The 57,500-nt window shown below is 37.3% G+C and overlaps 1 protein-coding gene and 1 long non-coding RNA gene across 2 annotated transcripts in view; both read right to left on the reverse strand.

Moving 5' to 3' along the window:
* The window catches only part of LOC126983132 (uncharacterized), a 15,248-nt gene extending 9,316 nt beyond the window's left edge, over nucleotides 1-5,932 (reverse strand). Inside the window, exon 1 of the long non-coding RNA XR_007735513.1 lies at nucleotides 5,840-5,932. This is a non-coding gene — a long non-coding RNA (uncharacterized LOC126983132). The remainder of the gene's footprint in view (nucleotides 1-5,839) is intronic.
* Nucleotides 5,933-18,173: 12,241 nt separating this feature from the next.
* Nucleotides 18,174-51,825, reverse strand: LOC126983117 (uncharacterized protein DDB_G0285917-like). Its single transcript, XM_050835614.1, is given in 3 exon segments — nucleotides 18,174-18,590; nucleotides 27,009-27,191; nucleotides 51,661-51,825. Coding segments are annotated over 3 exon segments (504 nt in total). The 3' UTR covers nucleotides 18,174-18,434.
* Nucleotides 51,826-57,500: the final 5,675 nt, after the last annotated feature.

The raw sequence follows: 57,500 nt of genomic DNA on the forward strand, positions 1-57,500 counted from the left end.
ATTTCTCTAGCGCTTCAATATTTTTCTTAGCAACTGATTAACTATATACAACCTCCTTTTATTTATTATACTATCTAAAACGCTATTCTCTTCTTTCAACCTTCCTTTATTCATTAGGCTTCTTCCGTAAATTTCTCTACCGCTGAAATATTTTTCTTAGCAACTGATAAACTATCTAAACGCCCTCCTCTTCCTTCAACCTCCTTTTATTTATTTGGCTTCCTCTGTAAATATCTCTACCTCACAAATATTTTTCTTAGCCACTGGACCAATTATATATATATATATATATATATATATATATATATATATATATATATATATATATATATATATATATATATATATATATATATATATATATAGAAAAACTAAATAAAAGGTTGTATATAGTTGATCCAGTTGCTGAAAAAATATTTAAGGTGAGAAATTTACAGAAGAACCCTAATAAATAATGAGAGGTATACTATTCCTGTATTTTTTCTTTTCTTTCCTTTGTGTTTGACTCGTTTTTTTCTCTTAAAAGACAGTTAAGAAAAAACATATCGGACGGTTTTGGTGTTGTGGACGTTAATAATTCTTGGCCGGACTAAAGAAAAAAACAAAAATAAATCTTCGTTGTACTGGATTACATTTCATACGTATATATATAATATATATATATATATATATATATATATATATATATATATATATATATATATATATATATATATATATATATATACACGCTATCCTCTTCCTTCAACCTCATTTTATTTATTAGGCTTTTTCTTCTGTAAAATTCTCTAGCGCTGCAATATTTTTCTTAGCAACTGATTAACTATATATAACCTCCTTTTATTTATTATACTATCTAAAACGCTATTCTCTTCTTACAACGTCCCTTTATTCATTAGGCTTCTTCCGTAAAGTTCTCTACCGCTGAAATATTTTTTTTAGCAACTGGATAAACTATACTCTTCCTTCAACCTCATTTTATTTATTACGCTTTTTCTTCTGTAAATTTCTCTAGCGCTTCAATATTTTTCTTAGCAACTGATTAACTATATACAACCTCCTTTTATTTATTATATTATCTAAAACGCTATTCTCTTCTTTCAACCTTCCTTTATTAATTAGGCTTCTTCCGTAAATTTCTCTACCGCTGAAATATTTTTTTTAGCAACTGGATAAACTATATACAACCTACTTTTATTGATACGGCTTTTTTCTTCTTCAAATTTATCTAACGCTGTAATATTTTTCTTAGCAACTGATAAACTATCTATACGCCCTCCTTTTCCTTCAACCTCCTTTTATTTATTTGGCTTCCTCTGTAAATATCTCTACCTCACAAATATTTTTCTTAGCCACTGGACCAATTATATATATATATATATATATATATATATATATATATATATATATATATATATATATATATATATATATATATATATATATATATATATATATATTTTTATATATATACAAATATTTAGAAAATTTACAGAAAAAATGATAAAAAAAATGGAGATATATATAGTTTGATCAGTTGCAGAAAAAATATTTCAGTGGTGAGAAATTTACAGAAGAACCTAATAAATAATGAGAGGTACATACTATTCCTGTATTTTTTTTCTTTCCTTTGTTTTTACTCGTTTTTTCTTAAAGACAGTTAAGAAAAAACATATCGGACGGTGTTGGTGTTGTGGACGTTAATAATTCTTGGCCGGACTAAAGAAAAACACAAAACTAAATTTCAGTTGTACTGATTACATTTCCTATATATATATAGATATATATATAGATATATATATATATAGAGATAGATATATATATATAGATATATATATATATATATATATATATATATATATATATATATATATATTACGCTGTCCTCTTCCTTCAACTTAATTTTATTTATTAGGCTTTTTCTTCTTTAAATTCTCTAGCGCTGCAATATTTTTCTTAGCAACTAATTAACTATATATAACCTCCTTTTATTTATTATACGATCTAAAACGCTATTCTCTTCTTACAACGTCCCTTTATTCATTAGGCTTCTTCCGTAAAGTGTTCTACCGCGGAAATATTTTTTTTAGCAACTGGATAAATTATACTCTTCCTTCAACCTCATTTTATTTATTACGCTTTTTCTTCTGTAAATTTTTCTAGCGCTTCAATATTTTTCTTAGCAACTGATTAACTATATACAACCTCCTTTTATTTATTATACTATCTAAAACGCTATTCTCTTCTTTCAACCTTCCTTTATTCATTAGGCTTCTTCCGTAAATTTCTCTACCGCTGAAATATTTTTTTTAGCAACTGGATAAACTGTATACAACCTACTTTTATTGATACGGCTTTTTTCTTCTTCAAATTTCTCTAACGCTGTAATATTTTTCTTAGCAACTGATAAACTATCTAAACGCCCTCCTCTTCCTTCAACCTCCTTTTATTTATTTGGCTTCCTCTGTAAATATCTCTATATATATATATATATATATATATATATATATATATATATATATATATATATATATATATATATATATATATATATATATATATTATATATATATATAAATATATATATATATATATATATATATATATATATATATATATATATATATATATATATATATATATATATATATATATATATATATATATATATATATATATATATATATATATATATATATATATATATATATATATATATATATATATATATATATATATATATATATATATATATATATATATATATATATATATATATATATATATATATATATATATATATATATATACACGCTATCCTCTTCCTTCAACCTACTTTTATTTATTATGCATTTTCCTTCTGTAAATTTCTCTAACGCGGCAATATTTTTAGCAACTCATCAACTGTTTCTTTTATTTATTTATTAGGCTTTGTAAATTTCTACTGCTGAAATAATTTTATATATATATATATATATATATATATATATATATATATATATATATATATATATATATATATATATATATATATATATCTCTTCCTTCAATCTCCTTTTATACATTAGGCTATTTCTTCTTTAAATTTCTCTGTGTAGTATTTTCCTTACCAACTGGATCAACTATATATATATATATATATATATATATATATATATATATATATATATATATATATATATATATATATATATATATATATATATATATATATATATATAAAAAATATATATATCCTCTTCCTTCAACCTCATTTTATTTATTAGGCTTTTTCTTCTGTAAAATTCTCTAGCGCTGCAATATTTTTCTTAGCAACTGATTAACTATATACAACCTCCTTTTATTTATTATACTATCTAAAACGCTATTCTCTTCTTTCAACCTCCCTTTATTCATTAGTTTTTTCCGTAAATTTCTACCGCTGAATTTTTTTTTTTAGCAACTGGATAAACTATATAGAACCTACTTTTATTGATACGGCTTTTTTCTTCTGAAAATGTCTCTAACGGTGTAATATTTTTCTTAGCAACTGATAAACTATCTAAACGCCCTCCTCTTCCTTCAACCTCCTTTTATTTATTTGGCTTCCTCTGTAAATATCTCTACCTCACAAATATTTTTCTTACACCCATGACAAATTATATATATATATATATATATATATATATATATATATATATATATATATATATATATATATATATATATATATATATATAGTTGATCCAGTTGCTGAAAAAAATATTTAAGCGGGTGAGAAATTTACAGAAGAACCCTAATAAATAATGAGAGGTACATACTATTCCTGTATTTTTTCTTTTCTTTCCTTTTTGTTTTACTTGTGTTTTTCTCTTAAAAGACAGTTAAGAAAAAACATATCGGACGGTTTTGGTGTTGTGGACGTTAATAATTCTTGGCCGGACTAAAGAAAAAAACAAAAATAAATTTCCGTTGTACTGGATTACATTTCCTACGGTGAATTAAATTTATATATATATATATTACGCTGTCCTCTTCCTTCAACCTCATTTTATTTATTAGGCTTTTTCTTCTTTAAATTCTCTAGCGCTGCAATATTTTTCTTAGCAACTGATTAACTATATATAACCTCCTTTTATTTATTATACGATCTAAAACGCTATTCTCTTCTTACAACGTCCATTTATTCATTAGGCTTCTTCCGTAAAGTGTTCTACCGCTGAAATATTTTTTTTAGCAACTGGATAAACTATACTCTTCCTTCAACCTCATTTTATTTATTACGCTTTTTCTTCTGTAAATTTCTCTAGCGCTTCAATATTTTTCTTAGCAACTGATTAACTATATATAACCTCCTTTTATTTATTATACGATCTAAAACGCTATTCTCTTCTTACAACATCCCTTTATTCATTAGGCTTCATCCGTAAAGTGTTCTACCGCTGAAATATTTTTTTTAGCAACTGGATAAACTATACTCTTCCTTCAACCTCATTTTATTTATTACGCTTTTTCTTCTGTAAATTTCTCTAGCGCTTCAATATTTTTCTTAGCAACTGATTAACTATATACAACCTCCTTTTATTTATTATACTATCTAAAACGCTATTCTCTTCTTTCAACCTTCCTTTATTCATTAGGCTTCTTCCGTAAATTTCTCTACCGCTGAAATATTTTTCTTAGCAACTGATAAACTATCTAAACGCCCTCCTCTTCCTTCAACCTCCTTTTATTTATTTGGCTTCCTCTGTAAATATCTCTACCTCACAAATATTTTTCTTAGCCACTGGATTTATATATATATATATATATATATATATATATATATATATATATATATATATATATATATATATATATATATATATATATATATATAGAAAATTTACAGAAAAAAAGCCTAATAAATAAAAGGAGGTTGTATATAGTTGATCCAGTTGCTGAAAAAAATATTTAAGCGGGTGAGAAATTTACAGAAGAACCCTAATAAATAATGAGAGGTACATACTATTCCTGTATTTTTTCTTTTCTTTCCTTTTTGTTTTACTCGTTTTTTTCTCTTAAAAGACAGTTAAGAAAAAACATATCGGACGGTTTTGGTGTTGTGGACGTTAATAATTCTTGGCCGGACTAAAGAAAAAAACAAAAATAAATCTTCGTTGTACTGGATTACATTTCGTACGGTGAATTAAAGTGATATATATATATATATATATATATATATATATATATATATATATATATATATATATATATATATATATATATATATATATATATATATATATATATATATACGCTATCCTCCTCCTTCAACCTCATTTTATTTATTAGGCTTTTTCTTCTGTAAAATTCTCTAGCGCTGCAATATTTTTCTTAGCAACTGATTAAATATATATAACCTCCTTTTATTTATTATACTATATAAAACGCTATTCTCTTCTTACAACGTCCCTTTATTTATTAGGATTCTTCCGTAAAGTTCTCTACCGCTGAAATATTTTTTTTAGCAACTGGATAAACTATACTCTTCCTTCAACCTCATTTTATTTATTACGCTTTTTCTTCTGTAAATTTCTCTAGCGCTTCAATATTTTTCTTAGCAACTGATTAACTATATACAACCTCCTTTTATTTATTATATTATCTAAAACGCTATTCTCTTCTTTCAACCTTCCTTTATTAATTAGGCTTCTTCCGTAAATTTCTCTACCGCTGAAATATTTTTTTTAGCAACTGGATAAACTATATACAACCTACTTTTATTGATACGGCTTTTTTCTTCTTCAAATTTATCTAACGCTGTAATATTTTTCTTAGCAACTGATAAACTATCTATACGCCCTCCTTTTCCTTCAACCTCCTTTTATTTATTTGGCTTCCTCTGTAAATATCTCTACCTCACAAATATTTTTCTTAGCCACTGGACCAATTATTTATATATATATATATATATATATATATATATATATATATATATATATATATATATATATTATATATATATATATATATATATATATATAATAAATAAAATAAGGTTGTATATAGTTGATCCAGTTGCTGAAAAAAATATTTAAGCGGGTGAGAAATTTACAGAAGAACCCTAATGAATAATGAGAGGTACATTCTATTCCTGTATTTTTTCTTTTCTTTCCTTTTTGTTTTACTCGTGTTTTTCTCTTAAAAGACAGCTAAGAAAAAACATATCGGACGGTTTTGGTGTTGTGGACGTTAATAATTCTTGGCTAGACTAAAGAAAAAAACAAAAATAAATGTTCGTTGTACTGGATTACATTTCCTACGGTGAATTAAAGTGATATATATATATATATATATATATATATATATATATATATATATATATATATATATATATATATATATATATATATATATATATATATATATATATATATATTACGCTATCGTCTTCCTTCAACCTCATTTTATTTATTAGGCTATTTCTTCTTTAAATTCTCTAGCGCTGCAATTTTTTTTCTTAGCAACTGATAAACTATATACAACCTCCTATTATTTATTATATTATCTAAAACGCTATTCTCTTCTTTCAACCTTCCTTTATTAATTAGGCTTCTCCCGTAAATTTCTCCACCGCTGAAATATTTTTTTTAGCAACTGGATAAACTATATACAACCTACTTTTATTGATACGGCTTTTTTCTTCTTCAAATTTCTCTAACGCTGTAATATTTTTCTTCGCAACCGATAAACTATCTAAACGCCCTCCTTTTCCTTCAACCTCCTTTTATTTATTTGGCTTCCTCTGTAAATATCTCAACCTGACAAATATTTTTCTTAGCCACTGGACCAAATATATATGTATATATATATATATATATATATATATATATATATATATATATATATATATATATATATATATATATATATATATATATATATTTACAGATAAAAGTAATAAATAAAAGGAGGTTGTAGTTGATCCAGTTGCTGAAAAAAATATTTCAGCGGGTGAGAAATTTACAGAAGAACCCTAATAAATAATGAGAGGTACATACTATTCCTGTATTTTTTCTTTTCTTTCCTTTTTGTTTTACTCGTGTTTTTCTTAAAAGACAGTTAAGAAAAAACATATCGGACGGTTTTGGTGTTGTGGACGTTAATAATTCTTGGCCGGACTTAAGAAAAAAACAAATATAAATCTTCGTTGTACTGGATTACATTTCGTACGGTGAATTAAATATATATATATATATATATATATATATATATATATATATATATATATATATATATAGATATATATATATATATATATATATATATATATATACACATATATACACTATCTTCTTCCTTCAACCTCATTTTATTTATTAGGCTTTTTCTTCTGTAAAATTCTCTTGCGCTGCAATATTTATATTAGCAACTGATTAACTATATAACCTCCTTTTACTTATTATACTATCTAAAACGCTATTCTCTTCTTACAACGTCCCTTTATTCATTAGGCTTCTTCCGTAAAGTTCTCTACCGCTGAAATATTTTTTTTAGCAACTGGATAAACTATAGTCTTCTTTCAACCTCATTTTATTTATTACGCTTTTTCTTCTGTAAATTTCTCTAGCGCTTCAATATTTTTCTTAGCAACTGATTAACTATTTACAACCTCCTTTTATTTATTATATTATCTAAAACGCAATTCTCTTCTTTCAACCTTCCTTTATTAATTAGGCTTCTTCCGTAAATTTCTCTACCGCTGAAATATTTTTTTTAGCAACTGGATAAACTATATACAACCTACTTTTATTGATACGGCTTTTTTCTTCTTCAAATTTCTCTAACGCTGTAATATTTTTCTTAGCAACTGATAAACTATCTAAACGCCCTCCTCTTCCTTCAACCTCCTTTTATTTATTTATTTCTCTGTAAATATCTCTACCTCACAAATATTTTCTTAGCCACTGGACCATATATATATATATATATATATATATATATATATATATATATATATATATATATATATATATATAGATATATATATATATATATATATATATATATATATATATATATATATATATATATATATATATATATATATATATATATATATAGTTGATCCAGTTTCTAAGACAAATATTTCAGCGGTAGAAAATTTCGAGAAAAAAAAGCCTAATAGATTAATGGAGGTTTTATATTGTTGATCCAGTTGCTAAGAAAAATATTTCAGCGGGTGAGAAATTTAAAGAAGAACCTTAATAAATAATGGGAGGTACATACTATTCCTGTATTTTTTCTTTTCTTTCCTTTTCATCTTTGTTTTACTCGTGTTTTTCTCTTAAAAGACAGTTAAGAAAAAACATATCGGACGGTTTTGGTGTTGTGGACGTTAATAATTCTTGGCCGGACTAAAGAAAAAAACAAAAATAAATCTTCGTTACACTGGATTACATATATATATATATATATATATATATATATATATATATATATATATATATATATATATATATATATATATATATATATATATATATATATATATATATATATATATATATATATATATATATATATATATATATATATATATATATATATATATATATATATATATATATATATATATATATATATATATATATATATATATATATATATATATATATATATATATATAATTTTAATTATTAATTTCTGCTTGTAATGATTTCCAATGCTCAAAAATATGTTACCTTTCTCTTTTTGTCCTTTTTTAAGGTCTGAAACTGAGTACGTTACTTAAAAACCGGTTTTCATATAATTTTAACAATCATATGTCATTTTCCTCTCTAATTTCTGCTTTTAATAAATTTTAATGCTCAAAAATATATTATTATTACTTTTTCGTCCTTTTTTTAAGCTCTGAAGCAGAGTGCGCACCGTAAATATTGGATTTCATGTTATAATTTCTAACTTTATATGCCATTTTACTTATTAATATCTGCTTGCAATAATTTCCACCGCTCTATAATATATTATCATTAGTTTTTAGTCCTTTTTAAGCTCTGAAACTGAGTGCGCTACATACAAGCGGATTTTATATAACAATTGTAACCTTCATTTGCCATTTTCCTCATTAATCTCTTCTCAGATTTCTCACTGCTCAAAAATATATTATCATTAATTTTTCGTCCTTTTTTAACCCTAGAACTGTAACGCTGGCTCCGGTCTTACCCACACTGTCTTTACTTTTTTTTATATTCGAAATAAATAAATAAATATATATATATATATATATATATATATATATATATATATATATATATATCTAAATATATATATATATATATATATATACACGTGTAAATATATATATATATATATATATATATATATATATATATATATATATATATATATATATATATATATATATATATATATATATATATATATATATATATATATATATATATATATATATATATATATATATATATATATATATATATATATATATATATATATATATATATATATATATATAGGTGGTTGTATATAGTTGATCCAGTTGCTCAGAAAATATATATATATATATATATATATATATTTATATATATATATATATATATATATATATATATATATATATATATATATGTGTGTGTGTGTGTGTGTGTGTGTGTGTGTGTGTGTGTGTTTACAACATAATATAGTAATTGTGTTTCCACCTTTTCGGATTATCTAAACTCTGATAATATTATCGTGTTCAGGAGAATTTTATGTCAGCTGTTATTTTTTCTTCTTCAACGCCAGTGTAATTCTGTAAAAATAATCCAAATGAAGTAAAGCTTAGTAAACATTCATAACAACCGCTTTGACCTATTTTTATACTCGCCTTATGTTATTTATATTTGTTAATTTCAAATTTATTCATTTCAGTTCCAATGCACTACCATTCTAAGTTTATTGATGAAAGAAAGAAGTAACTATTACGCGAAATAGTGAACCACAGATAAAACTGAAAACTTGAAGTGCGGAAAGTCCAGCGGATTGAAGGCGAGAAGGGACGCACTGAAGTTATCCTTCCACCTCGTAGTAGATTGCAAACGTACGTGTTGCATTACATAAGAGATGAAATTGCCGTGTCAGAGCTTATTCTGTCAAAAATTTATTGGTACACAGCACAACAAACACATCGACCCCAGAAAAGTTGGAGCTATTTCATGAAACATTTCATTGGGATATGTTATGCAACTTCCTCACTAAATAGCTACTAACTTTTCTGGGGTCGATGTGTTTGTTGTGTATATGTAGCATCAAATGTTTGACAGAATAAGCTCTGACACTGCAATTTCATCTCTTCTGTACGACAACACGTTTGCAATCTATTTCGAGTTGAAGGAATAACTTACAGTGCGGCCCTTCTCGCCTTCCCTCCGCGAGGCGTCTCGGGAGAAGTTTCAGCTGCGTACGAATATATATATATATATATATATATATATATATATATATATATATATATATATATATATATATATATATATATATATATATATATAAATTATGCTGCCTAGTTTATTGTAATTGTTGTAGAATGATAAAATGTGTTTGTTTATAAGATCATCAGACTAAAGGACAAAGTACATTCCTACTGGAGAGGTAATTCAAAATAATATAATATCCAATAGCCTAATCTCGCTCGTGCCGACATCATCAAAAGTAGCTTTATGCATAGTTCATTCTTTTACAGACTATCCATTACTAACAAGCATATAAGGTTTCGAATGATGAAGTTTAATTATTGAGGATGTTTACCTATAAAAAAATATACCGTAATAATTATTATAAACGTACAGTGATGGAACAAAATAAAGGGTGTGTGAAAAGCCGCCCGGGTGGCTCATGGCAGTCCTCTAGCCAAGCCACCCGGGCGGCTCCGGCACTGTAAGGGTTAAGTCATCATCATTCTCTACATTGCCAGAATCACCAGCCTTTAGTATTGTTCACGGCAGCACTAAAGTCATCCACTGCGTCCTCCACCTCTCTATCTCTCTCTCTCTCTCTCTCTCTCTGATATTAATACGCTTCATCCTTCTGCAAAAATTCTAATTCCCTCCCTTTATCTGGTTCTTTGTTACTTGGGTTTAGCTTTCTCAATCTTTCTCTGTTCGATATTGGTGCACTTCGTCCTTCTCTGACTAACATTCAAATTCGATCTCACTACCTGTTTTTTTCTCATATTCTGGTTTTTCTTTCTTTCACTCTGGTATTAGTGCACTCCATCCTTCTGCAAACAATCTAATTCCCCATATCTTTACCTTCTTCTCTTTTGATATTGCTACGTACGTTATTTTTATCAGTTCTATGCAAGATATGACATTTTCAATCTCCTTGCTTACTCGTTATCTGCATTAGAACATCTTATCCCCTTGACTGCGGATTTCCTACAAGAAGACATCACCAAGCTACAGAAATGGAACAAAAAGTGGCTGCTACAATTCAGTGAAGACAAATGTAAAGCCATGCATCTTGAGAGGGGAAATCCAGCGTACCAATACCACATGGGAAACACTCCACTATCCACCACAGAGGCAGAGAAAGACCTGGGAGTATATGTTACCAGGCTACCAGTGAAAGTCAAATCCATGACAATCGCAGCGAACGGGTTAACATCTGCTGTGTGTCTTTACCCCTTGACTGTGGATTTCCTACCAGAAGACATCACCAAGCTACAGAAATGGAACAAATAACATCTGCTGTGTGTCTTTACCCCGTGACTGCGGATTTCCTACAAGAAGACATCACCAAGCTACAGAAATGGATCAAAAAGTGGCTGCCACAATTCAGTGAAGAAAAATGTAAAGCCATGCATCTTGAGAGCGGAAATCCAGCGTACCAATACCACATGGGAAACACTCCACTGTCCACCACAGAGGCAGAGAAAGACCTGGGAGTGTATGTTACCAGGCTACCAGTGAAGGGATATCCAGCACACCAATACCACATGAGAAACACTCCACTCTCCACCACAGAGGCAGAGAAGGACCTGGGAGTGTATGTTACCAGGCTACCAGTGAAAGCCAAATCCGTGACAATCGCAGCGGACGGGTTAACCTCTGCTGTGTGTTGTGTACCCCATGATATTCACTTCCCTATATATTCGTAATCAATTCGGGAGTAGCCGTAAAGGTGTGGTGACCAGGTAACCGCGGATTAATTAGCGAACCTTACGTGTGGCCACAAAGAACCTCGTGCCCCGTGCAACCATACGACTCTGTTTGGTTATTATTGCGCGGGGCTGCCGGACATGTTTTTTTTTCTTTCCGCTAATCAGTTTCCGTAATTAATATTGGAAGCAAGCGCCGTCATCATTCCTCTGTGCAGCCATATGAGGAAATTACTGACCATTATCGTGCGAATTTGACCTTTTTTTTTATCTCTTCCCCTAATCAGTTAAATTTGTTAATATAGAAACCCAATCTCATCATTCCTCTGTGCAGCCATATGACGAAATTACTGACAATTATCGTGCGAATTTGACCTTTTTTTTATCTCTTCCCCTAATTAGTGAAAGTGGTTAATATAGAATCAAAATCTCATTATTCTTCTGTGCAGCTGTACAAGGAAATTACTGACGATTATTGAACGAATTAGACCTTTTTTATCTTTTTCCATCTTGCTTTCTCTTTCTTTTTTCCAATTCTTCACTTTTTTCTGTTTTCCTTCTTTTCCTCAATTAGTGTTTCCTATTTCTCTACTTTCTTTCTTTCCAATTCTTCACTTTTTTCTGTTTTCCTTCTTTTCCTCAATTAGTGTTGCCTATTTCTCTACTTTCTTTCTTTCCAATTCTTCACTTTTTCTGTTTTCTTCTTCTTCTATTCCTCTCCCCTTTCGTCACCAACTCCTTTTTTACCCTCCTATCCTCCAATCTATCTTCCTCCCATTCCTTCTCTTTTCCTTATTCTTCCCACCTTCTATTACTTTTCCTCTTGTTATCTATTTACAATTTACTAACTCATGCATCATACAACTTCGTGCAGCCGACATCCACCTGAATCACGTAACATTACTCTCGATTATGGTGCGAGATTGACTTATTTTATTCTCTTAATCTTAATCAGTTTCAAGTATTAATGGTAAAAACCGAACGTGCATCAGCTGTATTGTCCTCAAACTCATTCAAACTCATTCACCTAAACTACTTAATATTACTGTCGGTCATCATGCGAGATTGACTTTTTATTTCTCTCCCTCGTAATCAGGTCAGGTATTAATGGTAAGAACCGATCGTGCATCAGCTGTGTAGTCCTCAAAGTCACTCAAACTCATTCACCTAAAGTACTTAATATTACTGTCGGTCATCATGCGAGACTGACTTTTTATTTCTCTCCCTCGTAATCAGGTCAGGTATTAATGGTAAGTACCGGACGTGCCTGAGCTGTGAAGTCCTCAAACTCATTCACCTAAACTACTTAATATTACTGTCGATTATTGTGTGTGATTGACTTATTTATTTCTCTTCCTCTCAATCAGTTTAAGTATTAATTGTAAGAACCGACCGTGCCTGAGCTGTGAAGTCCTCAAACTCATTCAAACTCATTCACCTAAACTACTTAATCTTACTGTCGGTCATCATGCGAGACTGACTATTTATTTCTCTCCGTCGTAATCAGTTCAGGTATTAATTGTAAGGACCGAACATGCCTCAGCTGCCTAGTATTCCACCTCATTATACAACCACATTATGCATCATTCAACCTAAATTACTCACCGGTATTAAGTGAGATTGACGGGCGTTTTATGTTCCGCTTATCAGTTTAATTACTTGATGTTAGGAAGCGAACCTGCCTCAACATTACATTCTAACTTAATATACTTTATCGTAATGTCTCTTTGCAGCTGTTCAGTTTAATATAGTTCCTCACCAAGTCTCCCTGAACCCATATGTATAAATTACTGACTTGCTGTATGAGATTCACTGATTTTTCTTCTTTTGTTTTCGCTATTCCGAGTATTAAATGATATGAATTACTGACTTACTGACTGATCTTTAACTGATACTTTATTTGTTTACTCAGTTAAAGTATTGTATATAAAGCATTTCTGACTTACTGCACGAAACTAACGATATGATTTTCGGTTCTCAGTAAAAGGGTATTAAATGTTAATTATCAAAGCTAGATCATTACCGTGTAGCAGCGACGGGCCAAATTTGTGGCTTTACCATGTAGCAGCGACGGGCCAAATTTGTGCCATGATTTAAACCCTCAAAAATAGATGTTACATAATCTGATCACAAATGCTTTGATATATATATATGATGAAATGGTTTGTGTGAGGGGTGATTTTTTCTCATTTTTCTCGCTTGGGGACCATTAAGAAACATGTTCCCCGCTGCTACCGGGTTAAGTATTCTGGTTCATTGCACTCCGCCTTCATGCCTCTCTGTAGCCAAGCAACGAAATGAGTGATATAATACACATGAGATTGACTTGTTTTTTCGCCAATCAACTAAAGTATCAAGTCTTAAGAATCATACCTACCTCATTATGTATTCTGGCTTTATATATTTTTTTCTTCTTATTTGTCTTTCGTTCTTTTTTTTTTTAGTACCTTTTTTTTTTTACACCTCCTTAAGTCTTCTTTATAGATAACTCTCAGTACTGGAATTTAATGTTTTCACTTCACTTTCATGTTTCTGTACAGCCAAACAACTAGATAACTGACTTACCGTACGTTTGAGACTGACTGATCTATATTTTTCGCCTATCAACTCAGAAGTGTTTGGAATCATAGCTACCTCATTATGTATTCTGGCTTTCTTACACTTTATTTTCATGTTTCTGTACAGCCAAACAACTAGATGACTGCCTTACCGTACGTTTGAGACTGACTGATCCATTTTTTGTTGAAGAATTAAACGTTAGTAATAATAAAAAATACGTCATCAGATATTGTGGCTCATTGTTGTTGTTGTTGTTGTTGTTGTTGTTGTTGTTTAAATTTTACAGCAAAGGAAACAGCTCAAGGGCAAAAAAAAGAAACAATAATGAAAAAAAAAAAAAACGCTACTCCTCCCATAAAAAAAATTAAAAAATGTTCAGAGGAGTGCCCAAAAGAGAGGTCAACTTCGGGAGGAGAGGTGTCTTGATACTATTGATAATACTGTACTCTACATTCACGGCTCAATGCACGCAAAGAACTAAATTACCACCTGTGTTTGTATGGGGTCACCTGATTGTTCCCGGTAATGAGTTTATGACGTCATCAACCAAACCTGACTCAACTAGTACCTATTTTTCCTTCACATACTTGCCCTTCCCCCTTCGTGCACCCATAAGCCAAATTAATTTTTATTGTGGGGCGAAATTGGCTCTTGATTTTTCCCCCTCTAGATCAGTGTAATTAGTGTAAGAACTTAAGCCACGGTAATTAGGATTTGACGGAGGATGGAGAGAGAAGGCGAGGCGGTGGGGGAAAGTCGTAGAAGGTTGGGGAAAGAAGAATTATTAAACGATCTCTCACAGCCATATTAATCGCTTCTGTATTTTCATTTTTTACTGATATTTTAGTCATTTTTTAGAGGTTATTTAAGTGAGACATTTTTTTCACAGTTACAAAGACCGACACTTTATTAACAAATGTAGGTACTCAAAAAAGAAGACAAACGAAGGCACAAAAAAAGGAGACAAAAAAGGAACTAGAATGAAGACAAAAAACGAAAAAAATAAAAACGAACGAAGTTACTCAAAAAAGACTAAACGTACTCAGAAAAAGAGGACAAAAGAAAAAAGAAAAAACAAAAGAAAAGAAAGAACAGAGTGAAATGGAAAAGAAAAAAATCAACAAGAACAAAAGAAAAGAAAAAAGAACAAAAAAGAAAAAAATGAAAAAGAAAAAGAACTAAAAGAAACGACAAAACACAAAAGGCAAAAGAAGGTATTGAAAAAAAAAAGTATAATATAATTTACCTCCAGTGCTGTTCAATGTCTCCCTCGTGAACTGCGGTAAATTCAGCATCAACAAGGAACTCCCATTGTGTGTGTGTGTGTGTGTGTGTGTGTGGTTGTGTGTGTGTGTGTGTGTGTGTGTGTGTGTGTGTGTGTGTGTGTGTGTGTGTGTGTTTTCCATTATCTGTTCTCCGTTCCAATTAAAACCGACAGACTGACCCAACCCCTTTTTATCCCATTAGTAAACAAGGGAAATGAGACCACAGGGAAGCGAAGAGGAGAAAAAAAGCAGACGAAAAGAAAAGGAACGAAAAAAAGGCAATGAGCAAAAAAAAAAAAAGGAGAATTAGAAGTATAGGGACAGACATAGGAGAAAAATGAAGGGAAGGAGGAGGAGGAGAAGGAGATAATTAACAAAAAAAAAAGAAATTAGAAGTATATGGACTGACATAGGGCAAAAAGGACAAGGAGGAGGAGGAGGAGAAAGAGATAATTAACAAAAAAAAAAAGAAATTAAAAGTATAGGGACAGACATAGGGCAAAAAGGAGAAGGAGGAGGAGGAGGAAGATGAGATAATTAACCAAAAAAAAAGGAAAAAAAAACAAAGAAAGAAAAAGTATTGAGGAAAAGAGGAATTACGTAATGAGGAAAAAAAAGGGAAGGAAAATGATGCACATGAAAAGAAAGACTAAAGGAAAAAAAACGAGAAAGACAATAGATAGACAACGAATAAACAGGTAAATAAATAAGCAAATAATAGATGGAGACAAGAAAAAAAGGAAAAGGATACACATGAAAAGAGAAGAAGTCAGGAAAAAACGAGAAAATCAATAAAAAAAAAGCCCAAAAAAGTAATACAAATAAAAATAAGACAAGTAAATCAGTAAAAAAAAGAAAAAAATGAGTAAAAATAAAGAATAAAATCAGTAAATTAGTAAAAATAAAATCAGCTGTTCGACGCTCACCCATTATCATCATCATCATCATCATCATCAGAGGGTGTCAGGGAGGGAGGGAAAGAGAGAGAGAGAGAGAGAGAGAGAGAGAGAGAGAGAGAGAGAGAGAGACAGAGTTACTTCCGGGTTTTTTTTTTATAACCTTTAATTTTTTACTTTCCACTAGCTTCTTTTCACACATTATTCATTATTGTTTTACACTATTCATTCGATACCAGTACTTAGTGTTCATGAGCGTTATCGTTGTTCAGATAAATGAGTACGATGCTAAGTGTTAAAGGCGCGAAAATTTGAAAACGTTGGAGCTTATAGGGTTAAGCGGCCGCTGATAAAGAGATAAATAATGAATGGCGGCCGGGTCTCTAGGCGCCAAAATTAACGAGGAGAATTATCGGGCTATGGAAAACAGACCCAAATCGTTCTCAGCACCACGTAATATGATCGCTCCTCCTCTTCCTCCTCCTCCTCCTCCTCTTCCTTCTCCTCCTCCTTCAGAATCTGGCGAAGCGCAAACACTCGACTTCTTGTTCGTGAAGATAAGGTTTAGCATGCCCCCCTGTGTGTGTGTGTGTGTGTGTGTGTGTGTGTGTGTGTGTGTGTGTGTGTTTGAGTGAGTGTTTGAGAGTGTTTGAAAGATACTGAGTGATAAAAAGACAGAAGGAAGGAAAGAAGGAAAGAAGGGAAGAAAGAAAGAAGGAAGAAAGAAAGAAAGAAGGAAGGAAAGGAAGGATGGAAGAAAAAAAGAAAGGAAGAATGAAGGAAGGAAAGAAAAAGAGAGAGAAAGAAAGAGACTCCTAGGCCGTTCTCACATCACTCCAACAAAAGGTAAAAACGAAGAGACACACAGACAGACACAGACAAGTACGCGGAGGGATTAAACAAGAAAACAAATGGAAAATAAAACTCAAATAAAAAACAAAGGCACTTGAAACACTTTGATGCAGAGAACAACAACGAGCGTCAATCCCTCCCAGAATCCAACACCCGAGGAGCGTGACACGTAAAGGGGGAAAATAAAATAAAGAAAGGAAAAAAAAGTGATAAGAGAGAAAGATAAAAGAGATTCAAGTGAAGAGGAAAAGCTTGCTAGAAATAATAATGTGTAAATGTTTGTGTTTCCTTTAGATTGAAACGTAGTATGAGAGAGAGAGAGAGAGAGAGAGAGAGAGAGAGAGAGAGAGAGAGAGAGAGAGAGAGAGAGAGAGAGAGAGAGAGAGTAACAGACAGACAGACAGATAAAATATTTTCTTACCCTCTCAGTTTCTTTTCTTTCCATTTGTTCTATCTAACTTTTTCTTCCCTTCTTTTTTTCTTTATTCATGTATTTCCGTCGTGACAGGGGAACAGATCAAAGGCTACACTACAAAAACTACATATACTACAAGGACATCAGATTCTTTCCCCCCTCAGAGCAAACAGACTTATACATCACAGACTCACTCACTCGTGTCTGCCTTGCCTGTCTCTTCTTGTCACCTCGTCTGTTGATATGGACATGAAAAGCCACTTACAGATTCCTCCTCCAAGCCTCTTTTGTTCCTCTTAGTGTTCCTCTTTCCTCTTTCTTTCCTCTTATTTTTCCTCTATAGATTCCTTCAAGCCTCTTTTCTTCCTCTTAGTTTCCCTCTTCCTTCTTGCTTTCCTCTTATTTTTCCTCGTTCCTCTTTTCCTCTTCCTCTTTCTTTCCTCTTATTTTTCCTCGTTCCTCTTCCTTCCTTCTTTGTTTTCCTCTTTCGCTTTGTTATCTCTTGGTTTTCCTCTTCCTCTTTCTTACCTACGTATTTTCCTCTTCCCTCTTCCTTCCTCCTCCTTTGTTTTCCTCTTCCTCTTTATACCTCTTAGTTTTCCTCTTTCCTCTTTCTTACCTCTTAGTTTTCCTCTGTCCTCTCTCCTCTTACCTATTTTTTCCTCTTCTCTTCTTTTCTTCCTTCCATTATTCTCCTTTCTTTGTTTTTCTTTCTTCTCTTTCTTTAAACTGTATTGTCTTTCTCTATTTTTATTATCTCTATTCTCTCTCTCTCTCTCTCTCTCTCTCTCTCTCTCTTTATTATCCTTTCTCCTTCGTTTATTACTGTCTTCTCCCCTTTTATTACTTTCATCGTCCAGGGGCAAACTTTTCTTAATTTCTATCCTCCTCCTCCTCCTCCTCCTCCATGACCTTTCTTTCTTCCCTTCTCGCGTCGCCTCCCTTCCTACCAGTATTATACTCTCTCTCTCTCTCTCTCCCTCTCGCTCGCTCGTACTATGTAGTATATATTAAAAACTGGCCTTTTTATTTTTTTTCCTCCTCCTCCTAAATGGACCGCTATTACTAAGGCTTCCTCTTCTCCTCTCCTGTGTCCCCTCTTGGGAAAATATAAGCATGAGGAGGAGGAGGAGGAGGAGGAGGAGGAGGAGGTCTAAAAAACGAAAAATACTTATTGAGATGGAGGAGGAAGACGAATGGGAAGAATAAAAGAAATGTCAAAGAAATACTAGAGAAAGAGAAGGGAAAGGATTATTGGAGGAGGAGGAGGAAGAAGAAGAAGAGGAGGAGACAGAGGACTAGGAGGAGGAGGAGGAGGAAACATTTCTTCCATCCCCAAAAGAAATAAGGAGTGGTCTACCCTCTTTGCATAACCTTTACCTCCTCCTCCTCCTCCTCCTCCTCCTCCTCCTCCTCCTCCTCCTCCTCTTTATCCTTCCATATGAGACGAATGACTTAATATTTTTCGTTATGAGAATAGGGTCAGCCATTATTGAGAGAGAGAGAGAGAGAGAGAGAGAGAGAGAGAGAGAGAGAGAGAGAGAGAGAGAGAGAGAGAGAGAGAGAGAGAGAGAGAGAGAGAGAGAGATGGATGAAATAAAATGAAAAAGGGAAGAAAGAAAAAAACAATAAAGAAAGTCAGAAATTAAAAGAAAAATGGCAGGAAAATAAAGGTGGAAAAATAAAAAAATAAAAATAAGGAAAAAATGGAAATGGAAGGAAAGGAAAAAAAGAAGAAAAGGCAATGGAGGGAGGTCGGTCGCTGGGCCCATATGAAAATCTTGCTCAATCTTGCCCCAATCTTGCCCCGATCTTCCCATTCACATCCGGGCCACAAAACCGCCACAGAAAGGGATTGGGGAATGAGGGATCGAGCAATAAGGGATCGAAAACCACACACATACACAGGAAATGGGTCTGAGGATGGCTGTCTAATAGCATTCAATCCTCTTTGTGTGAGGTTGTTTGTTTGCTTAGATTTGATGTTTGTTTGTATGTGTGTTTGTGTGCTGTTTTGCCTCCTCTTTATCTGTGTGTGTTTGTGTGTATGTGTTTTTTTTTTTGGTATGTGTGTGTGTGTGTGTGTGTGTGTGTGTGTGTGTGTGTGTTTCGTTTTGATCCGTGGGTGTGTTTTCTTGTTTGTTTGTTTGTGTGTGTATGTTTTTATGTGTTTGTGTATATATATAGTTGCTTGTCTTTTCTGTTTTTTTTGTTTTGTTTTGTTTTTCTTTTCTTTATTCTTCTTATTTTCTCCATTTCTTTCAGTTCGATTTTCTTGGTGATATTTTCTTGTTTCCTCCTCCTCATCAACATCATCAACATCCTTCTCCTCCTCCTCCTCCTCTTCCTCTTCCTCCTCCTCCTCGACGTCCTCCTTTCCCTTTCCAATTTCTCACCTGTCTCATCCTTCCTCCTTCATCCATCCTGTGCACACCCTCCTTCCTTCTCCTCTTGCCCTATTTCCTTCCTTCGTTCCTTACCCCTGTCCTATTTTCCTCCTCCCTTTTCCCTCCTCCTCCTCCTCCTCCTCCTCCTCCTCCTCCTTTCACAACACTGGAGGAGAATTCGACGTTTCTGACAGCTGGTTCGAAAAAGAAATTGGCGTCATTGAGGAAGGCGGAGGAAAGAGAAGGAAGAAAATGAGAGCAATAATTCTGATAATGATGGTAATAACAGTGACAATAATAATGATAATAATAATAATGATAATAATAATAATAATAATAATAATAATAATAATAATAATAATAATAATAATAATAATAAAAATAATAATAATAATAATAATAATAATAATAATAAGGGTAATGATCTGATAATTGCATGACGACGAAAAAGATGTAGATAAAAAAGAAAGAGAAGAAAGGCAAAAAGAAAAGGAGAGTGAAAGAAAAGAGAAAATAAACAAGAAAGTGGAAGGAGAATGAGGAGAAGGATAACACACACACACACACACACACACACACACACACACACACACACACACACACACACACACACACACACACACATCACGCGTTCAAAACAAAACTATAAATCCGGAAAAATTATAAGACACATAAAGCAGAAACAAAACAACGACAACAACAACAACAACAACAACCATCAATAGAGGTGACGAAGGTTTGCGACACGACACATTAGTCTTTTTTTTACACCGAATCTGTTACTGAAATAAATAAGAGAAAGAAGAGAAAGAAAATAAAAGGATAAAAGAGAAGGATAAATAGCGCAGTTTATGAAGGGCGAATAGGAATGAAACTGATAGAAGAGAATAGAAAATAGCAAGAAAAAGAAGTAGACGAAGAAGAAAAGAAGAAGTAAAAGAAGAAGAAGAAGAAGAAGAAGAAGGAAACTTTGGATATTAATGCACAAAAAATGATGAGGATGAATATTCTGATTAAAAAGTAATAATGTTGATAAATTGGAGAAGTTTGAACAGAGAAGAAAAATAAGACAAAAAAAACGAAGAGAAAATGAAAAGAATAAAAGAAAAAGTAAAAATAAACAATAACAAGAACAAAATCGAATATGTAGTAATGTCAGAATATGGAAGAAGGTAAAAAAAAAAAAAAGAAGAAAGAAAACGTACAAAAATCGAAGTAAAGGGAAAATAACTTAAAAAAAAGAAAAGAAAAGAAAAAAAAGATCAACGTAAAAGAAAATCCAGAATCGAAATGGAAAATAAATCGAAAGAAAAAAAAAGTAAAAAAAAAAAGATCAACGTAAAAGAAAATCCAGAATCGAAATGGAAAATAAATCGAGAAAGAAAAAAACGTAAAAAAAAAAAAAAACGTTCGTCATCTCGTCTTATTCATCGATTTCTCTTCCCAATGATACACTATTTTCTTTTATCAATTTCATTCTTATTTGCTCCTCATACACTGCGTCATTTCTCCTTCTTTCATCGTTATTTTCTTCTATTTCTTATATTTATTACGTCTCATGATAGCTGAAAAAATATATATAAATCAAAACAACATCCTCATTACCAATCGATCAATCACTTTAGACGCCCAGAACACCAAATCACGCATAAATAAATAAGCAATAAATAACGGCCATAAATTAAGACGGACCTTGCAGTGAAGTGAATATATGTTAACGAGCGTATGTGTGTATGTATGTATGAAGGTGTATGACCCCCTTGGCGCCACCTGACTCACCTGTGCACGTCAGGCGAAAAAAAAAAAAAACAGGTGTCACGCGTTTCAAGGTCTTTTCTCAGGTGTGCACGCGTCGGACAGGTGCTAATTACAGGTGTGAGGTTTACCTTTCCAGCACCTGGTGACTCGTTAATTACCTGCCTCAAGGTCCGCAGGTATCTCGTGACGCTGGTGGTAGTTGTAGTAGTAGTAGTAGTAGTAGTAGTAGTAGTAGACAAGACGGGAGGGAGGGAAGGAAGGAAAGGAAGGAAGGATGGAGGGATAGAAAATGAAAGTAAAGGAAAGGAAAGTAAGGATCGAAGGAAGGAAGAAAGGAGAAAGGAAAGAAAGAAAGGAAGAGAGGGAAATCGCTATCGAGTTGGAAGGTGGAAGGGAACGAAAGAGAGGAGGAGAGGGTGGAAAGGAAGATAACAGAGGAGCGATAGATAAGGAAAAGGAACGGAAGAGAAGGAAATAGAAGAAAGAAAGAGAAGAAAAGGGAAGAAAACGGGAGAGACAAGGAAGGGGTGTCAGTGGTAGCAGTAATAGTAGTAGTAGTAGTAGTAGTAGTAGTAGTAGTAGTAGTAGTGGAAGGGGAAATTTTAATGGTACACTTAAATAAGTCATGAAAATATCAAAGCGTCTGTCATTTTGCTTCGGTTTATGGCGAGTTAAAATTTATGACCGTTGTTGCGAGTTAAGGTGAAAGGGTTGACGTGTCCTTACCTGTTTACGTGGAGGAGGAGGAAAAGAGAGGAGAGGAGAAGAGAAAAGAGAGTAGAGGAGAAGAGAGAAGAGAAGAGAAGATACGAAAAAAAAGTGGAGTAGAGAAAAGGAAAGAAAAAAAGAAGAGAAAGGAAGAGCAGGATAAAAGAAGACGAGAAAAGAAAACAAGAGAAAATAAAAAAACAAGAAGAGAATTGAGGAAAACAGAGAAGAGAGAAGAGGAGAGCAGAGGAGGAGGAGGAAAATGAGGAGAGAAAGAGGAGTATAAATATGATAAATGGTAAAATTATACTAATATTGATGCAAACTTAGGGTGACGTGTGTGTGTGTGTGTGTGTGTGTGTGTGTGTGTGTGTGTGTGTGTGTGTGTGTGATGGATGTAGGGCAGGTGTGTTTTAGAGCCGAGGTGTCACCAGGTAAAACACATCACACACCTTCCTCTGCGATATGTTTTTAACGACACCGAGGGAAAAAAACACCATCAAGCGAGAGAGAGAGATAGAGAGAGAGAGAGAGAGAGAGAGAGAGAGAGAGAGGGGGGGGGGGGGATGGGGGGAGAAGATAAAGATGAAGATGAAGATGAAAAGAAGGAAAAGGGTAAGAAAAGGAAAAAGAAGGGAAAGAAGAGGAAAAAGAAAAGGAGAAGAAAGAGGAGAAAAAGGAGGAGAGGAAGAAGGAGAAGGAAAAAGGATGAGAGAGGATCAGAGAGAGAGAGAGAGAGAGAGAGAGAGAGAGAGAGAGAGACCGTTTCCTTGCCAAAGACTGAAGTGACGCACGTGTTTCCCCTTCGTCGACCTTAACCTAGTGACCACCGCTTCGAATCCCCTCCTCCTCCTCCTCCTCCTCCTCCTCCTCCTCCTCCTCCTCCATCTGTTGATCTATTTAGTGTGTGTTTTTTGTCTCTTGTATTTATTGATTTTTTTTTTTATCGCTATTTTTTTCTTTAATATCAATACAATTTTTCTTACCTTACCTTTTCTCTGATATTTTCCTCTTGTGATATTTTTCTCGTTAGTGTTTTTCCTAATAGTTTTCTTCCTAGTTTTTTTCCCTAATAGTTTTCTTGATATTTTTCCTGATATTGTTTTGTCATTTTTTCATTAATATTTTCCTTGCTAGTCTTTTTCCATAATATTTTATACATATTTTTTTCTCTTATATTCTTCTTTGTTGTTTTTTTCCTAAGCTGTTTCTTGACCGTCAATTTCCTAATATTTTCCTACATAGTATTTTTCCTAATAATTTCCTAGTTCGTTTCTCCTTCTAATATATTTCCCACTTTTTCTCAATAATATTTTTCTTGCTAACTTTCCCTTAAGATTTTCCTACATAATCTCTTTCCAGATATCTCTACAAACTTTCACACCACAAAGAAAACTCCCTCACTCTTTTTCCTATGAGTACAAATTGGTGCGCCTCGTACAAATTAGCGCAGGTATCATTAAAGCCGCTTACCTGCCGTGTTGTTAAGTGACTTTTGGCGTCTGAGTTGATTGTGTCGCCCAGGTAACCTCACTTACCTGTCCAATTACTACCTCCACCCTCCCCCTTCCTCCTTTCTTCCTCCCTTCCTTCATTTTCTCTCCCTTTATCCACTTGTCTCGCTCTCTTTCCTATCCTATATTATTTCTCAATTCTATATATTTTCCTTTCATTTCTCATTTCTCCCCCCTTTCTCATTTTTCCTTTTCATTGTCTCCTTCTTTCATTTTCTCTACTCACCTTATTCACTTATTCAGTCTCGCTCTCTTTCCTTTCCTATCTTATTTCTCATTTCTTTCTTTCTTTTCATTACTTTCTCCTTTCTCATTTCTTCTTTTCATTGTCCCTTTCCTTCATTTTCTCTATTAACTCTATTCAGTCTTCCTTTCTCTTTTCTCCCTTTTCCTCTATTTATCTCCGTTCCGCCTCATTCCTGTTTTCTTTCCTCTTATTTCTCCTTCATTCTCATTTTGTCTTATTTTCTTTGCCTCTTTCCTGCCTCCTTTCCTTTCTCTTTTCTCCTTCTTCCTCTCTTTGTCTCTGTTTCTTTGCCTCATTCCTGTTTTCTCTCCCTTCTTATTTCTCCTTCATTCTCATTTTGTCTTATTTTCTTTGCCTCTTTCCTCCCTCCTTTCCTTTCTCTTTTCTCCTTTTTCCTCCCTTTGTCTCTGTTTCTTTGCCTCATTCCTGTTTTCTTTCCTTTCTTATTTCTCCTTCATTCTCATTTTGTCTTCTTTTCTGTCTCATTTCCTCCATTCCTTTCCTTTTTTATGTTTCTCCATATCTTCCCTCTCCATCATTTTTTCCTTCGATTACTCCCTATCTGATTTTCCACATTATCTATTTCTCTTCCTCTTTTTTTTCCTCCCTTTGTAAGTGCCTCGCTGCTCGTCACGGGGCCACCCCATTACGAAAGAAGACAAAGGAAAGGTAGGAAGGAAGGCAAAAGAAGGGAGGAATAGGGCAAATAAGTAATGATAGGCAAGGAGGAAGAGACGCATATTGAGTTGGCAGGGAAGAGGAAGTAGAATAAATGGGGAATATGAAAGGGAGAAGACAGAGGAAAGAAATGGAAGGAAGGGAGGAGATGATAGGGGGCGAAGGGAGGGAAGGGAGAGAAAGGAAAGAAGTAGATATCGAATTGGCAGGGTGACAGACAAGGGAAGGGAGGAGGAGGTAAAAAGGGAGGAGAAAGAAGAGAGAAAGAGAAGGAAGGAGGAGGAGGAAACGAGATGGAAGGGAGGAGGAGGCAAAATGAGGAAAGGGAGAGTCAGAGGAAAGGAAGGAAGGGAGAGAAGGTAAGTTGAGGAGAGGGGAAGGAAGTAAGGGAGCTAGGGAGGAAACTGAAGGAAGGGAGAGAATTGGATATTGAGTTGGCAGTATGTCAGGCAAGGGAGGAGGAGGTAAAATTGAAAGGGAGAAAAAAGGGAGGAGACAAAAGAAAGGGAGAGAAGGGATGAGGAGACGGGAGGCAAGGAAGGGAGGGAAGGGAGAGAGGTTGATATCGAATTGGCAGGGTGTCAGACAAGGGAAGGGAGAGGTGGAACGAAAGAAAGGGAGGGAACAGGAAGAGGAAGAGAGGGAAGGGAGGAGAAGGTAAAATGTGGAAGGAGGTGGAAAAGGAGGAGGAAAAGGGGAGGAAAGAAGCGCTAGGGAGGAAGGGAGGGAAGGTAAGAGAAGACGGAAGGGAGGGAAGTAGCTATCAGACAGGGGAAGGGAGGAGAGGGTTGAAAGGGAGGAGACCAGAAACAAAAAAAGAGGTAAGGGAGAAGGAAAATGACAGAAGGAAGATATATAGGGAAGGGGAAGGAGACGGAAGGGAGGGAAGACAGGGGAAGGGAGGAGACAAGAAACAAAAAAAGAGGTAAGGGAGAAGGAAAATGACAGAAGGAAGATATATAGGGAAGGGGAAGGAGACGGAAGGGAGGGAAGGGACTAGCTATCGAGTTGGCAGGGTGTCGTATGGTTTGGCAGGGCGGTGACCCGCGGCTCAGATCGGACAGGTTAATTAAAAGCCAACGAGGGTGACAGGTGCGACGCGGCTGCACCTGGATGGCATTACCTGGGACGTACCCTTTGGACAGGTGATCACGGCAGTTAGAAAAAGGAAAGGTGAAGGAAGGAAGGAAGGAAGGAACTATTAGGGAAAGGATGTATTAGTAGTACTAGGAAGGAAGGAAGGAACTGTTAGGTTAGGAGAGTAGTAGTAGTAGTAGTAGTAGTAGTAGTGGTGGTAGTAGTAGTAGTAGTTAGGTAAAGGTAAGCGAAGGAAGGAAGGAAGGAAGGAAGGAAGGAACTATTAGGTACATATTTTCGGTATTATAAAATTTTGCTGTTGTTTTCTCTGTTGTTTATGTTATTGCTATCGATGGCTTGTTTTTTTGTTTTTGTTTTCCTTTTATCACTTGTTTTGTTTAAGTTTTTTGTTTATTTTATTAATTTTCGTCGGGTTTTTTTTTGTCATTTTCTTCTACTTCTTTTTTTCTTGTGCTTCTTGTTATTGTTTTTCGTCTTCCTTCTTTTCTTCCTTTATTCTTTCTCAATCTCCTCCTTTTCCTCCTCCTCATCATAATTCTCTTCCTCTCTTGTCGTGTACATATTAATATCATTATTATTATTATTACTGTTATTATTATTATTATCATTATTATTACTTTCACTATCATCATCATCATCATCACCAACTTGACCACCACCACACAAACCTCCCTCACACACCACCACGGAAGCCTGGAATTCTCAAGTCACCTGTTACCTGGCTATGCTCCTTTAATTAGCGGCTCCCAGGTATGAGGGGGCGCAATTAAGCGGCCGCGTGAGGTGAGGCGAGCGGCGCGGCAAGATATTTACCTGGGTCATCGCGGTACAGGTGTTGAGGCGCCGCGGGACAAGTTAGACAGAAGGTGGGAAGGGCAGGTGTGGTTTGGAGTTTGAGACGAGTGATAGGTTGTAGGGTGGTGTTTTTCTCTTTCTTTTCCTTTCTTTGCCTCATTCGTATTTTCTTTTCCTTCATTCTCTTGGTGCATTCTTTTCTTTACCTCTTTTGTGTTTGAAGGGAAAGGGAGCGAGGAAAGGAAAAAAGGAAGGGAAGTAGACGAAGAGAGGAAGGGTTGCAGGAACAGAAGGAAAGGGAGTTAAGGAAGGAAAGAAGGGCAGATGTGGTGTGTGGTTTGGACTGTTGGGATGTGTTGTAGGTGAAAGGTTTTTGTTTTTCATTGCAGGACTTTTCATTTGAAGGGATGGGAGGGGAAGAGGGTGGAGAGGGAGAGAGGAAAAGAAGTTAACTGAAGAAGGAAGGAAGGAAGGAGAAGGGATAGGAAGGAAGGGAGGAAAGGAAGGAACTGCTTATTTTTTCAGTGTGTTTTATTGACGGAAGAGAAGGGAGGCAGAAAAGGAAGGAAAGGGAAGGAAGGAGGAAGGAAGAATACAGGAAGGGAGGGCGGGAGAGAAAAGCAAAAGAGGAAGAAAAGAAACGGAAAATATGAAAAGGAAAGGAAATGAGAAAGGAAAAGGAAAGGAAAGATAGAGAAACGTCTTATACTATTTTAATTCATATAGTAGTAGTAGTAGTAGTAGTAGTAGTAGTAGTAGTAGTAGTAGAAGTAGTAGTAGTAGTAGTGGTGGTGGTGGTATACTCCAAGGAAGGTATATTCAGGTTCTGGGAGCAAGGTATAAAACAGGTAAACTCAAACTAATGACTCCCCATATCTCACCTTTACTTACCTGCCCTTTACTCTTTCCCTCATTCTTGCCTCCCCCTCCCTCCTTCCCTTCAAACACCCCACACACACATACCCTCCCTCCCTTCTTGCCTCCCCTCCCTTCCTGCCTTCCGCCCTTCTTCCCTCCCTCACTCCCTCCCTCCCATCAAACACCCCACACACACATACCCTCCCTCCCTTCTTGCTTCCCCTCCCTTCCTTCCTCCTTCCCTCCCTTACTCCTTCCCTCCCTACACACCCTACTTTCCTCCCTTCCACCTTTCCCCCTTCCTTCCTCCTCCAATCTCTCCAAGCACCCCCGCACGCACTCTCCCTTTCTGCCTGGCTTCTCTCCCTTCTCTCCCTCCCTTCTCCTTCCCTCCCGTCACCTTGAAGAACGAAGCCTGGCGAGGTAATCAATGGAACCTCGGTCACGCACACCTGTAATTAACGAAACAGGAGCCACAGGTGAGGGGAACACCTGTGGCCTTGCCCATGAAGCCTAAGAACCGTGGCGCTATGTGGGTGAATATGTGGTGAGGTGGGTGGATATGAGGGTAGAGCGTTGTATGTTCGTCTCTGGATGCAGTGCGGTAACCATTAGCTTCCGGAAAATTAAACTTGAGTGTAATGATGAAGTGAATGAGTGCAGCATACCACATTGCATATTGCCAGTCGTTAGTGTCATGTTAGGTTAGGCTAGAGTTAGTTAAGTTAGGTCAGGTTATTAGTTAGGTTAGGTTTGGCTAGATTTAGTTCAGTTAGGTCAGGTCATTAGTTAGGTCAGGTTAGGTTAGATTTAATTAAGTTAGGTCAGGTTATTAGTTAGGTCAGGTTAGGTTAGATTTAGTTAAGTTAGGTCAGGTTATTAGTTAGGTCAGGTTAGGTTAGATTTAGTTAAGTTAGGTCAGGTCATTAGTTAGGTCAGGTTAGGTTAGATTTAGTTAAGTTAGGTCAGGTTATTAGTTAGGTCAGGTTTGGCTAGTTTTAGTTAAGTTAGGTCAGGTCATTAGTTAGGTCAGGTTAGGTTAGATTTTGTTAAGTTAGGTCAGGTTATTAGTTAGGTCAGGTTAGGTTAGATTTAGTTAGGTTAGGTTCAGTGAAATAGATAAGAGAAACAGCAACATTGTATCACTGCTCTGTTGTGATTTCTTTCTTTACAACAGAGCAATTCTTTTAATTATTCTTTCCTCCCTCTCTGGAATGGAGACGCGTTCCTTGACAGAGGGGGCAGCCTTCTCAACACCCTCCCGTTGACTGACAACTTTTTCTTGTGTTACGGAAGGAGTAATCTTTTCAACAATTGTTTGATGTGTCACAACGGGAACCTTTTCCTCTGTTACAACAACAGGGACTTCTTCTTTCTCTTGAGAAAGAGTGACAATCTCTCCTGTCACCGAAGGGGTAGACTGTTCAATAGCCCTTTCTTGTGGGGCATTCTGCTCAATAACCGTTTCTTGTGTCACAACAGGAACTTTTTCTTTTGTCGGCGATGGGGCAACTTTTTCAACAACCTCCTGTTGAGGGACTACCGGGACTTTAACTTCTGTCACCGAGGGGATAATCTTTTCAATAACCTTCTTCTCTTCTGCCACGACAGGATGTTCTTCTTGCTCCTTAGAGACGCTTACGATCTCCTCTGTCACCGAGGGCACAACCTTTTCAATAACTCTCTTCTATAAAAACGGGGACTTTTCCTTCCGTCACCGTGGGGGGAATCTTTTCAACAACTGTCTGATTTGTCACAACGGGGACTTTTTCTGCTACCACCGAAAGGGTAACGGGTTTAACAACTCGAGTCACAACGAAGTCTTTTCCTTCTCCCACCAAGGGCACATCCTTTTTAACAACCCTCGCCGGCGTCACAGCAGGGACTATCTTTTTAACGACTTTACCTTCTTTTACGACGCATAGGCGAGGCGTAGCTTTTGTTTCTTCAGCCTTCGCTTTTTCTTCCTTAATCTTGTTTTTCACGTCATCAACTTGGTGTTTCAAGTCTTCAATTGTTTCATTAAGATGTTTTTCGTTGCGAACCTCTTTGATGTCGCTATCACACGCATTCTTTTCGACTTCTTTTTAAATTACAGTTTCTTTCTCGTCATCTTTTCCATCACCCTTCTCTGTGACACTCTTCCTCTCCACAGATGTCACCTTATTAGTGCTTTCCAGTGAAGGTAGTCGTTCTTCTTTCTCTTTCACTACAACTTGATTCGTTATATTGAAGGGCAGAATCTCCTTTCTTTCCTCTGTTCGTTCTGCTTTCTGAGGTCCATCGCTCTTTCCTGAGGCACCAAGTTTTGATTCGCTTTTGTTTTTACCTTTGTCGTCCGCCCCTACTTTTGGAACGATAAGATTTCCGTCTTTCTTGTCCTGTGGCTTTTCTTCACTCGTATTGGTATGAGGTTGTACTAGTAATTCCTTCTTAATAACAACTTTCTCCTTTATTTCATTACCCTCTTCGTCCATTGAGGGTGTATGTGGGTATATGGGGTGGATATGTGGGGAGAGAGAGGGGCATGTTGTGAGGTGGGTGAATATGTGGGTATGAAAGCTGGATATGTTGTGATGTGTAAGGATATGAGGATGTGCCGTCTCATAGTTGTGTCTTATCTTAATGAAAGGAAACGGAAAGAAATGTTGATGTCATATTAGTGATAAGAAGAAGATTAGGAGGAGGAGGAGGAGGAGGAGGAGGAGGAGGAGGAGGAAACATGGAAACATGGACTAGCAGGCAGCAGAAAGCCTGTTGGTACTTACTAGGCTGCATTCATTGGTGATCTAATCAATCCGTTTGCCAACAGGAGGCTTGCAGGGAAGAAGATACTTGTGTACCTACCCTACTCTTCAGAACGTCGTCACCGATGCAGCAAAAAGTATGATCATCGTTTCTTGAAGGAGTTGATGGTCTCTGCGCTAACCACTTCAGCAGGAAGGAGGAGGAGGAGGAGCAGGAGGAGCAGGAGCTGAAATAGGTAAGATAAAGGCAAGATAGGGTAACAGGAGACTGAGGAAAGAGAGGAAAGAAGAGAAATAATAATGATAAGGAGGAGGATAAAAAGCAAACAAATTCATCAAAAAAAAATCATACCAAGAGAAGACAGAAAATTAACGAAGAGAAAGAAGGAAAAAGCATAAAAAAAACGACGCGTGTGTGTGTGTGTGTGTGTGTGTGTGTGTGTGTGTGTGTGTGTGTGTGTGTGTGTGTGTGTGTGTGTGTGTGTTTACTTACGTGCATAAAAAACGAGACAAAATCCTGTATAATGAACACTTGCCGAGCGAAATTTATGTTGAAGCGAAGCGACGAAAATGAAGGGATGGAAGAAAAATCTCTCTCTCTCTCTCTCTCTCTCTCTCTCTCTGATAGTGAGTTAAAGAGTAACTTTCCTCCACTCCATTGTGTCCGAGAGAGAGAGAGAGAGAGAGAGAGAGAGAGAGAGAGAGAGAGAGGTAAAAAATGGAGTCCTCTTTACCTTCCTCTTACTTTCCTCTTTTCCTCTTACCTGTTGCTCTTGTCCCCCTCCTTGGTGTGTGTGTGTGTGCGTGTGTGTGTGTGTGTGTGTGTGTGTGTGTTTTACGGTATAAGAAACAGACCGAGAGTTGAAAAAAAAAAAGTAAATTAAAAAGACGTTCGGAACAGATTGGTCTTTTCACAGTGAGGAGATGCCAAAGACGAGGTGTGTGTGTGTGTGTGTGTGTGTGTGTGTAGAGCTTACTCGACGTTTCTATAAAAATTGATATACTATGAATACCTTTACCTTGTTCGTGTGTGTGTGTGTGTGTGTGTGTGTGTGTGTGTGTGTGTGTGTGTGTGTGTGTGCCTCCCTCCCTTAATTTTATTCCCCGCCTCTCAGTATAACATCCAGACTCACCTGTTTCCATACCTGTCTTGCTTGTTTTTAAAGGTATTTCATCTCCCGTGTTAATCTCTCACTTTAATTTCCTGTCTGTCTGTTTATTTAGAGTGCTCAGGTGTGCCTTTCTGTTGCATATTAACCCTACCTGTCTGTATGTATGTATGTATGTATGTATGTTTGTCTACCTACCTGTGTTTCTATTGTCTGTTTTTCTTTCTTTGTTTATCTCTGTTTATCGTTGTGTTTGTCTGTCTTGCTATCAATGTCTCGGTTTGTGCTTGCATGGTTTATATTTTTTTTCTGTTTATTATTGGTGTGTGTGTGTGTGTGTGTGTGTGTGTGTGTGTGTGTGTGTGTGTGTGTGTGTGTGTGTGTATTTTCCATTCATCTATCTATCTATGTATCTATTAGTGTGTCTATATCTATGTGTGATGAATGTTAATCTTTGTCTATCTTAATGTTTATCGGTATATCAATCTATCGTTCTTTATATTATTCGTTATCAATCTATGTGTTTCTTCATATTTATCTTTAACTATCTAATTATCACTATTTTTATCTATCTAACTACCTGACTACCCATCTATCTATCCATTATATATCTATCTATCTATGTGTCTATCTACCCGTCTTCACATTTCACTATCTATCAGTCTGTTTATCGGTCTAGGTGTTCTTAATGAAACCTGTCTATCTATCTATTTATTTTCATATTATGTTATCAATCTTTTTAAATCTTTTCAGTTTTTATCTGTCATTTTAAGTGTCAGTATTAAGCTTTATCTATCTAACTATCTGAGTGCTTATCTATCTGTATGTATATATGCCTGTATCTATATCTATTTATCTATCTGTCTTAATCTTTCTATCAATCCCTATACGTCTGTCTATCTATCTATCTACCTGTCTAATCTAACTATGAGTACTTATCTATCCATCTAAATATATCTGCCAGTATCTATCTATCAATATCTGTCTATCTGTCTATATCTTTCTATCAATCCCTATTCATCTGTCTATCTATCTATCTACCAATCTAATCTAACTATGAGTACTTATATATCCATTTAAATATATCTGCCAGTATCTGTCTATTAATATCTATCTATCTGTCTAAATTCTTCTAGCAATCCCTGTCTATCTACCTACCTGTCAAATTTAACTATGAGTATATATTCATCTAAATATATCTGCCAGTATCTATCTATTAATATCTATCTATCTGTCTAAATCTTTCTATCAATCCCCATATATCTCTATCTATCTATCTATCTATCTATTTTTCTATCTATACATTTCACTATATATTCACTCTATAAATTTATATGCATAGTAAAGCTGTAAGAACCTGCTTTCAAGTGTCGCCTCCCCGCCGAGTTTTCATTAAAATTAAACACTACAAAAATGACGCTAAATCTACTCGACGCCTATAAAAAAAAAATGGTTCGCGTGATGGATATTGAAATTAATTAGTGTGAACAGATTAAAACAAGTGTGTGTGTGTGTGTGTGTGTGTGTGTGTGTGTGTGTGTGTGTGTGTACTGGTGAGAGGACGTGGGAAGCAGACAGACAGATATACAGACAGACAGACAGACGGAGAAAGAAAAAGATATATATTAAAAAAAATCTCCAAAAAAAACAAGAATAATACTCGTCATACATAAAAACAGACAAAAAAACAAACGTACAGTGAAACAAAACAACAAAACAAGACAGACAGATAAAGACAAACAGACAGAAAGACAGACAGAAACTAAAAGATATGCATAAAAAATATATAAAAAAAAAGCATAATATTCAAGGCATACATAAAAAGACAAAAAAAAACATACATTGAAACAAAATGACGGTAAAAAAAAAAAAACAGGAAAACAAGCAAAACTCCAAAAGACAGACAGACAGACACCTATACATAAAGAAAAACACAAAACAAACAAAACACTCAAGACAAACAGGAAAAAAAACAAAAAAACAGACTTATCAAGAAACAAACACTGAAGAAAAAAACAGGAAAACGAAAAAACAAACAAGAGACAGACAGAGAAGTAAACAAACACACATACAAATAAACACACACACACACACACACACACACACACACACACACACACACACAATTTATATCTTCCCCCCTCCCCCCTTCTCTCCTGTCTCCGTCAACCGCCGCCGCGATAAAGATAGATAGAAATGACGTTTAGTTCAATCTGTCTCGTAGCGGTCAATCTCTCTCTCTCTCTCTCTCTCTCTCTCTCTCTCTCTATCTCTCTCTCTTTCCCATGTGACAGAAATGACTGTATCCGCCGTTCCCGTGAGAGAGAGAGAGAGAGAGAGAGAGAGAGAGGCAAACAAAGGCGCCAGGTGTAATGAAGGTGAGGCCACAGGTCAAGAGACTCTAATGAGACGCCTTATTGGTGATTGTGTGTGTGTGTGTGTGTGTGTGTGTGTGTGTGTGTGTGTTTTATGACAAAAAAAATGGTTATCTCGAACAACTTGTGTGTATATGAGAGAGAGAGAGAGAGAGAGAGAGAGAAAGTTCTTATACATGTTCGTGAGAGAATGTTGAATAAGGTTTGTGCTCTCTCTCTCTCTCTCTCTCTCTCTCTCTCTCTCTCACACACACACCATCACCTTTCTCCCGTCACCCTTTACCCTCCCAAACCAAAAAATAAATAAATAAATAAATAAAATAAAATAGAAATGACTGGATAGCAAGGAACATGAAAACAAAAGAACGAAGCTTCGAATGGAACTTCCGAGCCGGACTTCGAAACTTTGAACCCCTGTCAGGACCCACAATGGCGGCCCTCGCTCTGACGGGGGCGAGATATAAATAATTAGGGAACAAGAGTGAGGAGAAAGGGGGGAAGGAAGAGGTGAAGGAGGAGGTGTCAGTTCTGGAGGTGGGAGGTGGAGAAGGAGAAGGAGGAGAGGAAGGAAGGGATAAGGAGGACAGTAGAGGAAGAGGAGATGAAGGGGAGGAAAATGAAGAGGAGGAGGAGATGGTAGAGCATAGTGAAGGGAAAAGGAGAAGGAGGAGATAATGAAGAAGTTGATGAAGGAAGGAAGGAGAAAGGAAGAAGGAGAGGAAGGAAGGGGGATGGAGGACAGTAGAGGAAGAGGAGATGAAAGGAAGGAAAATGAAGAGGAGGAGGAGATGGTAGAGTATACTGAAGGGAAAGGAGGAGAAGGAGGAGATAATGAAGAAGTTGATGAAGGAAGGAAGGAGAAAGTTAAAAGAAGAGGGCAAAAGAGGAATAGGAGATGAAAGGAAGGAAAAGGAAGAGGAGAAGGTGATGGTAGAGCATAGTGAATAGAAAAGAGGAGAAGGAGGAGGTAGTGAAGAAGTTGATGAAGGAAGGAAGAAGAAAGGAAGAAGAGGGAGTGAAAACGAGGAAGAGAATAAAGGAAGAATGGGAGATGGAAGAAAATAAGAGGAAGGGAAAGAAATGAGAAAGAAGGAACAGGAGGAGTAGGAGGAAAAGAGAGGAATGGAGAAGGAGGAGGAAGAGAGGAAAAGGAAGTAATAGAAGATAAAAAGGAGGAATAAGAGGAAACGTTAGAGAATAGAGAGAATAAAGGAAAGCGAGGAGATGGTGGGAAAGGAAGAGGAAGGAAGGAGGGAGAATAAGAAATGAAAGACAAAACAGAGGAAGAGGAGGAGACGGAGGAAAAGAAGAGGAAGGAGGACGAAACGGTGGACAAATAGAAATAGAAGAGGAAGTGGAGATACTGGAGGAGAAAGGAAGAGGAAATAAAAAAGACAAAGAGAGAGAAAAAGAAATAGAAGGAAGAAAAGAAGAAAAGGAATGTAGAAGAAATGAAAAGTGAAGTACAGATGAAATATTAAAAAAGAAAACCTAAAGAAAATATAAAAAAAATAAAAAATAGATTGACAAGAAATAAGGAAAGGGAATGAGACAAGAAAAAAAGTAGATCACCAGAAAAAAAATAATAAAAAAGGAAAAAGGAAAACAAAGAAAAGTAAATGTTATTGAAAAAAGTAAATAAAGATGAGGAGGAAAAAAAATGGAGGAGAGAGAAAAAAAAGAGAAGAAGGGGAGGAAGAAGATGGATTTAGAGGTAGAAGGAAGGAGAGGAAATTAAGATCAAGGGGAGAAGGGAGAGAAAGTGATTAAGAGAGAGAGAGAGAGAGATTGGAAAGGAGGAATTAGGTCAAGGAAGTAAAGAATAAAGAGGAAGAGTAGGAGGAGAATAAAAGGAGATAGAGAGAGAGAGGAGAAACCAGACCACTAAAGGAAGGAAGGAAGAGAGAGAGAGAGCAATCATGAAGAAATATATGGAACGAGGGCGAAGGAAATAAAGATAAATGAATGTGTGAGATAGAGAGAGAGAGAGAGAGAGAGAGAGACAAGAATGGAAATGAAATGTAAAGAGAGACAGAAGGAAGAAGGGAGAGAGGAAACGAAGGAAGGAAAGAGGAAACGGGAAGGACAAGAAGGGAAGAAATTTGAGGAAAGAAGGAAATTGGAGGTAAGGAGAGGAAGAAGAAGGAAGGGAAGGAGAAAAAAGAGGAGGAGGAGGAAGGAAGAGAGGAAGAAGAGATTGAAGGAAGGAGGAAACAGAAAATAAGAAAAATTGAGTTAGAAGCAAAAGGAAGGAAGAAGGAAGAAAATGAAAAAGAAGAGGAGGAGGGAGAGAAGGAACGAATGAAGGAAGAAGAGAAAGAAGGAAAGATTGAAAGAAGGAGGAAGCAAAAAATAAGAAAAATTGAGTTAGAAGCAAAAGGAAGGAAGAAGGAAGAGAATGAAAACGAAGAGGAGGAGGGAGAGAAGGAACGAATGAAGGAAGAAGAGAAAGAAGGAAAGATTGAAGGAAGGAAGAAGCAAAAAATAAAAACAAAAGAGTACTGGATAAATCTAGAGCAAGCAAGGAAGGAAAGAAGAACAGGAAGGAGGAAGGAAGGGAGGGAAGGAGGGAGGGAGGGGAGAGAAAGGGAGGGAGAGGGGATAGAAGGGGAAGGGGGAGTGTCAGAAGAGAGTTTGTACTTACCAATCAAACCAACACATGTAGATATCGTGTTTCGGTGTGTGTGAGTGTGTGTGTGTGTGTGTGTGTGTGTGTGTGTGTGTGTGTGTGTGTGTGTGTGTGTGTGTGCATTAAGGGCCTAATGTTAAATTTGTCCCATCTGTTTTGCGTTTGTGTGTGTGTATGTGTGTGTGTATGTATGTATAAATGTATGTAAGTATGTATGTTTGCTTGAATATCTATTAATCTATCGCCTACCTTCTATTTATCTATTTATCTATCAATCTTTATATAGTTTTTTTCCATCTCTGTATATATATAAAAGAAATCGGATTTTAAAGTCCATATTCTCAAACATTACAAAGCTAACATACCGCATTTGTTAAGGCTTTCGTAGAGGTTGTGTTAGTATTTCCATGGGTAGTTTTATGAGCTTAGTGATAGTTTGACAAGGCTTTCTTAGAGATTGTGTTAGTATTTCCATGGGTAGTTTTATGAGCCTAGTGATAGTTTGACAAGGCTTTCGTAGAGGTTATGTTAGTATTTCCATGGGTAGTGTTATGAGCTTAGAGATAGTTTGACAAGGCTTTCGTGGAAGTTGTGTTAGTATTTCCATGGGTAGTGTTATGAGTCTAATGATAGTTCGACAAGGCTTTCGTGGAAGTTGTATTAGTATTTCCATGGGTAGTGTTATGAGTCTAATGATAGTTCGACAAGGCTTTCTTAGAGGTTGTGTTAGTATTTCCATGGGTAGTTTTTTGAGCCTAGTGATAGTTTGACAAGGCTTTCGTTAAGGTTGTGTTAATATGTTAGTATCTCCAAGGGTAGTTTTTTGAGCCTAGTGATAGTTTGACAAGGCTTTCGTAGAGGCTGTTGTATTAGAGTTTCCAAGGGTAGTGTTCATGACCCTAGTGATAACTTGACAAGGCTTTTGCACCGTGAACGTGAAGAACACACATGAGAACTTGACTAAACTCCTTTGTGGACTCGGAAAATATTTGTTGTGAGAGGGACGAAAAATATCTCCCACCCTCACAAAAAGTACCTCCCACTCACGAAAAAACAATACATATTTTTTTCCGCCCCGTAAAAATTTTTTTAAAATTGAAAGGTTATCAAAAATACGACTTTAATTAACTTTTTGAGGTAAACATAATTAGAACTTTCCTCGTACGTTCCTTCTGACTAATCCTCCTCCTCCTCCTCCTCCTCCTCCTCCTCCTCCTCTTCCGAACGGGTAACTCAGGTATTTAAACCCCCGAGGGAAGAAAAAATTAATATTATGATCGGCACGTACCTGACCCCTCCCCCCCCTTTCTCTCTCTCTCTCTCTCTCTCTCTCTCTCTCTCTCTCTCTCTCTCTCTCTCTCTCTCTCTCACAGGAATTGATAACCTTATGCTAAATTCCTATTAAGATCAGGAGGAAGAGGAGGAGGAGGAAGAGGAGGAGGGAGGAAGAAGAAGAAGAAGAAGAAGAAGAAGAAGAAGAAGAAGAAGAAGAAGAAGAAGAAGAGGAGGAGGAGGAGGAGGAGGAGGAGGAGGAGGAGGAAAAAACAATATAAACGAGAAAGAATTAATTAATGTGTAAATATGAGAGAGAGAGAGAGAGAGAGAGAGAGAGGTGTAGAAAATAATAAAAGGGTCTCAATTTCTCATTAGGGTTGTAAAGGTCATAAGGTCGAGAGTTTAGTAGTTTTTAAGTGAATTTTAGTCTTTATTGCCAGTGTAAAGAGTGTGTGTAGCCTGGAGGAAGACCTGGAGGAGGAGGAGGAGGAGGAGGAGGAGGAGGAGGCGGAGAGATGAGAGGTAAGGAGGGACGAAGGTTCTCTCTCTCTCTCTCTCTCTCTCTCTCTCTCTCTCTCTCTCTCTCTCTCTCTCTCTCTCTCTCTCTCCAATTCATACGAAACTTTTTCCCTCACTTTCCCTTTTTCCCTCAAACCTTCCTTCCATCCATCTGCTCCTTCCTAACTTTCGATTCTCTCTCTCTCTCTCTCTCTCTCTCTCTCTCTCTCTCTCTCTCTCTCTCTCTCTCTCTCCTTCAGCCCCTCCTTTATTTCCCTTTTTCATTCCCTACTTCCCTTTCCCCCTTTTCTCTCTATTCCTTTCTCCCTTTTTATTTTTTCCTTCCTTCTCCCCTTTCTTCCTCTCTTCCTTTAGTCCTTTTGTTTACTTCATCTCTTTCTTCTTTTCGTCCCTTTCTCTGTTTCTCCTTTTTTTTCTTTTTTATTCCTTATCTGTTTCCTTTTCTCTTCCCTTCGTTTCTTCCTTCCTTTCTACTTTCTTTCCTCTGTGTCATTTCTTCTCTTTTGTATCATTCTTCCTCTTCTTCTTTCTTTGTATTCCCTGTGTTTCTTCTATTCATTTATCCTTTCTTCTTTCCTTCTCTTTCTTTCCCTCTTCCCTTTCTTCCCTTCCTCTAATTATCCTGCATCTCTCGTGTTTCATCAATTATTTCGTATCTCCTTCCTTCTTTCCACCCTCCACTTCGTTCTTCCTATACCCCATCTTTCTTCTCTTTCTCCTACTTCGCCTCCCTTCTTTCCTCTTTCCTACTCCTCGTCCTCTCCTCCTCCTCCTTGTATTTCATCCTCTTCAAAATTTGCCTCAAGTTCGTGATTGTCGAAGCAACTTTCCCTCCTTCAAATTGTTCATAGCGAGCAGAAATTGTCGCTGGGAAAAGAAGGAAGAGAGGGAGGGAAGGAAGGAAGGAAGAAATGAGGGAGAGAGGGTAGGACGTGAGGGAAGATAGAAGAAGGAACAAAGAAGGAAGTGATAGATAGAGAAGAGAGGAAGGGAAGGAAGAAAGGAACGAAAGAAGGAAGGAAGGAAGGAAGGAAGAAATGAGGGAGAGAGGGTAGGACGTGAGGGAAGATAGAAGAAGGAACAAAGAGGGAAGTGATGGATAAAGAAGAGAGGAAGGGAAGGAAGAAAGGAACGAAAGAAGGAAGGAAGGAAGGAAGGAAGAAATGAGGGAGAGAGGAGAGGACGTGAGGGAATATAGAAGAAGGAACAAAGAGGGAAGTGATGGATAAAGAAGAGAGGAAGGGAAGGAAGAAAGGAACAAAAGAAGGAAGGAAAGAAGGAAGGAAGGAAGGAGGAAAGAAACAAGTTGGGAAAAGGGAGGAAAGTACAGACAAGAAAGGGATAAGTAGAGAAAAGTGGATGAAGGAAGGAAAGAAGGAAGAATAGAAAGAAGGAAGGAAGAAGGAAGGAAAGGGGTTAAAAAGGCACAAACAAAAAGTAAATGATTTAAAAAGAAAGAAATGAAGGAACGAAGGAAGGAAAAGAGAATGAACGAATGAAGGAATAAAGGAAGGAAGGAAGAAGTGAAAGAGAGTGGGAAGAAGTTTTTAACAAGAGGATGATTAAAGAAGACAGGGAAGAGAGGGAAGGAAAAAAGAAAGGAGAGAATGAAGAAAGGAAGAAAAAGGGAATGGAAAAGGAAGGAATCGATATAAAAAACGTAAGAAAAATAAGAGAGAGAGAGAGAGTTTACACACATTTTATACCAAAGAGCTCAAGGGTTGACTCGGCACACACACACACACACACACACACGCACGCACAGAGGCGATATATATTTTTTTCCACGTCACTGCAGAACACATCGAAGTGAACTCTTGTTATTTTCCTTTGCTTTTGTTCAACTTCCTTTACTGAGGTTGAATGGAGGAGGAGGAGGAGGAGGAGGAGGAGGAGGAGGAAGTGAGAGAGGGCGGCGGCGTGGAAAGAAAAAGAAAAAGAAAAAAAAGAAAGAGTGGATTGAACGTTTAAATTTGTGGCAGAGAGAGAGAGAGAGAGAGAGAGAGAGAGAGAGACCGTCAAAATCTCTCACACCAACCCACATCCTCACACACACACACACACACACACACACACACACACACACACACGGTCCCTTCTCCCCTCCTTTAATAACTGGTCTCGTCAATCATCATCATCATCATCACCACCTTATGTTAATCTCGGTTCTCTCTCCCTCTCTCTCTCTTTGTGGTTTTTGTTCCCTCTCCTTGTTCTCTTGTTCTCTCGCTTCGCTTCCTCTGCTTCTTTTGTTTCTTCTCCCCTATTTCGTTAATTTATCATCATTTAATTCCCTCATCCCCTTAGTTTATCATTTTTCCACTTTTTCTTCATATTTTAGATTGGTTTTGTTTCTTCTTTTCTTCCTTGTTTTCTCTGTTTTTCGTCTTTCTTGTTTTCTCTTCTTTTTCGTATTTTCTTTTTTTTAGTTTCCCCTTCTTTAACTTTTCTTAATTTCTATCCTTTTATTTTTTCTTTCTTTCTCTTCGTTTCTTTTTTTTTTTTTTTGTCATTTCTTCTCTTATCATATTTCCGCTTTTCTTTTTTTTATTTTAGATTGCTTTTGTTTCTCCTTTTCTTACTTGTTTTCTATTTTTTTCTTGTTTTCCTTGTTTTCTTTTTTTACTTTCCCCCTCTTCATCTTTTCATAATTACTATCCTTCTATTTTCTTTCTTTTCGTTGTTTGTAGTGTTTTTTTTTTCTCCTACTTTCACATTCTTTTTTTCTCTCTGCATTGTTTTCTTGTCTTCTTCATTTTAATATTTTCCTTTTTCATCGATATTTTCTCTTCCCTCTTCATCTTCTTTAACATTATTTTTATTTTCTATTGCTTCCCTCTTTTCCTTATTTACATCACTTTTTGTTATCTTACTTTCCTCCTATTCATCTTTTACTTCGTCTTTATTATCGCATTTTCCGTTCTCAATTTACTTTCCTCATCATCTTTTTTTCATTCCCTCAATTTTCTTCTTTTCTTTCCTTCGTTCTTTTTCTCCACTTTGATTTTCTGCTACTTTCCTCTTTTTTTTCATCTGTTTTTCTCTTTCATTTACTCTCCTTTTTTTCTCCTTCTTTTGCATCTCTTCTACATTCCTCTTTACTTTTCTTCTTTACTCTTCGGTTTAATTTTCTGCTTCTCTTTACCTTCCTTCTTTCTTTTTATACTTTAATTTTCTACTTCTTCAACTTTCATCATCATCTCGTTTTCTTGTCATTTTAATCTTCGCCTCTCGCCTGGACGAACTCGCCTTTCCTTTACGCTTCATCTTACTCAATTTGCTCCGTTATTTTGCTTTCATGGTCTTAATTTTATCTCTTCTTCCCTATTCCTTCTTTTTCGTATTTTTCATTTCTCTTTTACTTTCTTCCCCTTCGTCTTTTTCCACCTTTCTCTTCTGCTTCATTTTCCTCAATTTGCTCCTTTATTTTGGTTTCTTCTGCGCACACTCATCGCTTCTTTGAGACGGAGCGCCGTTAGTAAGGTAGGAAGGGACAAGTAGATTTTAAGGTATGGGTAATTTTAATAGAAACTTTCGTATGTTAATCTTGCTTCTTAATGAGTAAATGTGTTTCTTCTAAGCATAATTTATTTTCTTGCTTCTTTGAGATCGAGCAACAGATAGACAGGTAGGCAGGTAAGGACAGGTAAATCTATGTACAGGTGTGAATTAAATCAGTAAAAAGTAGAATAAAAGTAAAAAAAAATGTATAAAAAAGTATAAAAGTATGAAAATTAAAGTAAAAAGTAAAGAGTTCAGGTGTGTTAAAAGTAGCGTCAGGTAGATTTACAGGTATGGGTAAAAAAAAGTAAACGTAAGTAAAAGTAAAGAATGTATGAAAAAGTAAGAAAACGTAAAAAAGTAAAAAAAAACTCAGGTATGTTCAAGGTAGGGACAGGTAGATCGATATACAGGTGTAAGTAAAGAAAACCGAAAGTAAAGTAAAATGATAATATGTATAAGTATGAAAAAGTATGAAAAGTAAGTAAGCTCAGGTATGTTAAAGGTAGAGAGAGGTAGATTTATGTACAGGTGTGGGTGAGAAGTATGGAAAGTAAACTGTGAGTAAAGAAAGTAGAAAGTTAAGTAAAATAAAAATATGTATAAAGTATGAAAAAGTATGAAAAGTTAAAAAGCTCAGGTATGTTAAAGGTAGAGAGAGGTAGATTTATGTACAGGTGTGGGTGAGAAGTATGGAAAGTAAACTGCGAGTAAAGAAAGTAGAAAGTTAAGTAAAATAAAAATATGTATAAAGTATGGAAAAGTATGAAAAGTTAAAAAGCTCAGGTATGTTAAAGGTAGAGAGAGGTAGATCTGTGTACAAGTGTGGGTGAGAATTCAGGTGTGATTCAGGTGTGTGTGTGTGTGTGTGTGTGTGTGTGTCGTTAACCTGTAGCTCTTTATGGAGGAATGTTGAAATATAGGTGAAGGTTAAGGGCGCTATTTTGGTTTGTTAGTTTGTACTTGAACTTTGATTTCATGGACTTCCTTTTTTTTCTTTTCCTTTTATGTATTATTTTATTATGTCCATTTTTCTTTTATTAATTTTTTTATGTGTATGTTTTTTTCCTTCTTCGCCTCCTGTCATTTCACACTCGTCCTTTTTTTTATTCATTTTTTTTTTAGATATTTCTTTATCATTTTCTCTTTAGTCTGATTTTCATGTGGATTCTTTCTATTTTTCCTCTCCTTTTCCTTCTACTCCTCTTCCTTCTTCTTCCTCTTCTGTGATTTCCTACACGTCAAAACACAGGTACATACTTTTTCTTTTTCCTCTCCTTCTTCTACTCCTCTTCCTCCTCCTTCTTCTTCTTTTTCTCTAATTTCCTACACGTCAAAACACAGGTAGATACACTATTAAGAAATCCAGGTATTAAACGTTCACGAAAATTTATGCTGCAACACTTCGAGTCGGGTGACATCAAGACATCACCGAAACTTTCTTGGACCATTCTTTTTTTAACGTGCGGGGAGAGGAAGTGGAGGGAGAGACTTCACTTCAGTCTTACTTTACATGGCCAGCTTGTTGCGGGTGTTTCTTTGACCACTTTTGTTTGGCCCTCTGTTTGTGCCTTATCGATTCACAGGTCGTTTTAGTGTGTGTTTAGATTCAGCTGATATCGTCACACGGAAAGGAAGGAAGGAAGAGAGGAAGGGGGAGGATGGGTGGGTGGGAAGAAGGCTTAAACAGGAAGGGAATGATTAGAAAAGAGAGAGAAGGAAGAATAGAAAGAAATAATGAAGAAAGGGAGATATGCGAATTATTAGAGAAAGGAGGGAAGGAAGAAATGGAGGAATAGAAAGTTAATGAAGAAAAGGAAATATTCGAATTATTAGAGAAGGGAGGGAAGGAAGAAAGGAAGAATGGGAAGAGATAATGAAGAAAGAGAGATATGCGAATGATTAAAGAAGAGAGGGAAGGAAGAAAGGAAGAATAGAAAGTTAGTGAAGAAAAGGAGAATGCGAATGGTTAGAGAAAGGAGAGAAGGAAGGAAGGAAGAATAGAATGTTAGTGAAGAAAGGGAGATATGTGAATGGTTAGAGAAAAGAGGGAAGGAAGGAAGGAAGGAAGAATAGAGAGTTGATGAATAAAAGAAGAATGCGAATGATTGGAGAAAGGAAGGAAAGAAGGAAAAATAAAAAGAGAATGAAGGAAGGAAGGAAAGAAAGCATGCATGAGTAAAAATGAATCTGGCGTGTCGAAATCAAGGTTATTTAATTCTCTATATGAGCTGAAACATCTTATAATCGAGCAATGACGTGTTTGCGTGTGTGCATATGTGTGTGTGTGTGTGTGTGTGTGTGTGTGTGTGTGTGTGTGTGTGTGTGCGTGTGCGTGAGTGCGTGAGTTTTCAAGTAATTCCTATCACTTTTAACACACTTTCATGGGGATTTCCTTTTGAGCGCTGAACATTTCTCGGGAACGGCGCCGCTGAACGAATAAAAAGGTTTTCAATATCCGGTTTGGGTGATTCACGAACGCGTCCGCGTGAAAATTTCGGGTATTTCGTTTTAACGCTTTCCATTGGCCGGGCGGGTGGAGGCTCGTCGCGCTGTGCAGATATAAATTCATCGCTGATTAATATGTGTGGGTTATCGTCCTTTTTGCCTGCTTGTGGTCGGTATAGTGGTGACAGGTAGAGGGTTGTGAAAGGTATATAGTTACGAATTGTAGCTTGATTTGCATCCATATATTAGCCTTTCTTTACTTTCCATTGGTTGCTGTGAGGGGAGATTGAGTCTTCCTAAAGTTATGAACGTATGAGTTTTGGAGGAGTTTCTGTGAACGCGCTAACTTTTATCTCTGTCTCTGTCTCTCTCTCTACTCTAAAGTTAATATTGGTTCCAGGCGTGAGGCAGATATGGGAGAGATTTGTCACTGGTAGGGAAAGACAACATTGCTATTTACACTACTCTATCGTGACGTAAGAACAGTGGGATTCATTCTAAAGTTAATATTGGTTCCAGGCGTGAGGCAGATGTGGGAGAGATTTGTCACTGATATGGAAAGACAACATTGCTATTTTGACTATTCTATCGTGGCGTAAGAACAGTGGGATTCATTGAGGTCATCTGGTATTTTTTTTATTACAGCAAAGGAGACAATTCAAGGGCGTAAAAAAGAAAAAGAAAACAATATTAAAGAAGAAAGCCCGTTACTTACTGCCCCTGAATAGAGTACAGAGGAGTAGCCAAAGAGAGGTCAATTAACTGGTCTTAAGCCAGTTAATTTTGCGTTATATTTGACCGTAAACTAATACAAAATCCTAATATCATGTTTGCTTCTTTACTTGAATGCGGTTGATCCTAGAGGGAAGCGGGTTGTACATCTAGCTGGTCTTATTGATCAGCGACATGTAACTCAATCTCAAAATCAACCGTAAGCTAAAATCTCCCTACGAATATTTGCATCTCTGTATGAAAGTGATTTGTCAGGTAAGGGAAGGGTTAGACTAGATCTCATTCCATCCATCTCCCTTCTTTCTATTCCTTCTTGTATCCTTCTATTCATCCTTTCCTCCTTCCTACCGACCTCTCTAATGAAGGAAGGAAATACTAAAGCAAGGAAGGAAGAAATTAGGTAAGGATGGAGAGAAGAGAAAGAAGAAATGAAAGAAGGATAGGTAAGACGAAACAAAAGATGGAATTAAAGACAAAGCAATCAGCGTCGTATATTGTACCTTATGTGCGTTACAGGTAAATCGCCAGGTGTTTCTCGGTACAGGTGATAACTTCTGACTTCCACGTAACAGCAGAATAATATAGAATACTCCCAGGTAACAATGACACCTTTAATTAGTGACCATCCAGGTAACGAACAGGTAAAATTGTGTCCAGGTGATATGCAGGTGACGTGAAGATAGGAGGTTAATATATATGACCTCCAGGTAATCATGACCCCTTTAATTAGTGATCATCCAGGTAACGAACAGGTAAAATTAGGTCTCCAGGTGAAACACAGGTGAGGAGAAGACACAGTTAACTTTTCATTCACAGGTGGTAATAGAGGTAAATATCAGGTGTAATTAAGGGGTTCTCTCTCTTTACAGGTAAGCTCAGGTGTTAATTGGCGTTCTCACCTTTGTGTCACCTGTCCCATTCTCCTTGTGGTGTTATTGTGGTGGTGTTGGTGACCAGTGTGCGTGTCTGGACTTTGTTATGGCGCTGGGGTGGGTACGTGTGTGTGTGTGTGTGTGTGTGTGTGTGTGTGTGTGTGTGCGTGTGAGTGTGATAAGATCCATGGTTACAACTATAAACAGGACGTGTAGCGATGATTCCTGTCTTAAAACACACACACACACACACACACACGATGTTTATATTATTGTCCTGCCTGTCTCGTTTCTTTTTTGTTTCTTGTTTTTTTTTTACTTGCTTTCTTTTTCTTTACTTTCATTTACTTTTGCGTGTATGTTACGTCAGTTTGTTTTCTTTGTTTCTGTTTCTTTTTATTTTTTTTTTTTTCTGTCGTTCGTTCGTCTGTTGAAATTGTATGGCAGGATTTTTTTGTTCTATTCATTCTTTTGTCTCTCTTTGATTTCTATGGCATTTTTTTGCGTGTGTGCGTATGTGTGTGTGTGTGGGGGGGGCTTCTATTCGTGTTCCTTTTGTCGTAAATGTCATCTGATATATTTTTGTTCAGTATGTTTTTTTTTCTTATTTCCCATTTGACATTTTATCGTTTGTGTTCTGGCTCGTCTATTTTATTTTTATTTTTCGTGGGAGTGTCGATTTCCTCCTTTATTCCATCTTTCCTCTCTTTTTCATTCCATCCATCTTCTTTCTTTTCTCCTTATCTACATTTCTTCCGTTTCTTCTTTCTCTTCCCTCCATCTTTACCTAATTTTTTCCTTCCTTGGTTTATTATTTCCTTTCTTCATTTACTCATTTTTTTTCTTTCCTTCTTTTCCGTTCCTTCGTTAGACCATCCTTTTCTTTTCCCTTCTTTCCTTTCTACTTTAAACCCAGCAATCCGTTCTTTCTTCCTTCTTTTTTTCTCTTCTCTCTCTCTCTTTCCTTCTTTCCTTCCATCCATCCATCCTTTCATCTCTTTCCTGCCTATCCTTCCTTCCATTCTTTCTATTCTCATCTTTTCTACTCTTCTACCATCATCAGACTCCCACACACACACAATCAACCTTTTTTTCCCCTTCATTTTTTCCTCCTCGTCGGCTCCTTTTCTCCGTTCTCTTCTCTATTATCCTTGGTTATAATTTCGTCCTTTTTCGAACTCTTTGGCGGTGCTTGCGTTCAATTAAAAGTTGGGCGCGAAAAAGGTGTGTTCCATTCTTCGAAGTTTCTCCCGCGATGATTAGCTGGAGATGAGGTGTGAAGGGATGCTGTACCAGGAGATGAGATGTAGAGGGATGATGTTGGAATAGATGCTGTGTGTGTGTGGAGAGATGACGAACTATGAAAAGATGATGGTGGAAAGATGTTGCGTTAAGAGAGATGATGATGTATGGAGAGATGCTGCTATGTAGGGATGTTGTGTGAGGAGATGAAGATGTGGAGAGATGATGTTGTGAAGAGAAGTGCATTTTGATTTCTCTGTGTTGTTTGTTTCTTTGTTTTTTATCTTCCTTCTTTTACTTACTTTTCTTCTCTGTGATTGTCTTATATCACTTTTCTTGGTATCAATGTCTTTCTTGTGTATTATTATATTTTTTTTTATCTCCTTTCTCTTATCTGGTATCATTGTTTTGTTTTGTTTTTGCCTTTCAGTATTGCTTGTTTTTTTTTTCCTGTTTGTCTTGTTTGTTTTTTATCTCCTCTTATCTGGTATCATTGTTCTTAGTGTTTTTGATTTTTTTTACTCCTGAGATCATTGTTTTGTTTTTCTCGTGATATTGTTTTGATTATTTTATTTGTCTTTTTTTTTTCTTTTATCTGGCATCAATTTTGGTCTTGTTATCTTTAGTATTGTTTTGGTATCACTGTTCTTCTCTTTCTGCTTCATCTTTTACATCGCCTTCCTTCTATTCTTTCTTTTTTTATATATTCTGTTTCGTTGTTTTTATTTCCTTTTTCTTATTTTTCCTTCTATTCTTTCTTTTTCTATATCTTGTTTCTTTATTTTCTTCTATTTCTTATTTTTCCGCTTCTTTCTCCTCTCTTCTAACAAGTTCATTATATTCTTTCTTTTTCTATTTCTGTTTCTTTATTTTATTTCTTCTAGTTCTTATTTTTTTCCACTTTTCTCCTTCCTTCTAACTTCATTATATATATTTTTTCTATATCTTCCGTTTCTTTATTTAATTTCTTCTGTATCTTATTTTTTTCTGCTCCTTTCCTCTTACTTCTAACAACTTCATTATATATATTCTTTCTTTTTCTATATCTTCCGTTTCTTTATTTTATTTTATTCTATTTCTTTTTCGCTCCTTTTTCAATTCTTCTGAGAACTTCATTATATTCTTTCTATTTCCATATCCTCTTTTTTTTTTTTCCTCTATTTCTTATTTATTTCCGCTCCTTTCCTCTTTCTTCTAACAACTTAATTTACTTCTACTATCGCCAGAGATGATAAAAATAGAAACAACCATAACAAAGAATACTAATACTAATGATAAGAAGAAAAAGAAGAAGAAGAAAAAGAAGAACGATCATGATGATATGGTTGCCTTAACAAATAATACTAACACTAATTAGAAGAAGAAAAGAAGAAGAAGAGAAAGAGGAACGATTATGATGATATGGTTGCCTTAACAAATAATACTTATACTAATTATAAGAAGAAAAGAAGAAAAAGAGGAACGATTATGATGATATGGTTCCCTTAACAAATAATACTAATACTAATTATAAGAAGAAGAAGAAGAAGAAAAAGAGGAACGATTATGATGATATGGTTCCTTTCTCTCTCTTTATCTCTCCCCTGCAGCGAACGGAAGAGGATAAGAGAAGAGTGAATGATTAGCATGTGAATAAATTTCCTCTCCCTCTCCCAGACAGAGTGACAGCATTCATTAATTCGCGTAATCTTGAGGTAAATGAGAATTATAATCAGTTTCCTTTTTCTTTATAATTCGTGGCATAAAAAGAAGATTTAAATGTATGCATCGGACTTTCTTGTTTGTTTTTTTCCTTGTTTTTTTTTGTGTGTTAATTATTAGTTGTTTTCGTGTACGTGTGTGCGTGTGTGTGTGTGTGTGTGTGTGTGTGTGTGTGTGTGTGTGTGTGTGTGTGTGTGTGATATTTTCTTTATGGCGAATATTCAGGCATGTTCTTTGGTGATTCATATGCAATCTCTCTCTCTCTCTATCTATCTATCTATCTATCTATCTATCTCTATCTCTCTATCTATCTATCTATATCTATCTATCTACTTATATCTCACGCACACAAACACACACACACACACACACACTCACACTCCCCCCCCCTCACCCCCCCCCCACCCTCCCACGGACACAGGTATCGGGAACACGTTAATTAAAATCTCAGCAAATAGAGTGAACGGGGGCGAGAAAATCTTCCCCAATCCAGGTACGTTAATTAGCTTACCTGTTGAGTTACTCTCCATCTCTTCGGCAGGTAAGGCGGCTTAGCTGGAGCCCTGGGCCACCCTTTTACCTCCACCGGAATCAGGAGGAGGAGGAGGAGGAGGAGGGGATGGAAGAGGAGGAGAGGGACGAAGAGGAGGAGGAATGTAAGTACTTCTCCCCCTCACATACACTCTGTACTCCTTTCTCTCTTTCTTTATCTCTTTCTCTTTTTTTCCTCTCCTCCGTTTCTCCTCTTAGGGTCTTTTTCTCTCCCCGCCTTCCTCTCTCCTTCCTCTCTCTTCTTTTGGGGGTTTCGTAGTTTTATTTCTCTTCTTTTACTTTCTTTCTGCGTTTCTTCTCGTATTCAGTTATTTCATTCAGTTTCTCAGGGTGTTCGTGGCTTCGTGTGCGTTTTGGTGTGTGTGTGTGTACAAGTTTGCGTGTGTGCGTGTGTGCGTGTGGCGTTGTTACCTGCCCGTCCCTTTAACGCCGTGGGCCTCTAGTCATCATGGTGGTGGTGGTGGTGGTGGTCGCTGCTACAGGCGCCACGGACACACACACGCCGCAAAGAAAAGAAAAAAGAAAAAAAAAACGGTGAAACAAAAACAGCCCGGCAGGAAAGTTTCTCAAGAGTACGTCCGAGAGATTCTTTTTTTCACACCTCAACTCTGGTTTTGGGTCTTGAAGTTCACCGCGACGTCTCTCTCTCTGCGTTTCTTGCTGCGGGCGTGGGTAAGGGCGTGTAGGTGGGCGTGCGAGGGGGAGGAAGTGGAGGTGCGGGCGTGTTCTCCGTCCTGGCGTGTCGGCGGCGGCGGCACCCGAAACTAACTTGTTGCTGGCGAGGAGCGGCGGACGTGACCCGATCTGTACGGTGTCTCGCGGGTGACTGAGGCGGCGAGGCACTGAGACCCGACCCGCCCCCCTGCCCTCAACTACTTCTGCCTCTTGTCGCTGGTTGGCACCCCCCCCCCTGACCCCCTTCTCTCTGGCTCTCCCCGCCCCCCTAACCCCCTTCCCTCTGGCACCCTTCCCCTCTGACCCCCTTCCCTCTGGCACCTTTCCCCTCTGACCCCCTTCCCTCTGACACTCCCCCTCCCTGACCCCCTTCACTCTGGCACTCCCCCTCCCTGAGCCCCTTCACTCTGGCACTCCCCCTCTCTGACCCCCTTCACTCTGACACTCCCCCTCCCTGACCCCCTTCACTCTGGCACTCCCCCTCCCTGACCCTGTCCCTGGCACTCCCCTCTACCTCAGTGCCACTCTCTCCCTAGGCAACCTTACCTACCCTCCTTTCTCCCCAAATCCCCAGTGCCGACCCCTCTTTCTCTCCTCTGGCATTCTCCCTTACCCTAGTGGCACTCTTTCTAACCTGGCACTCTTACCTTAACCTCTTCATCTCAGCTTCTCCCCATTTCCCCAAGTGCCGCCCCCCTTACCTTCCTCCCCTCTTTCCTGGCACTCCCTTGGCACTCCCCTCTACCCTAGTGCCACCCTCTCCCCTGGCACCCTTACCTTACCCTTTTTTTTCCCCTAATTCCCAAGTGACACCCCTTTTCTCTCTTCTCCCCTCCTCCCTGGCACTCCCCTTAACCTCAGTGCCACTTTCTCCCCTTGGCGCCCTTACCCCTTAGTGCTTCTCCCCCATTTACGAAGTGCCAACCCCCTTCCACTTTTCCTCCTTCCTGGCACTCCCCTTGACTCCAGTGCCACTCCTTTTCTCCCCAGCCACCCTTGCTTTAACCCTCTTCACCCCAGCTTCCAAGTGACCCCCCCCCTCCCCATTTTCTCTTCCCCATCCTCACTGATATTCTCATCCTCAGTGCCTCCTCTCCCTACCCATCGTTCCCCCCCCCCCTTCATCCATTACCTCACCATCACACGTCCCATTGTGGTTCAGTGCCCTCGTGTGTGTCCTATAAGTTCTGCCTGTGTCCAGATGATCCTTCTGGCCGCTGTCTGAAGCCTGGAGGGTGGACAGCAAGGGAAGGTCTCTAAGGATGAACTCTTCTTTGATGGCCTGATATCCTGCCATCCTGCTACGGTTCTTGAGTCCTAGTTTTGGTTGGCTGTCAGCTTAGCTCGTAGGACCTCAGAAGTATAATCCTTTAACTGAAATAGGATGTCAGTCTAGCTCATTGGAAGTCAGTGTATGTCCTTCATATAAATCATGTTCTTTAACTGAAATAGGATGAGAGGAGGCAAAAAAACAGGTCCTATTGACTTGCGGGGGGGGGGGGGGGGGTTATAAGGACTCCCAATTACCGGGTTTTTTTTTTTTTTTTTTTAGATTGGACCCAGACTCTTAGTGGCGCGGTCCAATTTATATTTATAGTGGCGCCGTTATATGTGTCGCTGCTTAGCCCCTGCTGCTTGGATGCTTCTCTAGTAAGTAAAGTTACGAGCACACGCTATAGCTGCGCGTGGCCTCGATGCTCATATCCGTCGCATTAGCCCTTCAGCCTATTTTTTTTTTTTTTTACAGCAAAGGAGACAGCACAAGGGCACAAAAAAAAGGAAACTGTAAAAAAAAGCCCGCTACTCGCTGCTCCTGTAAAAAATCCGAAGAGGTGGCCGAAAGAGCAGTCATTTACGTGAGAAGAGTAGTATGGGTAGGCGGTGGCTGAGTGGTAGCGTGCTGGGTCCACATTCACCACGTGATGGACGACGCGAGTTCGAATCCCCACGCTACCACCTGGGATTTTTCAGTCACCGCCGAGTGGCTTAAAACTACCCACATGGTGTCCTGAAGACCACCCATCAACCCGGACTCTAGAGGAAACCGTCCAAGCGAGTCAAGAACGAGTTCCGGGGGGGCAGCATGAGCCAAGAGAAGATGGCGCCACTATAAACACCTGCCTGCGCCAATACGGGCTGGGGCCGACTACCATCCAGGCCCCTCAAGCAAGCCTACTGGCGCTATAGGCGTAGACGTAAAAAAAAAAAAATGTGAGCTGCCCTCCGCCACTCAGCGATTAAAAACTGTCAGGTGTCTCGAACGTGGGTCTCCGGATCACCACGTTCTCGTGCAAACCGTTCCGCCACCCTTCCTCTCCTCTCCTTCAGGAACTCAACGCATTCATTCACTTCCCTCAACTCCTATGAATGAATAAGACGAAATGAAAAAAAAATGACTAATGAAATATGACCTCAACGATCTCGGGGCGCCGTAAAAAAGCGCGCGTGTCGGGGCGTCTTGGCGGCGTTGAAAATTCCCTTATTCGTCGCTTTTTGGGGGTCAGGGTTTTCTTCGCTTTTTTATATATACGTTTTTAGCTTTTTCATATTGAGGATTTGGGCCAGAAATTCTCCTTTTCCGGAAGGTCTGTGGAGGAATTCTGTGGCGACTCGGAATGAAGTGGAGGTGGTGGATGGGGTAGGGAGAGAGGAGGAGATATTATAGGGGGGGGGATGGTGGATATCTCGACCCTGCTGTAATTAGATCTCTCTCTCTCTCTCTCTCTCTCTCTCTCTCTCTCTCTCTCTCTCTCTCTCTCTCTCTCTCTCTCTCTCTCTCTCTCTCTCTCTCTCTCTCTCTCTCTCTCTCTCTCTCTCCGATAATAATCGTAGTAGTAATAGTAGCAGTAGCAATAGTAGTAGTAGTAATAATAATAATAATAATAATAATAATAATAATAATAATAAATAATAACAATAATAATAATAATAATCTCACCTGTAATTAGTGGCCGTGTTTTCCACCTGACGTATCCACAAGATGTCCTTTTAAAATTTCACGGCCTTCACATTAGGTTGAAGGAAATATTTAATTCTCTCCCGGCACGCCCCTTCGTCTCTCCTTTCTCTCTCTCTCTCTCTCTCTCTCTCTCTCTCTCTCTCTCTCTCTCTCTCTCTCTCTCTCTCTCTCTCTCTCTCTCTCTCTCTCTCTCTCTCTCTCTCTCTCTCTCTCTCTCTCTCTCTCTCTCTCTCTCTCTCTCTCTCTCTCCTTTCCATTGTTTCTTCCTCTTTCCTCCTCTCCTTTTACCATCCCTTTGTTCTTTTCCTCCTTTTTTTCCCTTCTATTGCTTTTTTTCATTTGTTTCATCATCATTTTGTTTTCTCTCATCCGTCCTCTTCTCCTTCCTATCCACTTGTTATTCTTTCTCTGTTTCTTTCTTTCTTCTTCAATCTTATCTTTTATCTCCTTCCTTCTTTTCACTTTTGTCTTCCTTCCTGTTCTTTCCTCTCCTCCACTCTTTTTTTCTTTCCTTCTATCTCTCACTTCTTTCCTTTCTTTCTCTTCTTCTCTCATTCCTTCTCTCTTCCTTCTCGTTCTTCCCTTTCCTCCCCTGTCCTCGTCTTTTCTACCCTCTCCTTTACTTCTCTCTTTTCTCCCCTCCCCATCTTCTCCCCTTCTTTCCGTCATCTTCCCTCTTCTCATTTTACATATTTACTTCCCTCTCCTCCCCTCCCCATATACTTCCCTCTCCTTCCCCTTCCCTCTCCTCCCCTTCCCTCTCTCTCCTTCCCTCTCCTCGTTTTCCATTCTTCCTACCCTTCTCTTCTCCCCTTTCCCCCTCCCCCTTCTCCCCTCCCCTCCCCCCAGCATCCCAGGCCTCAGGGGTATGAGGGACAGGATATAATATTGTTCAGTTCGCTACCAAGGACGTATTCTGCTGTGGATTAGCGCGTCAAATGGCCCTTAAGTCCTTGTGAAACTCCCCTGAGGAACTACCCCCCCCGCCCCCTGAGTTAGTTTGACCCCCCTCCCACGGTCCTTCCTCCCCTTCCTCGCCTTTCCCAAACCCCATAATTCCCTTCCCCTTACCTATATCATCTTCCCCTCAATATCTGACCTTGACTTCCCCTGCCTTCCCCTCCCTTCCCCTTCTGACCTGCACTCCCCCTTCAAGTCCCCTCACTTTCCCTCTCGTTTCCTTCCTTCTCTTCCCCTTCCTTCCCCTCTTTCTCATTCCCTCCCTTCCCCTCCCTTCCCTTCCCTTCCCTTCCCCTCCCCTCCTTTCTCTTCCCCTTCCTTCCCCTCTTTCTCATTCCCTCCCTTCTCTTCCCTTCCCCTCCCCTCCTTTCTCTTCCCCTTCCTTCCCCTCTTTCTCATTCCATCCCTTCCCCTCCCTTCTCTTCCCTTCCCCTTCCTTCTCTTCCCCTCCCTTCGTTTCCCCTCCCTTCCCTTTCCCTTCTCTCTCTTCCCCTCCCTTCCCCTTCCCTTCCCTCTCTTCTCTTCCCCTTCCTTCCCCTCTCCTCTCCCTTCCCCTCCCTTCTCCTTTCTCCCCTTTCCTCCTCCTCCCCTCCTAATCTTCCCTCACTTCTCTCCCCTTCTCCTCCTCGCCAATCGCCTCTCCAAACCCTTCTCCCTGTTCTGCTCCTCCACTCCTCCCCTCCACCGTTATTGGAAGAGGAGGAGGAGGAGGAGGAGGAGGATGAAGGAGATGAAGTAGCCTTTAGACCTTGACAATGCAGTGCTTTTGTGTGCTTTACTCTCCTCCTCCTCCTCCTCCTCCTCCTCCTCCTCCTCCTCCTCCTCCTCCTTCGCCTCCTCCATCTTCAGACCCAGGAATTTGCTCCAATAAAAATAGAAGATTTGAAAAGACTGGAGAGAGAGAGAGAGAGAGAGAGAGAGAGAGAGAGAGAGAGAGAGAGAGAGAGAGAGAGCGCATCTGGACGGAATGCGACAAGGCAAATAAAGGAAAGGAAGAAACTCGAGAAATTAGAGGCAAGACCAATGGACGGAATTTGGAAATGAGACAAAGAAGGAAACAGCGAGAGGCGAAGAGAGAGAAAGAAAGGAAGAAAAGAAAAAAGAAAAGAAGAAAATAGTATATAGAAAGGAAGAAAGATAGAAAAAAAAGGAAACAAGAGGCAGGAATAAAGAAGGAAAGAAGGAAGAACAGAAAAAAGAAAGGAAGAAAGATAGAAAGAAAGAAGGAAACAAGAGGCAGGAATATAGAAGGAAGGAAGAAAGAAAAAAGAAAGAAAGAGAAAAAGGAGTAAGAAAGAAAGACAGGAAGAAGGAAGGAAACGAAAAACGGAAATAAAGAAAGAAAAGGCGGAAAGAAAGAAAGAAAGAAGAAAACAAGAAGCGGAAAGAAAAAAAAGTGAATGAAATGAGTAATAAGGAAGAAAGAAAGGAAGAAAGAAGGAAATGTGAAACGGAAATAGATAAAGAAAGAAGGAAATAAACATAAGGACGGAGGAATGAAAGAAAGAAAGAAGAAAACAAGAAGCGGAAAGAAAACGAAAAAAAGATGAATGAAATGAAAGAAAGCGAAGGAGAAGTAAAGAAGGAATCTAGAAAGGAAGAAAACAGAAGACTCAAGAAAAACAAAAAAAAAGACAAAGGAAAATCAAAATGAGGTAAAAGGCAAAGAGGAAAGGAAAGTTAGATTAAGATTACTGGGAGAATGTGATAACAGGGAAAGAGAAGAAGCAGACACATAATGGAAGGAATGAAAGCAGGAAGAAAGGAAAGGGAAAACAAGGAAGGGAAAAGACGATGAAAGGAAGGAGGAGAAGGAAAAAAGGAAAGGGAGGACAAGAAAGGAAGAAAGGAAAGGAGAAGACAAGAAAGGAAAATAATGGAAAAGGAAAACTATGCCATTTCTTTCCAGTGCCATTTTTTTCCGGTGCCATTTTTCTCAGTGCCATTTTTTTCAGTGCCATTTTTCTCAGTGCCATTTTTTCAGTGCCATTTTTTTCAGTGCCATTTTTTCAGTGCCATTTTTTCAGTGCCATTTTTCTCAGTGCCATTTTTTCAGTGCCATTTTTTTCAGTGCCATTTTTTCAGTGCCATTTTTTTCAGTGCCATTTTTTCAGTGCCATTTTTCTCAGTGCCATTTTTTTCAGTGCCATTTTTTTCAGTGCCATTTTTTCAGTGCCATTTTTTTCAGTGCCATTTTTTTCAGTGCCATTTTTTCAGTGCCATTTTTCTCAGTGCCATTTTTTTCAGTGCCATTTTTCTCAGTGCCATTTTTTCAGTGCCATTTTTCTCAGTGCCATTTTTTCAGTTCCATTTTTTAAGTGCCATTTTTCTAAGTTAAATTTTTTAAGTGCCATTTTTTGCAGTGCGATTTTTTCAGTGCCATTTTTCTGGTGCCGTTTTCTCAGTGCCATTTTTTCCGTGCCATTTTTTCAGTGCCATTTTTTTCCGGTGCCATTTTTTTCAGTGCCATTTTTTCAGTGCCATTTTTTTCCGGTGCCATTTTTTTCAGTGCCATTTTTTCAGTGCCATTTTTTTCCGGTGCCATTTTTCTCAGTGCCATTTTTCTCAGTGCCATTTTTTTCAGTGCCATTTTTTCAGTGCCATTTTTTCAGTGCCATTTTTTTCGGTGCCTTTTCAGTGCCATTTTTTTCAGTGCCATTTTTTCGGTGCCTTTTCAGTGCCATTTTTTTCAGTGCCATTTTTTCGGTGCCTTTTCAGTGCCATTTTTTTCAGTGCCATTTTTTCAGTGCCATTTTTTTCCGCTGCCTTTTCAGTGCCATTTTTTTCAGTGCCATTTTTTACCAGTGCCATTTATTCCGAGTACCGTGACGTCCGGTTTACCACAGTGTACCCTCCCCCAGGTTTCCCCAGGTACCCAATTATCGACCAGCATCGAGAGAGAGGATGAACAGCTGTGTGGGTTAGGTGACGACTGCCCCGATCCTGTTTTGTTTTGTTTTTCTTTGTTTTTTCTTTTCATGCGGGCTGTTTTTCTTCCGTTGTGTGTGTGTGTATTGTGTTTTTTTAATGCGACTTTTTTCTCGTAACTTTTT

The sequence above is a fragment of the Eriocheir sinensis genome, chromosome 53 (assembly GCF_024679095.1).
Source record: "Eriocheir sinensis breed Jianghai 21 chromosome 53, ASM2467909v1, whole genome shotgun sequence".
NCBI lineage: Eukaryota > Metazoa > Arthropoda > Malacostraca > Decapoda > Varunidae > Eriocheir > Eriocheir sinensis.